Consider the following 72,089-nt stretch of genomic DNA (forward strand, 5'->3'; position numbering starts at 1 on the left):
TGATCAAAAGACCTGACAAGAACAACTTAAACAAGAAAAAGTTTATTTCAGCTCAGGCTTCCAGTGATTTAGTCTATGGTTTGCCAACTCCACAGTTCTGGGCCCAAGGTGAGGCAGAACATCACAGCAGAGGATATGGCAGAGGGAAGTAGCTCAAGACTTAACAGCTGGGAAGCAAAGAGAGTTTTGCTCACCAGGGCCAAAATACAGACCCAAAGATCTGCTTCCTCCAGCAACACCACATCTGTTTCCGGTTACCATTCAGTTAATCCATATCAGTAGATTAATCCACAGATTAGGTCACACCTGTAATAATTGGATCACTTCACCTCTGAACATTCTTGCATTAACTTATGTATGAGCTTTTGGGGAATAGGGGGCAGTGAATCTATTATGGGTTTGTTTGAGCCATATCAAGGCAGAGAGGCTGCTATTCTGAGAGCTCTAGGTAAAATTCCACTGATTCAAGACTGCCCAGATTATGCTGACACCCTGCCCATTGGCTCCATCAGCCCTAGCTTCAAACAGAGAATCCTGGAAGTGGCGGAGATGAGTGAAACCTGCTAAGCCCCAACCAAGTTGTCTTTGCCATCTTCTTTCTGGTTTCCTCAGGAAGTCCTTCACTAGGAATCCCATTGTTGTTTCCACCCCATTTAAATAAAGCACTTAGGCTCCATTTTGTTGTTAGATCTAATCTCCCTCAGAGCTGGATCATCCTGCCATTCTCCCACTTTTCACTTATTTTTGTGTCTTGTCTTTATTTCTTAGATTTCTCATATCTTTAATATTTATAATCCTCCCCTAGTTCAGGGAAACTGGGTAAACATCATGCAGGTCATGATAGGGGGACACCATATATCCAGAAAATTATAAGAAGACATTTAAAATCTAAACTATTATAGTATGCAAGGTGGCTTAGGGTTGAAAGAAAAGGATAAGAGTGGGGTGACAGAATTTTTCTTTTGAAATAAATGGTTCTTGGCCAATAGAATGTATTTATGAATGGTTTGGCATGTGTTTTACTGAGATTATATATGAAGTGGGAAGTGGTATACATGGGATAGCTAACTTACTATTTGTTAGGCATAAATAGATTATTTCCAGTTCGACTAATCCTGGATCCCTTTGAAGATTCTAAAATGTAATCATTATCTTATTTTTGTAATAGATATCTGCTGAACATGACACAATGAAACAATAACTTCAAACTGTCAGAGACACAATTGCATATAAGCTATGGGCTCACTACTTAATGAGAATTATTACCTAATATGTAGTGAAGAGTAGATAAATGTGAGCCCAAACAATCATAAGATGAGAAGCATAAAAGTACACATGACTGATATAATCCAACTTTCTTTAATTTTTTTGGAAGGACAGGTTATTGGATAGAATGGCTTCTTCTAGATATCAGAAGATTATACTAGTTCTAGGCTTTGGAGACAGATATGTAGTGCTAAACTAGTAAGGCAAAAAGCAAAGTGTAGCAGGGTATAATGGCACACACCTGTAATCCCAGTGGCTTTGGAGGCTGAAGCAGGAGGATGGTGAGTTCAAAGGCAGCCTCAATAACAGTGAGGGGCCAAGCAACTCAGTGAGACCCTGTTTCTAAATAAAACAAAAAATAAGGCTGGGATGTGGTCAGTAGTCAAGTACCTCTTCGTTCAATCCCTGTACCCACTCCCCTGCCACCCCCCCACCACTTCCCTGCAAAAAAGCAAAGGGTAGAATTTAAAAGTACATAAGCTATTCAATAAGGGTGAATGGATGAATTTGAGAGGATTCTAAGGACTGTATTGAAAATACATGTTGAAGTCACATTTGAAGGTCATTAAGGACCACATTAAAGTATTTAGCCTTGATATAGAAAGCATGGTTATTTGAGGAAAAAGTAAAGCATGATAAGAGTTATGCATTAAGAAGAATGGTCTGCAAGCAGAAATAGAAATTGGGTTGAAATAGAGGGAGTGCAGAAAGTGGGGCAAACACCTCACAGCATCGCACTACAGAACTTAAGGTAAGAAGTAATAGATCAGAGCTTTCCATCTACACTCTATTCTGAACTTCCTTTTGCTTAATCACTGAGCTATCATCACATCTTCCTAGGAGCTGCCTTTTCTTAAAAGGGATACATAATAACTCTACCATTTAATATAGAGGCTCTCATCCTTGAATGTGTACAAGGATCTGAAGATCCTTTCAAATAGGATGTCACCTTCAGAAATTCACATAGGAAGTTCTAAGATAGGACTCATGGAGGTGTCACTAATTCCCCAAGCAACTCGTTGTAGCTGACCCATAAAATAATAACCTGAAAAATGATTTAAGAGTTTTAAAACAATTTTTCTCTACTATATTTTCTCTGTAAGATAGGGTCCAAAAATAACTAATTGCAAATGTTGTCTCATTGAACTTTGAACCTTTTCTATTTATGATAGTCAGCTTTGCATTTCTTTAACCTAAGCTCTCTCAAGTTTTATACTTAAGATAATAAACTTATAAAATGTTCTATTTCGCTCCACACTCTTGGAGTTTCCAATCCACGAACAGTTGGCTCCATAGTTTTGGGCCTAGGCAAGAGAGTATATCATAAGAGAAGCATGTAGCAGAGCAAAACTGTTCATCTTGTGGCTAGGAAGTAAAAGAGAAGGAGACAGAGGAAAGGACTGGAGCCTCATTATTCCATTCAAAGGACACTTACCCTTAAAACTTAAAGACCTCTTCCTAGACCCCATGTCTCAAAGGACTTACTCTCAATAGAGCAATACTAGAGACCAAATAAACCTTTGGGTAACACTTAAGATCCAAATTTTAGAACTATTTAAAAGTATTAATTGTAAATGAATGAATTATTAAATCAACCATCTCATGTCATAAATAAGAAAATATTCATAAATTGAAAAGGTTTAATACTACATGTAACTCATTGTCCTTAAAGAAGTGGCTTTGGAGGCTGAAGCAGTTTGCTAGTTTGTGCGGAGATCTAGATTTTCATGTCATATTTGTCTCCTTTCATCATTCTTCTCAGGAACACAAAATTATTGAGATTTCATGTAAGACTTGTAATTAGACTGTGTTCACTTGCCAATGAATCCACTGAATGCTTTCTGGAAGCTTAAAATAAAGCTAACAAGAAATGCCACCCCTTACACTATTGAATCTTGGCTTCCCACACTTAATCACAAAACACACATATGATGGACATTCTCAGTATTCAGGCCAGAACCCCTTGGTTTCTGGATACTTTGCTTTCTTCAGCTCACATCTTCAACTTTTTGGGAGGAATGTCCTTGGATGATCAGAGACCTCTTGCTTACAAACACAAGGAGCCACAGGTGCCAGGGCATTTAATTCTTCTAGGATAGTTCTTAGCTAATGACTGACACATATTAAAATAAGAAAACCCAGACCCCTCACTAAACTTGGAAAAAAATTTGAGTGCTGATATGAACTTTAGGACTTCCATGTGAGATCAGACTAAGAGGAGATGTTGCCTGTAATCTCACCTGGTTGGCTTCCTTCCATTTCATACCCTGTTTTCTCCATTATATGTTTCTCCTGAGAACACATCCTTAGTGAAAGTAGAGAGGGTCCCTGACTTTACATCAGTGGGTAAGGATTTATTAATGAAGTTTAAATAGGGAAGTCCTGTTATTCCACCCACCTAACTCTAGATTGCTTTCACCAGACCCCAAAACCTCCCATTATTTACTCCTATGATTTAATACTAAAGATAGATTTGATGGAAATGCAACATGTTGCCAGTTAAACATGAAAATACCTTGATTTTTTTTATTTGTAAGTTTCATCATCTAATTATCTCAGAAGAGTCACAACTGAGAAAAAGCACATATTTGAGAGGTGTCCAGGAAAGTCTGGCAATGCTGAGAAGTTTGTCTGCAAATTTCCTTTTTTCAAAATCGATCAAACTCAATGGCTTCAGATATGCTTCTTCAATACTTAGGAGAAGATCTGTTAGATATAAATCATAATGAAGCCATTTGAGTTTATCCATTCATCTACTGAAGGGCATCTAGGTTGGTTTCACAGTTTATCTATTGTGAATTGTGCTGCTATAAACATTGATGTGGCTGTGTCCCTGTAGTATGTTGTTTTTAAGTCCTTTGGGTATAGACCAAGGACAGGGATAGCTGGGTCAAATGGTGGTTTCATTCCCAGTTTTCAAAGGAATATTCATATTGCTTTCCATCTTGGTTGCATCAATTTGCAGTCCCACCAGCAGTGTATGAGTGTACCTTTTTCCCCACATTCTCACCAATACTTACTGTTGTTTGTCTTCATAATAACTACCATTTTAACAGGAGTGAGATGAAATCTTAGAGTAGTTTTGATTTGCATTTCTCTAATGGATTAAAAAAAGGTGGCATATATACACATGGAATATTACTCAACAATAAAAGAGAATAAAACTATGGCATTTGCAGGTAAATGGATGGAGTTGGAGAAGATAATGCTAAGTGAAGTTAGCCAATCCCCCCCAAAAACAAATGCCAAATGTTTTCTTTGATATAAAGAGGCTGATTCATAGTGGGACAAGGAGAGGGAGCATGAGAGGACCAGATGGACTCTAGATAAGGGTGAGAGGTGGGAGCGGAAGGCAGGGGGCAAGGGGTTAGCAACAATGCTGGAATGTGATATGAATCATTATCCAAAGTACATGTATGAAGACATGAATTGGTGTGAACATACTCGATATACAACCAGAGATATGAAAAATTGTACTGTATATGTGTAATATGAGTTGTAATGCATTCCGCTGTCATTTTTTTTAAATCAATTAAAAACCCCATTTGATATTAGTGATCAAAATCTACTTAAATCAAGCTCTATCCATGGTATAAATGCATTTCTTAAGCAAATTGATCAAAAAATTATAAATTTCTAAATATATATGATCAATGCAAGTCTTTTAAAAACTAAGCAATTTTTCATTATATGTCTTAATTTTCATTCAAGTCTTCTCCCAACTACAATCACTTTTCTGGCTCTTCCCAAGGATCTTATTTGAGCTAAGGTTGGAATTGATACCTTTCCTTACAAAATGCCTCCCAAGTATGCTGAAATCTATTGCCTACCAATGTTTGTCTATTTACTTTACCATTACTTTCTAATTCCTATGCCTTTCTTGGATGTTGACTTTCTGGAACTGTACTGTCATCCTGTGATTGATATGACTGCTGATGCTTTCCTGGATTCACTTGTCACCATGACCCAAATACATATCCAAATAAAGACTCCCATGCCATCTACCCACCAGTATGGGATTAGAGGTCTAATCTCCTTGTCTCTGCACCTGATATTTCTGGCTCCATTCTCCAGAACTGTAACCTCCAATCAGATAATTCCTCTATGGCTTACAGCTCAAGACCAGTGTTTCCTGAAGTGAGATCTGTGGAAAGCTGGTAGTTGAAGATAATTATAGGTATTACATGAAAACAAAATTTTGGGTAAAGGATCTCAATATAAAATACATTTGAGAAATGTCAATTTAAACTATTTGGAGGCCAACTCTTTTAGTCTCCATATCCCAGTTATGCCTGAAACCCCACAGTAAACACAAGCAAGGATCACACTGGAACATGCCAACCAAAAATAGGAGTTTAAACATGAAACCAGAAATATTGAAACATGGAATTCTCATTCTTGCTACATGTTTCTCAAACTTAATATATTACATTAAATCTTCATTTTAAAATTTCTGAATTACATAAGCAATTCAAAGCAGCTTTCACCTTTACAAATAAAAGTCTCCTTCCTTGGACATAGAGAAATTGAAATCTCTTACAGGAATTTTGGATTTTCCTATTTCCCTTTATAATTCCAACAGTCTTTATTGTGTTTAAAGCTCTGTTGTTATTTCATAAACATTTAGTATTATTATTTTCTCTTGATAAATTTGTTGTTACATTATGAAGTGACTCTATTTATCTAGATACACTTTGTTTAGAAATCTAATTGCACAAATGTAGTAATCTAGATTTATTTTGATAAATATCTATATGTATATGTTTTTACCATCCTTTTATTTGAATCTATGTTGGCATTTATTTTAAGAGGTGGCTTTTAAACAGAAAATGGTTCACCATTTTAATTTTATCCAATCTGACAATATCAGTTTTTAATTTGGCATATACACAACTGAAATTTAATGTTATTTCTGGTATGACTGACTTCACATCTATCACCTTGCTGTTTGAATGTTATTTATCTTATTTGTTGTTTGTTCCCTTTTCCTTTTTAAAAATTTTTTTCTGTGTATGATTTGGGCTTTTAAATAATAATGCCATTTTATCATCTATGTTGACTTTTAAGTAACTACTTTTTATTTTGTTATTTTAGTTGTTCCATAGTCTGTGATATATATCTTTAAATTATCACATTCTGCCATTAAAGGAGATGCAAGTTCACATATAGTTTAATGACCCACAGTGTAGTTCCTTTACACTCTGATGGGATTTGTGGCTGCTACTGTCATAAATTTTAATTCCACAAGCTTTTTTTAAACACCTGACAGCTGAATGTATTACAATTCTTATTACACATATAGTGCACAATTTTTCATATCTTTGCATAAAGTATGTTCATGCCAGTTCATGTCTTTATACATGTACATTTTTGCATTACACTTCTTATAACACATATATCCCACAATTTTTCATATCTCTGGTTATATATAAAGTAGGTTGATGTCCCATTCCAGTCTTTATTCATGTATTTTGAATAATGATGTCCATCACATTCTACCATCCTTGCTAATCTTACCCTGCCTTCTCTCTTTTCCTCCCTTCCCTCTTCCCTATCTAGAATTCATCTATTCCACAAGTTTTATAAACCACACATTACACTGCTAATATTTTTGGTTATATACAATCTATAAAATTTTAAGTAAAATGTCCTTTCTATTTTATCATGAACTTACTGTTTCCAGTGTGAATTCATCTATTTTTATTCCTATAGTAAACTACCTGAAGCTGAATACTTACAAATAAAAGATGTTTATTTAGCTCAGAGTTCTAGAGCTTGGGAAAGTCCAACATGGGGTGGCCCCAACCCATTGGTTCAGGCTCTCATTAGGGCTAAAGGAAATATGGCCTCACTGGGAGACTGTGGGAGCAAGAACTTGCACAGCAAAACAGGAAACCAGAACAGGGGAGGGGCAGTCTTACAATCTCCCACTAGGTTCCAAACCTTAAGAGTCCCACCATTTCTCAACATTGCTACTGGGGAGTAAATACCCTATATATGAACCTCTGGGGGAAAAATCATATCCAAATCAAAGCACAGTGGTCTTTGTGTATGTAGCTTTCTTGGTCTTATGTTTCTTATGGTTAAAGAACTTTCTTTCACAATCCTTGTAAAATTAGGCAGCTCTTGATGAACTCATTCAGGCTGTGTACTTCAGAAGTACTGTCACATCTTTATTTATGTAAGATTTTTGTAAGGTATCAGAAATATATTCCAGTCCTCTTCTGATTTTTTTCTGAACATAATGAAACTTTCCTCTGGCTACTTTTAAGATTTTTCTCCTCATCACTGATTTTAACCAATGCTGTAATGACATATTTGATATAGTTTCTTGTAATAGGGATTATCATGTTTTTGGATTTGCAGTATGCACTTTTTAAAAAGTTTTTAAAATTTAAAAATTTGTCAGGTGCCAATTTAAATATTTTGTAAAATCTAACATTCATTAACTTTTCAAGTACTTTTCTGAACTTTTTCACTCTTCCCCAGACTTTAAATTCACATGTGAGGTCAATAACACTGTCCCACAACTCACTGGTCTGGAGTTCTGTTCAGTTCTTTTTCTTTTGTTGTTTTCTTTAGAATAGCTTCTATTGCTATATTTTCAAGTTCACTAAGTTTTACTTCTGCAATATCAGTCATTAATAAGATCCAACATATTTTTCATCTCTGTCATTGCACTTTTCATTTCTAACACTTGTATTTAGGGCATTTTGATATTTTTCATAGTGCTACTTAACATATTCAAAACTTCTTTAGCTTCTTCAATGTACAAAATATAATCAATAATTATTTTAATAATTTTATATATTGATTCAGTCATTCATGCTAATTCCGCATCAGTCTATTGTTAAAATTTTCCCTTGACTACACACAATGTTTTCTTGCTTCTGAGCATGTGTGAAATTTTTCAATTCGATCAGGCAGTATGATTTTACTTTGTTGAATGTGGAATATTTTTTCTCTCATACATACAAACACACACAAACACACACACACGACACACAAGCTTTATTTTGGAGGGCAGTTTGGCTTTCTCTTGCTACGTTTCTATTCTGTATTATTTGAAATTAGAGCAACATGTGGTCTAAGCCACAGACAGAACCCAGTGTGCATTCTTCATCATGTGCTACAATCTTGAAGTTAATTTAGTCAATAAACTGGAAGAACTGTGCATCTAACCTATTTTGTTTCCTATTTCTTAGGGATTACTGTCCTTAAGTACCTGATTTTAAATATCTTCAGAATAATTTTATGTGTTTATTGTTTTTTAAGTTGTTTCAGACAGGAGAGTAAATTTGTCTCTGTTATTTCGCCTTGATGAGAAGTCTCTATCTAATCACCTTAATATATATAACACACTAAATTTAACAACCCATGGAATAAAGCAGTAGCTCCCCAAAAGACACTCTTTTAATGTCCATTCTCATAGAAAGCATAGGAGCTCAGAAATCAAAACACTATTTATGAGTTCATTAATTATCATGAGTGTTTATGATGCTTTTTGGATGTTTATAAAGATTATTAATATATTTGTTAAACAAAAACCTAGGAGTAACACAAATTATATTAAATCTTAATAAGTAAAACCTATAATTTACTGTTTTTACTAAATAAGTTCCTTATTTGTGATCATATTTAAAAAATGGAAAATAATTGATACCAATATCTATGAAGTTTAATTTTAGTCTAGTACTTTTTTAACAATTTGAGCCCAAAGTTTAGGTGTTTTAGTTGTGCTAGAATCAACAGAATATTTAGAAAGATAATAGGCAAACATGAAATTCTTATAATTATCAAATAATTGAAAATCTTAAAAAATCAGAATATTTTAGAAATTTTATAATAATGATATACAATATTATAGATAAGAAAACAAGTAATTTTGTAAATTTCCTAGAAAAATTATGATTTACTAATACTAGTAACAATTACATGTTATATAATTGAATTATTTTGCATAACTTTGGATATCTTCATTTATCTAAATTACAAATATGCTATCTCAGGATAGATAATTATGTCAAATTCAATTCAGGAAGATTATACAATTAAAAGTTGACTTCATTATTTTCTACTAGTTCATAAAATTACTGAAATTATGAAATTGTGAGATATTATCTTTTAAAATTATCCTTTTACTTATATTTTATCTTTTATTTATCTTTCAGTTTTAGGATCTCATTTCAGTTACATATCTGAAAAATGTGACTTAAACAATGTAAAAAAGCTTCCTCAAGTTCACATACCTAGTAATTATTTGAAGAGTTAGGAGTCTTTTTAAAAATATTAATATATATAATATATATTTCACATACATATTATCAGTAAGAAGATTTTATATGCACCCACTTCCTATTCTGTACTCTTCATGTATTTAGCTGTAGGTTAAGTAAATATACTAACATTCATGTGTTATGCTATTGTAAAATGTATAAAAATAAATATAAAACAAGTATGGTAAATATAGAAAATTTAAATTTCCAATATGACCAACTTCCTTGTGTTTGATTTTCTTGAATAGTCCATGGAGTCCATGATCCCCATATTTTTTGACCCCTATTCAGGACAATAAGAAGCCAGTGTTTGTTCAATATGTCCCTTATTAGGGTTGTGTATTTGCACCCTAATGTATACTCATATTCATGCCAAAGCTCATAAGAAATCCATGAACTAAAATGTATATTATCTTATAATAATGGAACAGAAAAGGACATAAAGTAAAAACAGAAACCAATACAAAAAATGGGCTTTAGTTTATAACAATGTAAAAACCCTGACTAGTTAATTGTGACAAATGGCCGCACTAGGAAAGACATTATCAATGGAGCTTATTGGAGTGACACACTGTTTCTGTTCATGCAAATATTGTAAAAGTAGACAAAGTTTATCAAATAAAACCAAACAGTGAATACTGCATAGTTCCTTTAATTGACAAATGTCAGATGATGTCCTAAAGGGATGAGTGAATAGAAAATGAAAAGGAGAACATTTCAGTTTTAAAATCCTAAAGTGAGAGGATGAAGAGAACTTTGTCAAGAATGCAAATGGAAAAGCACACAGTACATAAAGAACAATGACAAAGATGTTTTAAGTAAACCATAAAGAAAACAAAGATTAAATATATGAATAATTGAGAATACTAATGAAGTGCATGAAAGAAATAGGCCAGAAAAACGGATAAAATTTCAGGAAAAACTGTGTTTTCTAACTTAAAATGGATATTGAGAGCATCTTTCAAACACCTAGCTTCATTACGTGCAAGTTAGACAGAAGATAGTTCACACTCAGAAATATCAAATGAGAATTTTGGATTCTCATTTTAAAGCTTATAAAATTGAAAAAAAATAAATAAGTCTTCTTGTCTGCAACACTAAGTTATTTTGAAATCCCAGAATTCTATACTCAAGCAAGATGTCTTTCTTCTGTGAAGTCAATGAAAATATTGACCAATATACCACTGTGCAAAAGAATGAAGAATGTTTTATAACAAAATGGAAATGCTCAACAGGATAGAAGACATCAATAGCTGCATGGAATCAGTTTAATGTGAACATTTTTATAGATGTGGCAAGAATCATAGAGAACTCCATGGGTAAAGCTGTAAAAACACAGAAATTCACATATATGAGTACAGAACAGGAGGTACATTTTTCATCTTTGCACTGCCAGTGCCCACATTTAACAGGGAGTGCTCCTAAGAGGGAAGTTTTCTGTTCAAACATTATTTCTTTTCCAAAGTCAAAGAACCACCCAAAATGTAACCCTTACCACACAAGAGAAATTTTATATACTGTATTTAAATATGTTTATTTGTATTTGAAACTGAAGGAATTGATTAGGAATAATAATATTGGATAAGAGATCAATTCTGACAGTGCAAATATATATAGGCCTTTCCATTTACATGGGTTAAAGAGAAAAGGAAAAAAATCTATAAATCCAAAAACATTGATTATACAATGATCACATTTTTATGTCATGCAAAATGAGAATTCAGCAAATCATAGTCTGTAAATAATTGTAGTTGCAAGAAAAATAGGATTTATTTTAATTTTTGGAAAATTAGAAAGCATGTTGCATGGGTAAATCTGGAACTGGCAATTGTCACATGGAATATAGCTAATTAAGGTAGTTGTTGGAAATATAAATCATGATTGCTGGGGATGTTTTCTCCCCAAAACTGTGAAAAATAGATTGAATAAGTCAGAAAAGCAAATCAAAATCATTGAACTAAATAAAAGAGAATACCAGGAAATTCTCCATACTCCAAAAATAAAAAAAATATGGAAGATAGAAAAGTGAAAAAAAAAGAAAAAAAAGGAGGATTAATTTGGGAAATCTTTTCTATAGGAATCCTTATGGTTATTATAGAGGTAAAAACTGAGAAATATATTTTTTTCCTGAAAGTTTATTATTTATAGTCTATTTTCTTTGCGAACTTTATTACATATGTATGAATACTATATATATATATATATATATATATATACATATACACACACACATATTTAAGTTTCTAAGTATAATTACTTTTTAACATAAAAATTATTAAGTGTTAAGTGTCTGGCAAATAAGTCACAGTCTTATAAAATGTGTAAATTGTAAGAGTGATAAAAATTGTCATAAAAATAGGTTATATATAAAGAGAAAATACTTGTAGACTAATTATCTACAAAATTAAAGCTTAGAAAAATTTGGGACAATTTAAAGCTTACATTAAGGCAAAAAGTGTGCCATTCACATTCTCTTTGTGTAAAATAATGTATGTATCAGAAAATAATTATATCTGCATTTCCCTGATTAATACTTTACACAATTATAATTCATTTTAGACCATCCCCTCTATGCAGTGCATGTAGAAAACTCTTGGCATATTACATTTAGATTTTTATCATTTTTGTATATAGACTCATGAGAGGTTTTCACATGTTCTGAAAGTGTTTTGCATTTATTATATATGGGGCATGTTTTATATTTTTCTTGTATATTTTGATATATAGAAATTCCTTTCAAAGGTAGCCGCGTCCAGCAATTCCTTTTTATGATTTTCATCTGTGTTTTTTTGTTTGTTTGTTTAATAAAGAAATCCATTCCTTTTTTGCGGTTGTGAAACTATTTTGCCTTCTTAAAATTCTACAGTTTCCTTTCATATTTAGATTTTAAATCTATATAGAATTAATGTTTGTTTATAATATATAGAAAAAATTTAATTCTCACTTTACAAAAAAAGAATGGATGATAATCAGTAACTCCAAGGCAACATATTTAGAAATCTCTTCCCCATTGACTCCCTTATATGTGATTGTGTAGGAGTGAGTTCCTTGTGTATTTGTTCAGCTACATTCGTCTATATATCTTTGACCAACCCTGTACTCTTAATAATTATAACTGCATCATAAATCTTGATATTTTATACTGAGATTCCTCCCTGTGTATTCTTACATAAAATTAGCTTAGATACTGTTAGTTCCTTTTACTTCCCTCTAACTTTAGGTTAAAATAATTAATTTAAGTAAATATACATGTATACACATAAATTCACATACTAATGGATATTACTATTAAACAAGTTTGGAAGAATTTTTACTTTGATTATTGACTATTTGAGCAATGAACCTGTATGTCCACCATTTATTTAACTTTTTAAATTTTTTAGGTATATTAAAAAATACATTTTTATAGCTTTTTATAGTAAGTTTTCTAGACGACTTGTATTTTTGCTGTCATTCAAACTGGGGTTTATTTTTATTTCATTATTTTTAATTCCATATATTTTTGCACTAGTGGTTTTGATTTTTGTTAAGCCCATATCCTAAGCTCTGTGATTAATTCTAATAATTTATTTATGTATTCTATCAATGTGTCTTCATTCATAATGATCATGATCTATACAAAATAACTGAATTTTGGTTGTTGATATTTTTGCTTTCATGTGCGTATGATTTACTTCTTTGCCTCTGTACTGAATATCTAATTTTGAACAGTTATTGTAACAGTCACATATTTCTAGTTCTTAACATTAAAGGGAATATTGTCAATCTTTCACTATGAAATATTGCTTATTACAGTTTTTGTAGATAGACTTTATCAGATTAATGTATAAAATATTAAAACATTTCTTCAAAGAAACGTGGAAGCCAAAATATAAAAATGACCAATAAATCTTGAGTAATTGTTTTTCTGCCAGAATAAAAATGATAAAAAACTATATAGTTGCTATAGTTACTACTTTAAATGATAGATTGTGAAAAATTGTTCTCTCGTTAGTTGGTTTTTAGAAATGACATGGACAAATCTCTAGAAAGTATACCTGTAAGTATGGTTTCTAGTGACTTAAACAGGTTTTTCAAAAATGACTCCTCAAAGCCTCATCGAGATTTCTTTATGTTAAACAATTTAATCTATACAATTTCAGGTCCTCGTCCCTAGATTAGGGGGTTTTCCCACTTGAATAAATGCTGGCAGTAAGCAGGAAACATCACAGAAACTCCGATATCCTCCTTTGGAACCTAACATTCCATATATTTATTAATTAAAAAATACTTAGAACATCACTTTTTGTTTAAGTCTGTACAAGGTTTTGGGTGAAATCCAGAATCTAAGAATATTTTTAAAATCTTTAAATAACTTACAAACTAAACTTCTTGTCTCCAAGAAGAATAATTTAAGTATAGGTGATCTCTAAAGGAAACACATTATTGAAAGTGGAAATTTCTGTTTGCCTAATGAAAATAAATCAGAGTGTGCTACTACTAATTGTGTCAGTGATGACTGTGTCAAATAGATCTTTAAAAATACATCAGCAATCTACTCCTATTAAGATTATTTTTGAATACTTCTAGCAGGAGCACTTCTGTTTACACTTCTGTTTAAACCACAGATACACCCATGATTATTACTCCTAGCATAATTTTCTTTCTGTTTGGAGTCTATGAAATAGAGGTTAAATAAGTTAGTTATGGGAGCAAAAAGGAAAACTACTTTTTGGAACACAGTAGCAGAAAAAGAATCTGCTTCCAGCTACTTCACTTCTTAAATATATTTCATATGATACTGCACTCTACTGAATTTCCTTCCCAAAAATGTTATTTGATGCTGCTTGTCAATTCTTTAGAACAATCCCATCTCAGTTTTCAATTTGAGACAGAGTGAATTTCAGTTTCTTAAAAAAATAAGAAGGTCCTAACCAACATTTAAGTTTGTTTAGACCTTTTTCAAATTACAATGAAAGTACCTTCTTTACATTATTAGGTTTTTTATTTCTTTTTGTGATACTGGAGATTGAATCCAGGGGCACTTAACCAATAAGCCACATCCCCATCTTTAAAATATATATATTTTGAAGATGGGGATGTATGTATATATATATATATATATATATATATATATATATATATTTTTTTTTTTAAAGATAGGGATGTGTATATATATGTGTGTGTATATATATATATATTAAACATGGGGATGTATTTATATATATATATATACATATACATATATATGTATATATTACATATATATATATATATATATATATATATATATATTATCTAGAGGCAGAGTCTCACTGAGTTGCTTGAGATCTCTTTAAATTGCTAAGGCTGGCTTTGAACTTGTGATCCTCATGCTCAGCTTCCTGAGCCACTGGGATTATAGGCATGTGCCATCACTCCTAGGAAATTATCAGTATCTTTTTAACAAATGGTTCAGATATTCATGCCATTATGTTTTATCTAGCTCAAGAAGCCAATATTTACAATCCACCCACACCACCAGTAGTCTACCTAATCTTTTAAAGCATGATTCTATACAGACTTTCTTTAGACTGTTGTCAGTTCTTTGATGACTCTCACCCTTCTCAAAAAAAAAACTTATAATGGGATTAAATAATGCCTGAAGTACAGTAAGCATTCAGTAAACTGTGGCTATTAATAGTAATAGTAGTACCATTTTCTTCTCTTCTAATAAGGTTTAGAAAGTTCAGAGACTTCACCTATTTGAACTTTTAAACCACAGATACACCCATGATTATCCCCTTGTTTCCTCATTGGAAAGCTCATTTCATTGTGTTGTGTCCATACTCATTAAAAATGAATAAGTAAAAAAAGAACTTTTGTGTTTTTTGAGTTAAATTGACTTCTTCAATATCTGTACTTTTGTCCTAAGTATAGGCTCTGGTATTGCCTGTTAAAACTTAAGGAATCTATTCTGCTCACGACATGGCTTTCTTCATTTGAAAACAGCCATGATCATATTCCTGAATCCCCATCAATCAAATACCAACAGTACATACATAGTTTCAACATTGCTTGTTGAAAACTTCAACAATAAAGTTGACAAGATATAAATTCACCAGATTGTCTGCTTTCAAAAAATTAGGATCATACAGAAATAATAAGAGTGAATTTCCTTGATCAATGTGGGATATTTCATCTGTGCAGTTTGCTTCTCTATTAGGGAAAACCATGTGAATTATTTTCTGTAGCTTAGTTGTTTGTAGCTCACTCTCACATTTGTGTTCCTTTAACTGTCACTCAAATTCTCTCTACTTGCTTCTACCATCTGAATTTTCAAATAGTATTCAGTCTCCATAACATTCTTCTATCCATTATTTCCCTCTGACTTGTACTAGTAACCTATTTTATTATAATCTTTCTTTTCCATTTCAATATAAATCATTTATTCATCAAATCTATCTATCAATCACTCCCTTCTCTTTTCCCATTCAACTTAACACTCATTCAATTGGCAAAGTTTTCCAAATACACTCTTCTTTAAGATATGTTGTAATTCTTGGTTATTTTGTGAATTCTGATACTTTAAAGGTCAAACATCATTTTCTGAAAAAACAACTCATGAATTCAACTAAAGCATGATTAAACAATCAAGCTTTTAAGGTGATACTACTTCACTTTACCCACCACAAGGTTTTAAGTTAATTTACTGAGCAGATAGTATGTGGAATTCAGCTGTACGAGAAGAAATTATAAGTAAGGTACTAGAAATTTTAGTCAAGCAGATGTGCTTCATCTCAAAACAACCTTGAAACTGCAAACAGGTTGATTTTATTTTTAAATTTAGGTTTGCATGAGTCTTTGGGAATCTGAAATGAATTTCTCCCAAATGAACGATCGCAGCTTGTTTCTTCAAATTAGTTCACAATTTACAATTTAACCTATTCTACATATGAAACACTGTGTAATTCCAATAAGAAAAAAATTTTAATTGTCCAGTCACAAAATTATTTACCTGAAAGTAATTAATGAAAGATTGATAGGTGTCTCATTTTTCTGGTGACTGAAATCTTTTAGGCCACAGAGTTATACTGAGATACATGCCTTGAACATTGAAATCATTTATAAGACAAACAGATCACTGCAGCAACGAGGAACTATGCACCATCTAAAACCAAGGTGTAGTAACAGGCTATCCTCAGTATAGCAAGTGCCCTGTCAGTTATGTTCTTCCAGAGTGGCAGCAAAACAGAATCTCTGTGGTAACAACAGACTTAGAATAAGAAGAGGAAATTTCCAGCACGCCTTGTACTCATGGGCTACTACGTAGGCCGCTCTATGACTTACAGTTTAAGCTCTATAAAGAAGGATCACACAGCAATGGGAGGGGTCTCCTGGGCACAGAATCAGAGGCTCAGAGTGAAGACTGAGCACGAGTAACAAGGGATGCAGAGAGAGGAGCCAGGTGTAAGGAAGGGAAGCCATATTCTCCAGCTCTGAGCTGCTGTGCTGCATGCTGAGGGAATGGGCTAAACTATTGCTGATGTGACCAAGGAGAAGGCAACCTTCTCTCACTGATTAGACTCCACCCTTGTGCTGAAACTCTTAGGAAGAAGGAATGCATTTTTCAAAACAAAGAGGGAACATCCTGTGCAGAAACAGAAAAAGAAGAATGAGAGAAAAAAAAAGACAAGGATGTCCCAAGGTCCAGAATTGATTTTTAAACATATTTTAGTTGTAGATGGACATACTTTTATTTTGTTTATTTAGTTTTATGTGGTGATACAGATTGAATGCAGTGTCCCACATGTGCTAGGTAAGCACTCTAACCCTGAGCTACAGCCCCAGACTTGAGAATTGATTTTTAAAAGCTGTGTGATGTTGGGAATATTTCTTTTTCTTAATCTCTACCACTTCCATAAAATATAACTAACTATACTCCTTCTGTGTAACTTGCAGAGTTATGAGATTCAAATGAGATGAGAAAATAAATACACATGTTATAAATGTAAATCACTATAAAAATATAAGATATACACCGAAGAACAAAGTTCACGTTTCTGATAATATCTTTTGATACATATATACACATATATATTTTAAGCGAATTTCCTTATGCAGCTAAAACCAACACAATTTATTAAAACAATAATTATATGCATGTATATTTTAAGCATACCTATTTTATAAATAGGAATTATTACTGCAATTGTATAAAAGAATGATACTTATACGTTTAAAATTATACACTTACTAATCTGAACTATGGCTCATTTAAACTTGATTATTTAAATACTAATTCTTAGCCATAAATATTAGTTTTTTATTTCCATCTCTCCAATACCTTTACTTCAGTCAAAACCCTACATGAGGCCAGTTGGAACTCAAGATTCTTAACTATTCTTGATTATAAGAAGGAATGAAAATCAAAACTACTCTAAGATATCATCTCACTCCAGTCAGAATGGCAGCTATTATGAAGACAAACAACAATAAGTGTTGGCAAGGATGTGGGCAAAAAGGTACACTCATACATTGCTGGTGGGACTGCAAATTGGTGCAGCCAAGATGGAAAACAACATGAAGATTCCTATGAAAACTGAGAATTGAACCACCATTTGACCCAGCTATCCCTCTCCTGGGTCTATACCCAAAGGACTTAAAAGCAGCATACTACAGGGATACAGCCACATCAATGTTTATAGCAGCCCAATTCACAATAGCTAAACTGTGGAAGCAACCCAAATGCCCTTCAATAGATGAATGGATAAAAAAATGTGGCATATACACACAATGGAATTTTAAAGAGAATAAAATCATGGCATTAGCAGGGAAATGGATGGCATTGGAGAAGATAATGCTAAGTGAAGTTAGCCAATCCCAAAAAAACAAATGCCGAATGTTTTCTCTGATATAAGGAGGTTGACTCATAGTGGGGTAGGGTAGGGGAACATGGGAGGAATAGATGAACTCTAGATAGGACAGAGGGGTGGGAGGGAAAGGGAGGGGGCAGAGGATTAACAAGGATAGTGAAATGTGATAGATATAATTATCCAAAGTACACGTATGAAGACACAAATTAGTGTCAACATACATTATATACAACCAGAGATATGAAAAATTGTGCTGTATAAGTGTAATAAGAATTGTAATGCATTCCACTGTCATCTATTTTTTAAAAAAAAAACAATATATTTTTAAAAGAAGGAACAGCCCTAATACATGTTTTTTTGTTTAGATGTCTTGACTTTCCTTTTCTGTCCTTTAGCTGTCCAGGGAGAATTTCTTTGTCAAGTTTTGGGCATAGTGTCCTTGGGACCTGGCTGTTTGCTCCCCAATCTCGGGGAGCTTGCCTCTTCCATTCCCGGGTGTTTTCTCCCAACCTGTTTTAAATGCATGCTTATCCTCCTACTCCATCAGAGCACCCAGTATCAAGCACTCCATAAATCCCCAAGCTTTCTGTACTTTTTCCATAACTTCTGATGAGAACTAAAACACAGCCTGTTTGCCAGAGATTCTCTTGGAAGAAAAAAGTTTTACCTGAAACCTAAGTTTTGCACTTATTTACTTTGTACTAAATTTTTGAATCTTTTTGTGTAGAAGGACATAAATGACAACCACCTAGATTCTGATGCCACGTACAATCCCTGTTTTTCCATCTCAGACAGACGTAATTAATGTTTCCTTCTGTATTGACCAGACTTCACAAAAGTTAGACTGTCTTGTCTTCATTTGTTCCAAATTCCACTGTCAGCATCTTTTTCAATTCCTTTGATCTCTTTTCTGATTCAGTGCTGATTCCTGCAATCCATCAGCCCAGTCTTTTCAAACAAATCATTATGCTCTTACAGTGTTATTAGATGTAATGCCTAAATCCATCTAATGCCAAAGGGATGTAGGGATATGTATATATATACATATACATTAACATGTGAATATACATGTCCATGCACATAAACATGAATATAATTATATAACTATTGAACATAGACGCATTTTTTTATATTTACATATGTATGTATGTGAATATATAGATATACATGTTATATTCTTTCCTTAGAAACTTAGAACTCTAAAGATAAAACATCATGTATTGTAATTACTAAGAGCAGCACAAAATTCAAAAATAAATATTATAAATGTCTGCTGACCCTTAGAAGAGCTGTTCTTGGAAAAGGACCAAGTACAAGCCCACATTAGTCTTGGCAATGAAAAATGCTGTCTGCTTGTCATTTTGCAAAAATTAGAATCAATTGAACCTGCCCTTTTACGGAAACAATAATGATAGTGTATTTCCACCAAGGGCAGATGTATGTAAAATTGTAGTTCGAAATTAGCAAAACTCAGTTCTTCGTTTTTACATTAGATACACATAAAAAAGTGAAAATATCTCAGTTTCTCCTCTGAAAGTGCTTTCATAGCAAGTTAGCTGTTTTGCTTTTTATATCTGATAAATGTAATGTCATCAGAATAAAAACCTTCTGAATATTTTACATAGATTTAGCCATCTGTTACATAGAACACTACGATCTCTATTGGTCTATCAATTTAGTTTGCATGGTTTTAAAAATAAATAATTGTCATATATTTAAGCAATAAGTTCAACAACAAAAATAAGCAGAGAAAAAGTGTTGGAGGACACTAAAACGACTGTGTCTCAACCACGCAACGGTCATGATTTATTACAGGGCTGTGTCAATCTGGAGACCTCTAGAGATGGAGTCACAACTCAACTGTCTTCCTGGCACATGGAATGTGAAGCTGTTCAGAATGAGGCACTGGAGACGGGCAGAGCCTATGGTGAACTGAACAATGCACACCACAACAAAAAGATATTCATTCCTTTGATTGTTTATTTGTACATTTATATGCAAAAACATGAACATGGAGACAAATACCAGTTGTTCTAACCAAATAAAATGCATCTGTGAACCAGATTCAATAGATTTGTAACAAAATTAAACAGAAAAATAACGTACGAAAACACAACAGAGTACAGACACAGCTCCTTTTCTAAATTTGGTATTTTAAAATGAAGATGGAGCAGTAAGATCTATCATATTGTGATATTAAATTAATGATGAAAAATAGTTATTTTTCCCAAGTAAATCAAAGAAAGTATGAAAAAATAATGAATACCAAAAATGTTCAGAAGGGTTATTTTGTGATTTGATTCAGAAGTGAATATGGCATAGGTTTGAAAATCTACTTTAGAGATACTAAACATTTTTTCATTAGGAATAATTTGTAAATCTATTAAAAGTACATCATGAGGGCTGGGACATAGTTTAGTTGGTAAAGTGCATGCCTTGCATACAAGAGGCCCTTGGTTCTAATCCCCAATACCACATTTAAAAAAAGTACATAATGAAATTATTACAAAATTGGTATTATTTATTGAGTTACTTTAATAATAATAACATATCAGACAAATAGGAATTTCTAAGTGTGTATGCACAAATGCACATATTCTGTAATTCTAAGAGATACATTTTTTTAAAAAAATGTTAGTTGTTATTTATTCATGTATTTTTATGTGGTGTTATTTATTCATTTCTTTTTATGTGGAGCCCAGTACCTCACATGTGCTAGGCAAGTGCTCTACCACAGAGCTAAAACTCCAACCCCTAAGAGATACATTTTAAAAGTCTAAATTAACTATTATTTATATCCCTCCAATAACAGGATAAGTTCTTTACTAGCTTATGGAATTAAATAGAAAATAACACCTTTGAAAAGTTGTAACTATGCTACGGTACTTTAATTCTTTGAAATGTTATATCTTGAAAACTATAAAAGCTAGTTTTTCTGAATAATTCACAAGCCAAATCATTTCTGTAAGGTTCAACATACTGAACACATGGCAATATTATCCTATTTCACAGATGAAGAAAGTACTCTTTTGAAAAAAGAAGGAGTCCTAAATTCAACTAGTAGGGAAAATGACTTGGACTTCAAATGGGATTTTTTTTGACTCATATACTTTATCTACTCTGACTATGTTGTAATATTTTTGTTTGGTATTCATTATAGTAACTGATATTTATGATGCATTTATTTTTCTTTTTTTATCACAGGTTGAATGATATTAATAATCATTAACTCAGACAAAAGGAATGTTCTGGGGTTGTTATATATATTATGTTCAAGGTCTTATTAATCAGACTTGATTTAACTCAATATCTTGCCACATTTAATAATTATTTAAACTTTATAGAGTCCACATATTTCTGACATAGTTACACAAAAATAATTCATTTTGAAAACTTGAAACCCATGTTTAGTGGCAGGATACACAGCAGCTGTTGAGAAACAGAAAGATCACTGTCTCTAGTGTTAGATATGTCCAGATTAATAAAAACAAATTCCTCTTCTCATTTGTGTGAAGGCAAACCGCAAATCTTGAGTGAAATTTGTGTTAATTTTTTAATCATATTAATTATATATTCAGTTCAGAATATTATCCCTCTGATTGATTTTATCTTTAGAATTGAAAGATATTTTTTTCTTTTAATCTGAAAAAAAATCACCTGCCTGCCTCTTTTAATAATATGATTGCTGATTTCAGGTGGTTAAAAGAAAACAAAGGACCCTTCATCCTCACTGCTAAATTATAACTCAAGAGCTTCAAGATACATTTTGTTGTTTGTTTGTTACCTTCACCAAAATAAAGTCAGCCTTCTGGGGCACATGTGATCTTCTTCTGCACATTTCTTGTAAAAGACTGGCTAATGAAAAGGGAAAGATATATATTAAAGTTAATAGAATTTTAAAATCTAAAAACATTTAAAGAGTATATGAATATCAAATATGTGATATTTAATTATATGAGAAATATTTTGCAAATGAAGATACTAACCAGTAAACATTACTAAGCAGTAAACATTAAGTTGTACTATCTTTAATTTCTGGGGGGTTTTTTTGTATTCATTTTATTGAGAGGTGAGTAACACTATTCTCAACCCTAAAGAAATAAAGGTTCAAAATTGGCACCATGAATGACCTGATTGACCAGATCATAAGCAATTATTACATTATGATCATTATTGTTAGTTTCTGCTAGCCAGAGTCTTCTCATTTTTTCAAATACCAGTCTTCCAAGACTTTCTAAATGAAGAGTTAGAAATTTAAATGTGTATGTGTGTGTGTGTGTGTGTGTGTGTGTATGAGTGTGCACTTGCATGCATGTGTGTGTGTGTGTGTCCTTCAAAGGCTCCTGATGACTCCTCTCTGGAGATTAACTTCAAGATTAATATTTTCCATAGGTAATTGCCACACATTTAGAATGAATATTTTTTAAAATAATCATAAACTGATCAGAAGTTTCTTAGGTCAAGATAGTTTAATAAAATAGAAGAAGGATTACATAAGTTCAATTCTTACATTAAAAATCACCTTACAGCGCCCACTCAAGTACAGAATTTCCTAATTAGACAAGGATCTCCAAGCTTAGAGTATTCCTCTAGGACATGCAGCCAGACGAACAGCAGATATTTTCCTCCATTTCTCTATGTTTGATGCTTCCATAATCTCAAACCAGAAGGCAAGATGAACTTTGAAGTTTAAATCTGATATGTCCATTAATAGTATGCAATTAATTTCACTTAAATCTTAGTTCTATTTGTCTTCTGAATTAATAAACATTTCCATACTGCAACCTACAGACAAAATGTTATCACTTGATATGTGTTATGTGTTTAAACATTCAATATTTTATAAACAAATATATATAATTTATTAGGGTTGATATTATTAATTATATTGAACTTTCTATTTTTTACATAAATATTTCATCTTACTCATTAAAAGATAATTATCCTACTATATTCCAATTTAAATTGGAGTATTTTTTTCCTAATACAATTTTGTGTCACATTGTGACAGGGATACTTTCTCAGAAATGCATTCTTAGGCATATTTTTCATTGTGTGACCATCACAAAATATAGCCTTCTGTGCCCCTAGACTGTATGGTACAATCTACTTCTCCTAGGCCATAAATCTGTATAGCATGTTACTATAAATAATACTGTAGACAGTTGTAACATAGTGGTAAATATTTTTATATCTGAAAATATCTAACTATAGGAACAGTACACTAAAAGTATCTGTGATGAGAATTTTACAGCTGTATTATAATCTTATGGGTCCATCCTCATACATGCCATCCTTTGTTGACTCAAAAATGGTTATGCATAACATCATTATATGGTTTGTGACTATCTATGCCACATGTGTAATAATTACTCTTTATTTATCTAAAAATATAAAATAATGGGGGCTCAGGTTATGATTAGTGGGAGAGTTCATGCTTAATATGCTGAAGGCCCTAAAGTCAATCCCCAATACCAAAAAAAATGAATTAATAAATAAAAAAAATGTGAAAAAAATAATAACCTTACAACAACAGATAAGTAAAACTGAATCAAGCCTTTCTACAAGTATAGATTAGGTTTTCAGATTAAGAAAATACACTCTTAAAACAATAAGAAAGTAGCTTGTCAAATTGTCATACACCTGTCATGTCATCCCAGCTACTTGGGAGGCTGAGGCAGGAGGATCAGAAGTTTGAGACCAGTTGGGCAACTTAGTGAGACCCTGCCACAATGAGAGTAAAAAAAAATTGCTGAGGGGGCAGCTAAGTTGAAGAATGCTTGTCTAGTATGTATTAGGCCCTATGTTTAATCCCTAGCACAAGGAAAAAAAAGTTAATTGTTATCTATTCAATAAATATCCATGTATATGTTACTAAATATCCATGTATACAATATGGGATGCTATTTGCATTATAAAATATTGACATAAGCCATTTTGAGAAAAGAAAGTTTAATTTATTGTTTATCAATGATAAAGTCAGAGTAGGATTTCAGACAGTTCAGTATGATTTTCCATTTCAATGGTTTCAATGTTTTCTTGCTTCCAAGCAGTCTGCTCTGTATTTATCATTTGATGCATAGAAATGTAACTGCACAACAGCATCTAGTCACCAATCATTTTTGTGACCTGTACTGAGGAAATACATTTTAATATGAAAGAAGGTAAGGAATCAGGGTCAATATTTCATGTGCCTGTATGATTCAGCAAATCTTACAAAGATGTGACATGAATAAAAAAAGTAATTGAAGAAGTAGTGAATAAAACAGCAAAAGGAATAGGAAAAAGATTCAAGCAACAAATTGGAAAAGACTTGTAGTGAAAGAAAGCAAAGTCAAAGTTGAACGTGATTAAGGACAGAATTCATTTAGCCCAGAGTAAAGGTCCTTAATAATTTATAAAAACTCATTTCTTTTCTTATCATAGATTCATTTGAATGTTGTCAGCAATTCATTTATATAAATATATAAATACACACACACACACACACACACACACACACACACACACACACACACATTGTAAGGGTCCGGCGAAAAGTCAGAGGAAGAGACCACCAAGAGACTGACTCATGCAATTGCAGAAGGGTATTTATTGAGGATCCAATTCAGCGTGCTGAGGCTCTAGGCTCACTCAAGAAGCGAGAGCAGCCCAGAGCCCAGAGCAGAGGCTAAGCAGTGCTTAAGTACACTTTTTGGGGAGGGCGGGGGCTTTGTATACATCTGAACAAATCAGCATGAGGCGTGGGAAAATTGAACAACAACTCTCATACAGGATTAGCACATTCATTGGCGGGAACAGGTCGGGCAGGGGTGATTGGTCACTCCTAAGCAGGGTACACATTCAAACTGATTGTTTAGGGCCCTATATGCCTACGTGACAAGCTGCACAGGGCCCTAGGCTAAATGGCCAGTAGGGCGTTGTCTTAACTGCCTCAGGAATTTCAGGTTCTGGGTGTGGCAGAGGAATTTAACAATACCTGGTCCTTCACTTTTTAACTCAGGCCTTGCAGCTTAGAAACTTTACCCTTTCATTATGTTTGTATATATGACATACACACATATTTTCACAATTTGTAAATATACTGAGTTCCTATCATAATAGGATAGATATTGTCCTAAGCAAAGGTAATATATCATATGAAAATAACTGAAAATAAATAAACAATAAGAACTTAGAGATGTAAAAACAATGGTTGATAACTTTTCCAAGGATATCCATTTGACCTACACAAAAGTTTTAAAGTGGTGTGTAGACTTAGAAGTGATTTAGGTATCTAACTTTATTTTATTGTTTAATTTCTACTGCCTTTTCAGTTAAAGGTATAAGAACCATAATAAAATCTTCATATTAATAACTAATTTGTACTGGGTTTCTACAGACAATTATGGCCCCTCACCTACTGTTCTCTAAAGGACATTGTTTCTTTTATACCATAAACAAAGCATTGCTTCTTCATTGCTATATCTCAAAAGGAAAAGAAACTGGTCTTTCTAAGGTCACGGTTTAATAATAGTCAAAGAGAATAATATTAGCTAAAGGAGTTTCTGCTCTTTGTAAAAAACTTTCAACTTTACAAAATTTCTTTCTGAAAAAAAGAAAATCTTTTAACTACCAGCTAAATCTGGAACACCTTTTTAGAAAGTCTAAGAATCTTCAGTTGCTATAAATTTGGAAGTTCTAGAAAGTCTTTATAAATCTTCTTTATAACAATGGACAAATCTAACTCTGATTTGCTATTAAAAACATTGCTTAAAAACTTTTAAACTCAATGATTTTCAAAGGAAGAGAAAAAATTGTTGGAGTTGTATCGATGTCTTTATTATGAACTTGAATATAATTTTTTATTTTGTATAAACCTTTATGCCGAGAATTAGCATAGATTCTCAGAATATAGCTGGCTCATCTAAATAAATGGTGATATGTGCACATTTTTAAAATGTTTTAACTTCACATGTTGGTATCTTATGAGATCAATGATATGCATATAAAGTTTTTCCAGAGTGAATTTGGTAACTCAGAGACAAAATCAGTAGTGTTCTGATAACAGTTTTACAACTGGCTGTTAGGGCTGGCATGCTAATTTCTAATGTTTGCATCTTAATGTATGCTGAGAGCCATAGCCAAGTAGGAATGACGCATGGCATTTTGGGTTGAAAGGTGACCCTGATCAGGGATTAAGGTGGCTCTGGGTTTAGGGTGGATCCTGCTGGGATTAGGGCGTATCCTGCTACCTCAGTAGCCCACTCCTTTGGAGTTCCCATTGAGTTCTGGGGGGGGGTGGTTCTGAGAATTGGTGCGCAGAGCTGGATGGAGGCAGTGTGTTCACTGGAAGTGTGGGTAGAGTGTCAGTGAGAGTTCAGCAATAAAGAGTTGCTGTTTGAATCTACAAGTTTGTGTGGTGGCTCAGTTATTTTGTGCCCAGCCAGACTGCGGCAAATGTAGACTTAATACTCCCTCTATGACTAACTTCAAGTTATGAATTCACATCACTGGACACACAGGAGGGAAGAGACACACATGATCTTCTTCACAGATCAGTAAGAGCTGTCTTCAGCGTACCACTGGATAATTTGATCAAATATAATTTGCTGCCAATTGTCTAATATATATATATATATATATATATATATATATATACACACACACACACACATATATATATGCAAGAAATAATGCTGTCCATTAAACTATGAAAATTTTTTATCATTTATTTTTAATGTTTGCATTTATTAGAAAGGCTCCTTAAAAACATTCTCTGGCCTAGAAGATTTCCCTATCTTCTGTTAAACTTCAGAGAAAGAGAAAGAGATGCAAAGAGAAATAGAAGAGAAAGTTCTAGATGGTTGTGCCATCACAGTTTAGAAATATCAAAAATAAGTTTTGGTCTACTATAATATTAAATGTTTCCCAAAGGCTCATGTGTTAAAGGCTTGATCCCTAGCCTGGTGCAACTAGGAAGTGAGGAAAATTTTTAGAGTGGGGCCTTGTGGGAATTTTTAGATCATTGAGGGCATCACTTGCAGGGGGTTTGGGGACCCTGGTCTTTTCCTCTTCTGCTCTCTCTTTATTTCTTCACTATGAGATCAACATGAATTCCACATGCTCTCTCCACATGATATGCTGCTTTACCATAGGCCCAAAGCCATGAGGGGCAACTGATCCTATACAGAAACTTCTCAAACCATTGATTATCTTTGATTATCTCAAGTGTTTGCTACAATAAGGAAAAGCTGATTAACACAGGGCTCAGACAAATCTTGGTGGGCTTCCAGTGAACCTGCCTTGTGTAAAACTTGGTTTTGTATTGTTACAGGCTATACTTTATAGGGAGGCCTCAGTGGAATGGCACTGCATAGACTGAATCTTGGAAGTATAACATAAGGAGGGGGCAAATACCTAGATCTCACTCTATCAATAGTCTCTTAGCTTCTCTTTTGGTGGAGTCAGGGTCAGAAGCAAAATGAATTAAATACAAGTAAATGTAAGACACCATTTCATAATTTCAGAATTGTTGAAATCTAAAAATATAGTTTTCAAAATAATAGGATATGATGCATTAACTATAGTAACATTGACAACTAAAAACGAGAGAAGACTTATAATGTACCAGACTCTCTTCAAAGCTCTAAATTTCCTTTACATTCAAAGGTACTCAAAGAGACTTCTGATATCTGGCCTAGCATGCAAAAAGCTTAGCAGTCATCACTTCTGGCTTTGTAATAAGAAAAGGGCTGAGCAAACTAAAAATTGATAAGTCTTCCTAGATACAAATGAGAACTAATGTCAGAGGGTAAATGCAATGCCCCAACAATCAGAGTAAATACAGGCAAATACAAAAATTCACACCTTACTGGAATAAAAACCAAGAAGCAAAAATTTTTGTTAGAACCACTGTTGGGGTAGGCAGATTACACTGTAATTGATGAGTTGCTGAAGGTTCAATTTGGACAAGTGTGAGAATTAAAAACTCCAGTGGGACCCAGAATAAAAGAAACAGCTATATTTTTGTGGCTTTTACCTACAGGAGTCCAACCAGGAAGTAATCAGAAGAAAAGTATGAGAGAGAGGGAAGGTAAAGAAAGAGATAGTAGGAAGATAAAGCAAGGAAGTGAAAAAATGAAAGCATAAAAATAATCTATTTTTTAAAAAAAAAAACAATTCCAAAATTTTGAATTAAAAGTGTACAAGGTGGCTGCAGCATTTGTGAAATGAGAGACCGTTATTTAAGGTGACAGCCTTCAATCAACCACCACTCATTCATTCAGCTATGAGACAATATTCATTCATTCAATTTTATCAATTTGAATTGATAAATTTCAAATTTTATCAATATAATTAGACTTTTATTCAGCACCCTGTCTATAGGTTCAAAGGAAATGTTAGTAACAAGGAAAATGAAGGACTCATTTATTTTCTTTTTTTCTACTATAAGCAACAGTTACAGTATGTGCTTCACATGCAAGACAAAAAGTGATTTATAGGCAAATAGCAGTAATTTTTGTCTTAGTTTTAGCTTTAGCTTTTAAGAGAAATCAGTCTGGGGGAATGAAACAACAAAAGAGAAACAGAATCACCCAAACTGACTTCATAAAATCAAAGGATTTTGGAAAGCAATTTAATCAGAAGAACATTTAGAATCTTTATTAAAGTCATTGCTTACTGCTCTGCATGGATACCATTGTTGGTGAGTTCAGATTTACCATCAGCCACATCAGAATAACACCACCTTCAGGGAAATTGTACGACCTATCCAGTTATGCCCTGAAACAATTTCGATACCCAGACATCAAAATTATGATGATGAATATAGGAAAACAGAGTACAGCACACTGATGGAAGAGCTCAAGATTTGCTGTCAGCTTCAAACCAATGAGCAGAGACAAACTACAGTGCCCCCAAGGAATTTCTATATAATAGAAGATGAGAGAAGAAAGCAAATTCCAAAAATAGCTTTTCTAGGGGAGAAAAAAAAAGTTGCTTTATGTTTATCTCTTTTTCACTATTAATTATTTGATTTTTAAAGCACACAAAAAATATGTAGGTTCTTTTTCCTTTTGCCACCCCTCCACCCTAGTTCTCTTTCTCTTCAAAATGTTATATGCCCCCAGGGGAAACAAATGCACAAATAAATGAAGGCTTGGTACATGTTGCAACAGTGTACCCCTTGTTAATTAGATAGAATTTTTAACAACAAAATATAAAGAGATAAACACAAGCTTCATTAGTGTTTGGATATGCAACTACTTCCAAGTATATCATAAAATTAATTACTTCAAGTTAGCAGATGGAAGAGGTTATAGTAATAATTTGAATTAAAGGCGAAAGTGTAAAGGGTAAGGAAAGAAGAGAGAAGGAGTATGTGTTAAATAGTAGATATTATAAAATAAAGCATTCTAGATTGTTGAAATCAGGTTAAATACATATAATTTGTGGTTCAAATGTACTTTTCCAAACACAGAGAGAAAGCATATCTATGAAAACAATTAAGCACTTGTGCTTAACATGTTTTTGTTTGAAGTTTATGTTAAACAGACGAGTAGCCAAGATATGCACCTCCCTCATTAAAATCATGATGCAAGTTCCAGCTGGAAGCATTGTATCATATGCAAGGAGCATCCATCATTGGCACATGTGAACAGGGGGAAAGAACTCACTCATTGAGATGAATTGGATCTCCATGGTCCCTGTATTCTTCACTGCTCGTCACCATCACCAACCATCATTCTTACCATCTTACCATGCTAGAAAGTATACTTAGCATGTATTAAATATAGAATGTTAAACTTTTTATTTAAAATGACTGAATGTAGAATGTTAAACTACTTATTTAAAATCTGTAATGCAAAAAAAGAAAAAAAAATTCTGTCTCTTCTGATCCTATATCTTGGTTTTTTAACAATCCCTTGACAGAAAATTTCTTTTAAAATTCTAAATTCAGTGATTGTTTTTTTCTTTTCTGTATGCAAACCTTATTAATTGTAGAGAAAGTTTCAAGATTTAAATATTGGGTCTAAGAATACTTATGACACTTTTAGAAGGAACTGGGTGATTTAAAATGTGAAATCTTGACTACAGATGTGTGACTAGGTCAATCCTACATACAAAGAAAACAGGGAAAGGCTGAGTCTTTCTCTATTTCCAAGTCTTCCAGTAAAGACTTCAAGTCTTTCAAGGCTTTATTGACTTGCAAAAAGTATGCCTTGTTTCTTTGAGAAATTTGAGCAGATATATTTCTCCAGAGAAAGAAAAAAAATAACTGAAGAAAGGATTCTTCTTTAGGAAATAGATGGATCAAGAACTGCTGTAGCAGGAATAATTTTTGAATGCTAAACAGTACTTCAGCAACCACTGATGAGAATAGATGTCTTTCCATTTGAACATGTGCTGGATACACACACACCACCGATTATACCATTTGACATCTAGACCAGATTAGGAGTTCTAGGATAACTCATTTTGACATTTGGATGAGAACAGACACCAGCCCAGCCAACATCAAAGGGTAATGCAACTGATGGACATTGGCTGATGTCATGAAATCAGTGTATGAGAGTCTTTCACAAAGCCTGGTGTCTGATCCATACTGAGCTACATCCCTCTGCCCCCGGGTCTCACTGTTTTTTGAGACAGGCCCCTCTAGGTTGTTGAGGGTCTTTCCAAGTTGTTGCTGAGGCTGTCCTCAAACTTGTGATCCTCCTCCTTCAACCTCCTGAGTTGTGAGCTTCTGTGCCTGGCCAATATCTCTCAGATCATGAGGATGAGAAAAAGCAGGGCTTATTCCAGTAATGTGAAATTTTACTACATATTCTGGATAATTTTGATATATGAAAAAGTTGGAAAACCAGTGTATGATACCTATGGATCAGCTCAATGAATGAATCAGGAATAAGGTTTTCGGGCAAGTTGTTTATATAAACAAGGAAGGACAATTGGTGTTATAAGTGGAACTGATGTAACCATCAGAAAATAAAAAACTATATAAGTTTGAAGCTTTGCCTTAAAATGATTAGAATGAAAGTATCTACTGCTCCCTGAGAGTTTTTTTTCCCTCAAGGTATCAGATACCTCCATGAACTCTCTGCTTAGTTTAATAATTTAAAATTTTCTAGGAATAAACTTTAACCCAATTAAAATGTGAATTCTTAAGTCAATTACAAGGCATATAATTATAACAGTGCATATAATTTAAGCTCATTCCTATTTTGAACATTGGTGAAACTGAAATATATATATATACACACACACACACACACACATATGCCACATGCACACACACAGAGCATCATTTATTAAATATACTGCTAACTTTTCCAACACATCTGATTTTAAAACATTTTCTATTTCTGGAGACATATTCTTTGTTATGCTACTGGTTAATTCATACAAGATATAAAAAGAATATTCCTAAACCTTCTACTTCCCTTGTTCTGATTTCAGACATAACAAATTACTCTATAGTTGCAGTTTCAAGTTTTCCCATTCTGTAACAATGAGAAGGTCTGTGTAGTAAAGGAAAAGTTTATAGTTAGGAAAGTGATTAATCTCCAATGTAAGACTACTAATTAGTATGTTTTATATATGAGTCTCCTGTAATATAAGTTTATGTTAACTTTCTTACACTAATCAGCCTTGATGATCAGGAGTCATGTTTCTAAAACTCTTCTTTAGAATATAAAGTCCATTTGATGACCCAAGAAATGTACTTCTAGGGATGATTTGAACTGATCACTTAGGATACTTGGATGATGTCATTAATTCTTCAGTTCCTAAATGCACCATCTTTTCTATTGTTCAAGAGATTGTTAAAGGTTTTATTGGCAAAGTTTTAACAGTAGAAGAACCAAACTGGTATCTTGAAAATGTCACATGAGTCTCAAGTTTCACCACTACATAATACAATGGACCTTCTTAAGAGGATACACTATCTCTCTGGGACTCTTACATATTATTTGTTTTCCAACCTCTTAAAAGATATACCAATATTAATTTGTGTAATCTTATTATAACATATGTGAGGTTTTGAGATGCAAACATGAACTTATTTTCACTATCCTCCTTTTTAACTAGAAATCTTGAACAATTTGACGGATATATATTTCCTCTGTCTAGTAATATTCTTGCCCCACCATAATGTAATTTAATATTCAGAATACAACAGCTAGTTTTTAAATTTACTCGTTCATTAATTTTTTCACAGTGAACATTAATTCATCCAGTAAACATACCCAAACATTTCATTGAGGAATACCCTCTGTTATCATGAACAAAATGAATAATACTGAACTTTTCAAAATCATCACCAGAAGCAAGATGGTGCTGAAAGGGAAGAAGGAAACTCTTGCCTCTCCCAAAGCAAAAACCAAAGCAAATGTTTTGAAGACCAAGAAGGCAGCTGTGCTAAAAAGCATATACAGCCCCGGAAGCAGGGGGAGAGTAAGTCCATATATGTCATCCACTTTCTGGTAGTCCAAAACATTGTGGCTCCAGAGGCCACAATGAAAGAGAGAAATACCATTAGGAGAAACAGACTTGACCACCGTACCTTTATCAAGTGTTCCCTGACTACTGACCCTGTCATGAGAAATACAGAAAACAGTGGCAAACTGATGTTCCTTGTGAAGACTGGAAAAGACCAGATCAACCGTGCTGGGAAGAAGCTCTGTGAAACTGATATGGTCAAGGTCAATCCCTGATCAAGTCTGATTGAGAGAAGGCATATATTCAACTGCCTCCTGATTATGAATGCTTTGGATGTTACCAAATAATCATTCGATCATACAAACTGCTCCAGCTAGCCAATTCTCTCTTTTTTTCTTTCTAATAAATGGACAGAATGCCTTTATTTTATGTGTTCATTTTTAGGTGGTGCTTAGAATTCAACCCTGTGCCTCACATGTGCTAGGCAAGCACTCTACCACTGAGCCACAACCCCAGCCCGCCCATTCTTAATGCATATTTTTTTCACCAAATAAAGAAAAAGAAAAAAATATATATATAATTAAAGGTTAAATGTATTAATTTGGTCACCCAGAAAGCATTTCTTGAATACTTACAGGTTACAGGCTGTGTTTTAGGTATCAGATATATGTTCTATGTCTTAGGCTCACATATTTAGTATTTCTACACTTTTGTTTCCTAAACAAATGGTAGATTCTAATTCTCTCTAGGAAATCAGGACATTTGGCCTCTTGCATGTGTCTGGTCTCTGGCATTTTTATAGTATTATACAGAGTTTATATGATATTTATATAGTATTTACACATGGTGTGCTTTTAGAATACAATCTTTTTGATATTTTACCAGTGACAACCACTAATATATGGCTTCTTATTAGAGAAATGAATGCACTTAGAGTTGAAAACATCATTCTGGCTATCCAGAAAGAAGACATACAGATCTTAAATGGTGCCATGAAGAAATTTAAGATTTAAAGACAATAGAAGAAATTGAGCCTGGAAAGGAGACTGAGAAGGAGGTTAAAATTAGGAGATGGGAACAGCAGGAGAGCATGGGGGCCACACAATGTGAAAATGGTCTCTAAAGCCTTAAAAAAAAAGTTGTTTCAAACTTTTTTGAAGTAGGTAGAATATCTAGCAAGTAAAGAAACAAAGCTGTTCTGTTTTAGTCAGCTTTTTCACTGCTGTGATGAAAGAAGCCAACCAGAACAACTGTAGAAGTTCATTTAGGGGCTCACAGTTTCAGAGGTCTTCATCCATAGAGGTCCGGCTCCATTCCTCAGGGCTTGAGGTGAGGCAGAACATCTCAGAGGAAGTGCGTGGCAGAAGGAACCAGCTCAAGTCATGATCAGGAAGTAGAGAGAGAGAGACAGTCCACTCTCCAGATACAAAAATATATGCCCCATAGCCACGCCCCCAAAGAACCAATTCTTCCAGGCACACCCCACCTGCCTCCACTTACCACTCAGTCAATCCCATCAGGGCTTAATTCACTGATCAGACTAAAGCTATTATCCAATCATTTCTCCTCCAAATCCTCTTGCATTGTGTAACATGTGAGCTTTTGGGGGATAAAACATCTAAACCATAACAGGCTCATTATATTTCCTGACATAAAGATTATTGGTGGCCTTGTTTAAAAAGTGTCTGGAGGTATAGTGGAGGTGGTAGTGAATCTAGGTTGGAATGGATTGCAGAATCACGGGGGATAAAGCAGACATCATGGATAAAGAAAATTTGGTAAGGGAGGGGGAATTGCAGTGGCCTCATGGGAACAGGTTAATGAATAAGTTCTGCTATGGTGTTTAATATGGAAAGATTTGCACACATTTAAAAATGAATAAGAGATTGTTCTTGTAGGGCTTGGGGAGGATACATGTTCTCACCAGTAGATATTTTTTTTTGATTCAGAGTCTCTTATTTATCCTACCAAATGTTTCCAACAAAATTCTTTTAATTCATGGAGGCTTTCTGAGATTAAAGGCAGAGGGGTGCCATTTCAATAAGATCCATTTCATACTCTCAAAAGGGTTAGTGACAAATCCTTAAGTCCAAATGATTTTAAACACGGAGATTGAGAAATTCATATCACCCTAAAAGAAGAGAGACAAGCACCAATTCAAATTACATCATCAAAATCTTCTCAGAGATGTTTCCATTTCAAGAACAAGTGACTTAAATTGCCATGAAAAGGGCAATTCTAGATAAATGAGGCATACCCTGAGTAAAGGCACTGAAACTTCTGCAAATGTCATATATTCACAAACTGGAAGTAGGTGAATGTAACTTATGTATGAATCTATCTGTCTCCGGTGTGGAAAAAGAAAGGGTTTGTCAAGAGAAGAGGTGAAATTCATGTAGGCCACTGTGGCATGGGCTTTGGAGTTTGACCTCTATCATGAAATGTCTGGGGGATCATTAAAGCATCTTAGAGAAAGAATATCATAATCACCCTTATCTGCTCTGCTCCTACTCCTCCCTCTTCTCATCCTCCTCCTTCTCCTCTCATTCTTCTGTCTCACAAATTCTAACTTATACTGAGAACTATTTCTGTGCTAAGAACACTTAAGTATGATAAATGAAATATCTCATTTAATCTTTTAGTCACCCAAACAGATCAGTGTGAATTTTATCCTCATGTTAGCAAGTTGGAGATGAGTCTACTGCTTATACAATCAGTGCTTAGAATCAAATGCCAGAATCTTTACTAATATCACCCACAAAAGTCAGCCACATTCCCACCATGCTCTCTCTCATGAACAGGTTCCATGCCTTCCTCCGTACATTGCTCCCTTCTTAATAAATTCTCACAGCTGAGCTCTAGGGCTTGGCATGCACTCTTGTGTCTGAACACTCAGGTAGACTCTAAAGCAAGTTCTCCTTCCTGCCTTAAAAAGGAAGGATTTATAATGAGGAACAATATCCAAACACAGCAGCATTTTCTGAACACACTGAGAGGCCACACAATGTGGCAAATGGTTTCCTAAAGCCCTGAAAAAAATGCTATATTTTGTTTATAAAACTGAAACTGTATGAAAAATCATATTTGTAGTATAATTCAGAAAGCAGTCTGTGGTTTAATGCCATATAGTAACTATGTGATAGATGAAAATTACATAAACTTGCTAAAGCTTTTCAAAAATAATGTACAAGTGGTAAGTGCATTGAATGATATATAGTAGACTAGGAAAAAAACAATGCTGAATTTAAAAAAAGAAGCAGCAACAACAATAGTTTCTGTTTTCTAGGATCTATCTAATATCTGCCATGCATCTTTTGTGTGAATAATTAGTTGTATGTATGTCAAACAAGGCCCTATTTGCAGATCTATTCAGACAGTATGAAGAGATGGATCAACTACAGGTACATAAATGAAATTGGAGACTGTCAAGATTTCTTTTTTGTATGTAAGACACTATGGTGGTCTTTCCTTTCCCTGGAGAATTATAATGACCCTTTAAAAATATTCTTATAGTCCCTTAAATAGGGTTTATTAATGCACCAGTTAAGAGGAGTGTTCTTATTTATTTAGGCCAGGGAGCAGGTTAGATCTCAAGAATGTGTGTGGGGGGGGGGGGATGGGCAGAACAGAGAAACAGCCAAAGAGATTTTCACTCTAAGGAATAACAGAACCAAGAGCACTTAGGAGCTCTTTCAGTTCTCCTTTTCTGCCTTGTAAGTCAGTTGTGTTATCAAGACAGAATTAGGTCCACTCCATTCACAGCTTTGCCTTCAGTATTAATTGTGATTAAAGAGAAAGAAAAGCCTGGGACCAGTCTTAGGGTTATAGCTGACCACCCTGAGAAGCAGTCACCAAATGATCCAAGGGCCTACGGGCAGACTGTCTCTCAGAAGTCAGAAGGAAGGAACAGGTAACAAGCTACTGCTAGGAGATAGACCCTTGCTGGGATTTCACAGAAGTAGCTCAGGGAGACCTGGACCCTCTGTGCTTAGGCAAAATGGGGCTGTAGCAGACATTCGTAGTACCCTCAGACCCCTTGGCTAGTCTCAGGGCAACCATGTCTGTCCCTCAGAGCACCTTACAGCATACTTCTTGTTTCTGCCACTCTCAGGCACTTTGTCCTGAGGGAAAGACATAAGAATGGAGAAACTGACAATGGCTGCCTAGCTAGGAACCCTGCAGTGACTGAGGAGTGAAGAGGCAGTTTCCCTGGCCTCCAGTCTGGACAAAGGCATCTCCTGAGGAGCTCCCTGAGGGCTCCAGCTGGGTCTGGACTCTAGGAAAATAAATTGTTGGCTTTCTCCTGGGGATCTTCCTTAACAAATCACTTGTACCTAAATTATTGCCTCAGGGCCTGCTGCTGAGAAAGCTAATCCAAGATTGTGAACAGAGGCTCAATGCGACTGGGAGAATGAAGGGACGTTAGAGCTTTTAGTTAGAGAATTCAGGAATCTGGGTCATAATTATGTAAAGGTGTTTAACATACAGTGGACTTGAGGATGGCTTCCATGTAGTGACCCTCAACCTACCTCCTAAGTTTCTGTGTGGAATATTAAATTCATTAACCATTCCCTGCTCTCTCTCTCAATAAAATAGTGATAGGTTTTTGGATTGTTCACTGTTTTATGGGAACAAAAAAAGGCTGTATCTGCAAAAGCTTTTCTTAAGTGCTTTTTTAACACAAAGAATTTTACAAATACAAATAATTAATGAATACTCAAGTAGATTGTTGACATGACTCTTTAGAAATAGGAATTTGGAAGAAGTTATGCTCCATTTGTGTATGATGTATCAGAGTGTGTTCTGCAATCCTGTATCACTAATTAGAACAAATAAAAAAATTAAAAACTAAAATAAAATGATATAATATTCTCATGTAAACTAGGAATATTCTCCTATATACTTAAATCATCTGTATATAACTTACAACATGTAATATAATGTAAATGCTTTGTAAACGGTCACTATATTGTCTTGTTTAGGGAATAGTGACAAGGAATAAACTCTGCCCATATTCAGTACAGATATAATTCTTTTTCCTAATATTTTCCAGTTGTAGTTGGTTGAATCCACATTTGGGGAATCTGCAGACACAAAAGGTTAATTCAACTTTAAAAAATATATTGTTCATTTCTTGAAAAAAAAGAAATTTGGAAAATGATTTTCAAAATTTAAAAAGGATTAATAATCCAAATGTTCCTCCTACTTTTATGGTATTTACTATGTATTAGTTGTGTTTTTAATTATAATAGTCCTCCTTTGCATGATGGTTATATGAACATCTAGACATGAAGTTCTTTATATTTCTAAGGAAATAAATGCAGATGTTTGCCAAATAAAGAGACATGACAGTTAATAGATCATTTTATACCAAATACAGATATTTTTCTTTTTTTCTTTCTTTCAGAACTTGACTGGTTCTTATATTAATCATGTTTGAATATCCATAGACTATATATATATATATATATATATATATATATATATATATATATATGCTTTTTTAAATAAATGAGTAAAATTAAGTATTTTACAAAGCTGTAAATTATTTTTCAAAGCTGAAATGTAAAAGTACTATCCATAATATATTGCCTCCCTCCTTCTTTTTACTTCTTTATCTCTTCATGCACACACTACAAATCTTTTAAATATAGATTATCGAGTGATATAATATTCCTCTTTTTTAATACATTCATTTGGTTTTGCTTATTATTAATCTGATTACTGAAAATCATACAGCTTTCATTTCAACATGATTATCATCCAATATTCTGTAAGAGCTGGGGACTATACCACAAATATTTTTAATATTATTAAAATATGACCAAATTTTCATCATACAAGGGAAATTTTCATCATACAAGGGAAAAAATAAACATTGCCAAACACTTTTAAACAAACAAACAAAAAACCAATAATATTTCTTGTATGTGTAAATGTTTTAATAACACTCCACAACCTCACAAGTTGGTCTTAGAGTTTGAAAATGATTATAAAGTCATTCAAGGATTATTGTGATGTCCTACTTTCTTAGGATACAGTAAGAAAGGAAGGCAACTATATCATTAGAGATGGCATTAACAACACAATATTATTATACCTGTGATGTTAAATAGTTAATACCACTATCCGTGCTGTTAGCTACTGGTTTGTCTGTATTATGGTATTCAGTGATACTGGCCAATGGTATTACTATAAAAACATACTTGCTGGCCTTGATAGCCACTCCTGCTGTTCCTGGAAAGAACATTTCCTGGATTGCCAAAATAGCACATGGCTGGGTGACAGAGTGGACTACACAATTAAGCCATCTGTTTGCTGGCTTCTCTAATTTCTCTGCTTCTCCCTCTGCTTTGCTGCACAGCTCAAATATGGCTTCCATTCGAAGGAAGACCAGATGAGGAAACAAATCCCTATTGTATTTCCTAGATAATTTTAACTAACAACTTCCCAGGCTAAAAGAAGAGATTGGCACATGGTATCCTTTGCTAGGACTATATCACTGTTTTATGGGAACAAAAAAAAAAAAAAGGCCGTATCTGCAAAAGCTTTTCTTAAGTGCTTTTTTAACACAAATAATTTTACAAATGCAAATAATTAATGAATGCTCAAGTAGGTTGTTGACATGACTCTTTAGAAATAGGAATTTAAATGTAGTGTGCTTGGAAGACACTACATTTAAACAGTCTGATACACATAGAAGGAAAAAAACTGGACTGGAAAATCAAATAAAAATTCTTCTTGGAGGAAAAAAATCACTGAGTCACTTAGATCTGATTCTACGATTGGAAATGTATGTCTGTCTCAAGGGCCAATTTAAAACCATCTATGACTAGAGGAAACAGAAAAATAACTCCTTTTATTTTCTGCTCCAATTTATTTTCTGGACTGAACTACACAAAAATACACACAAAAAAATTAGAAAATGTTTACTTTGTTATATTGACTTTCTGAGAGTTGGCAATATGATGCCCGAAGATTGAATTTAATATATCTCATCATTTTCTCTCATGCAGTGGAATTACTTAGCTGGTTGATTGCCTTTTTTTTCTTCTTCTCTCTTTTTAAAACATTTTTCTAGCCCACTGGCCTATTCCTTCGTTGTTTCCACAGGAAAGCTTGACAGTCATTGATGCACTACGGAGTAGTAGCTATCAATCCATTGGAATTCAGTAATTTCACGCTATGATTATGTATTGATTTAGAGATTAAAGTAGAATTACCTCTTTCTGTTAGACTTTTTTTCCCTATTGGCAAAGAAAAAGTTCATGGCTTTAGAAAAACACTGTAGTTTTAGCTATTGTTTGAAATATTCTTAAAATATCTATTTACTCAAAAGGAAACAACACGGGTTCTTATATTACACAGAACAAAAAGTATATCTGTATTTTGGAAAACTATAGATTTTTTAATGTCATCAAGTCAAAAGTTCAAGTTAAAGGTATTTTTTATAGATCAAATGAAAAAAATATTCTAATTATTGTCTGATTTGGAAAATGGAAAGGTTGACATTGAATTCATTTAGATCACAAACACTTAATGCGCACTTACTTTGGTTTAAAAAGTTACCGTGAGGTTGAGATTCAGAAGAATAAATTGGGCCCAAGTTTCTCTTTTGCCCAAAGTACATGGAGGTAGTAAAATAATTGAAAAGGAAATGTTATACAGTTGGAATGTAAGGAAAGAAAAGAGGATGATATATCTCACATGTTCTTTATCAGGAAAGAGTAAAACCTAGTTTGCAGATATCCCCGTTTGGACACAGCCCTTTGTTAAAAAGGATTCACAACAGATCTCAGAGTTTGAGGAAAGGAAAATTGGATTATGCAATTGTGCTTTATTAAATACCATGGTGATATCTGAAGTAGATACACTTAGTAATACATTCCAAATATTCAACTCAAAAGACAATATGAAAAATTAGAGACTAAAAGGACATTACTCCAAATGCATATTGTGTAGCACTATTATGATATAATTAATCAGCAATAATGATACCCAGAAATTAGTGTGTTACACTCTAACAACTTTGAAAGGAAGCATCGAGTAAATATGTACATCACCAAGTCAAATGTTAGACTCTTATAGATTCAGCTCTCTAAAATGCCTATTCATTTTGTCATATTTTTTTTTATTTTACTTCAGGTGTATTACTTAGTTCACTGTGCTACCTGATTCCTATTGTTAACATCCTATTTTTAAATATAGATTTGTCATAAAAATCAATTCACCAGTAGCAGTTTGCACTATACCTTTCATTAAAGATATACAACTTATTTTTAATTTTCAAAATAAATAAAAATTTTAAAATTTGATTGTCATAAATTATATGAAAAATTTCCATCTAAAAAGCTAAATACATTTCATAATGCCTCAAAAAGTGTATATACTGATTTCCAAAATATTTGCTAATTCTCTTCAAGGCTGAGCATGTTCTAAAAAAGCTCAAAAGCTATATTTGAAGCAATTTTCATGGACCCAAAAGGCATGAAGCTATATTAAAATTCCATATTAAAATATCATTATTCTCTCCTGGTGAACTCCTGCGAGTCACCTCATTCAAATATAAATAAAGGCACTAGACAGGAAGCTTTTCCATTGTTGCAGAATATGCTAAGTTATTGTCTGGTGCACAAATTCTAAGACTTTGCACCTTTCTCCATATTTTTATTCTAATTAGGTTTTAGGCAATTGTTTATTGTATCTATTTGGAGGAATGTATTTCATGCTGTGTCCTTCATTAAAAAGATTAAGTACTTGATCAATCCTTAACCTCTTAGTGTGTCTCATTAGTTTGGTAATTTATTCATCAAAATACACTCTGAGAGATGTTGGGATTGAAGAGCTGGTGTTGATCCAAGAAAGCATGCTGTGTGGTGCCATGAACCCTATCACTTAGAGTAATGTGCCTGCCCAAGGAGAGGGAGAGGATCCCTCCAGAACAGGAGAGAGACAGGAATGTTTGCGCCTTTCTGCTTCCAATCCACATAAAATCTTTTGAGATTTGCCCACCTGTAAATATTTTAGAGGTTAAAAAATGCTATAGAGCTGTAGCATAGGGTGAGCTATGTTTATAGAAGCCAAGAATTCCAGGAACTCTTTGAAATCAGCATTTCTTTATATAGGTCACTGCTACAAATTAAAGGAATATAAAAGAAATCATTCTCAAGCTGGAGAAACTGCATTAATACTGAAAGCATTTCAGACATTTTAATAGATTGAATTACCACTCACAATCGGAAAACAGCTTATGAAGGAGTTATATATTTTACATACGATTCTTTTGTGTTATGTGTGAGTTAGAGAAAGAGAGCGTGTGAGGCAGGGGAGAGTGAGAGCCAGAAAGAGTGAGAAGGAGAGTGAATAAGACAGAAAGAAATCGTATATTTTGCATAAAATGGAAACGAGTTAAAATTCAAACGCAATGCACAATGTGCGTTCATACATTTACTTTTTTTAAGTTGGCTCTGACTAGTTTGGACCTCAATTATTCTGAGGAGCTTATTAACGAAAATTTGAAATTCAAGCCTTTGTAATGATGATAAAAAATTCTCTGATAAAAACTGTGTGCTGTGTGGCCCTTACAACGTTATTCTGTGGGTCAGTGGTAGAGCACTTGTCTAGCATGTGTGAGGCACTGGGTTTGATTCTCAGCACTGCATATAAATAAATGAATAAAATAAAGGTCCATCAACATCTAATGCTATTCAGCTGAGAAGCATTATTATTATTATTTTAGTAAACATTTGATTTCCTGTCTCATTTTGGTAGATATGTGCCCATCTGCTACTCATCATTCTTTCTGGCTTAGTGAGGCAAGGAAAGTGTCTGATCTGATTCAGGTCTCTCCATGGATAAAATCTGAGAAACCTTGTGGTTCTTATAATCTAAAAAATTAAAGACAAGAAGAAGAGAAGGGAAAACAACAAATAAGAGAAGAATGAAAAGCAGCATAAAAGACAAAACCCCAAAAAATATGGAGATTAATTTTATTTGAGTTATTGAGATGGGGAAATAAAAAAAATCATTGTCTCAGCAAGAAGAGGTTGACAAGTTAAAGTAGAGAGATGACAATTGGATTTTTTTTTTAAATCAGGAAAGATGGCTAAAATGGAAATATTTATCCTTGCATCTAGCTGATTTCCTAGGGAACAATTCTAAACTCGGTATTCATGAGACAATGAATGGGATGCAGAAGGTCAGTCTAGATTTGTTGGCAGGTTCGGACAAAAGAGGTGAAGTTACATGGCTGGCTTTGTCACAGGTGAACAAGGGAGCCATCTGCAAATCTTAACAAGAATCATATCTTCCATTTGTATTATCTTGTCTTACCCCTCCTTTCCTCTTATATGTCATTTTTGTATAACCCTGAGGATCGCCTTCCATTACCATGCGATTTCCCTTCTCACTCCCTTTCCCTCCCACCTCTCATCCCTGTTTAATGTAAATCTTCTTCTCAAGCTCTTCGTCCCTACCCTGTCCTTGTTTACTCCCCTTATATCAAAGGAGTCATTTGGTATTTGTTTTTTAAAGATTGACTAGCTTCACTTAGCATAATCTGCTCTAATGCCATCCATTTCCCTCCAAATTCTATGATTTTGTCATTTTTAAATGCAGAATAATACTCCATAGTATATAAATGCCACATTTTTTTTATCCATTCATCTATTGAAGGGCATCTAGGAGTAGAGAGAGAAAAGGGGAAGGGAGGGGAGGGGAGGGGAGGGGAGGGGAGGGGGGATAGTAGAGAATAGGACAGACAGCAGAATACATCAGACAAGAGAAAGGCAATATGTCAATCAATGGAAGGGTAACTGATGTGATACAGCAATCTGTATACGGGGTAAAATTGGGAGTTCATAACCCACTTGAATCAAACTGTGAAATATGATGTATTAAGAACTATGTAATGTTTTGAATGACCAACAATAAAAAAAAATAAAAAATAAAACAGAAGTGTCAAAAAAAAAAAAAAAGAATCATAAAACAGGCTGGACAGAGATTCACCTGCAAAAGGATGGTTCTTTGAGATATGCTGTTTTCCATAAACCCCAAAGATGAGGATTTAGGATAACAAAAAGTTGGGGTTGACTTCTTAATCACTGTTGTTTTCGGGAGCATGTATCTGAGATGAAATTTAACATTACCAGCAGAAAGGCTGGGAAAGAAAAAAAATCATTTTTAAATTTAGGAACATTGCATTCTTTATGTTCAATTTGCTCTAAATAAAGTTCATTTTATAAACTAAAACTTTTTCAAGTTTTCTTAAATATCCAAATCTCTGTTGTTTTTAAAACTTTATTTCTAAATTTTAACTTCATTTTGATATTTATATTTTCTTTTATAAGCAATTTTTTATTCTATAAGACATTTTTCTTACATAGGGACCAGGTAAAAATAACCTGGTTATTTTCTCCAGGAATTATTTGTTCCTGGAAGATATGACAGTAAACTGCTAACTCAACTTTATGATGAATATGTGCTTGAAAATAATTTTCTTAATTTAAATCAATTTCTTAATTTAAATTATTATTTATATGTAAGACCAGTATATTTCATATAAATAATTGGACATGAACAGCATCATCTTTGGATCTGTTTATTTTTTTAACATTCCCCTCAACATTCAATATAATTTACTGTGGATATTTTATGATTAAAGATAAATTCAACTTTCATAGACAGAAAATTTATATTGATTAAGTAACCCAACACCTCCATTTTATTTAGATAAAACTTTATGCAGAGGACTTTCCTTAATTTACACAAATAGTTGTTTTGAGGTCCAAGAAAAAAATTTAGATTTCTAGACTCCTAATGTAAATTAATTGCATTGCAACATATTCATAGTCATGGTTTGGAGACGAATGGTGAAATTCTCTTAATATGACCATTGGCATAGATTGAATTTAGAATAGGAAGACTAAAAAATACCAAAAAGCTATTCATAGGAAAAAATAAAATCTAAAAGTTCACATCATTACTGGAAATATGCAACAGAGGAAAAAAAAAGAAAAATGTTGCTGTCAATAAGAAATAGTGACAAAACAAGATCAAGCCAAAGGTGCTATCATTCTTAACAGATTAATAACAGCTTCCCTTTCTTAAATGCCTATTCTTAATGTTTTTACAATTCAGGCCAGTATTGACAATTGCTCACCTAGATTAATATGAAAGTGTAAATCTGATGTCAGTTTGCTTTGATAAAAGTTGGAAAGCAGATAAAGTTGATCCAGGTCTCATACCTAATGCTGATTTGCTTTGTCAATGAAGGAAAGGGCAATTGTTTTTGGCATATTAATTTCAGCTCAAGGGTAGCCTCTGGTAGTTTTCTAAAACTGAGCCTATGGGGCAAACAAACATCTTTTCTCCTTTAACACAGAAGGTATTCCAATGGCAAGATCATACCAAGTCAAAAATAGAAACCAAAAAAATCAATCACAGATTTGAGAGTTCTCTAGATTATGCTCTTTATCATTGATTTTGTTATTTTTTTTGCTTTCTCATAGGTTTTCTAGGAATCAAGACATTAAAGAGAAAAAGAGAACTATTGCTAGAAATCCAATATATAAAAACACGAAATACTAGTGTGATAAGTAGAAATGAAAAGTTAATTAAATTATTCAATTATGTCAGCATCATATTTTCATATAAATGATAAGAGGATTATGTCACAGTGTAGACTTAATAACTTACAACTTCTCTATAGCAGCAACTCATTATAAAGAAAAAATGGGGTTCAGCTAAGAAATGCAACCACTATTCTTTCCTCTTTCCATGTTAATCCATTGTGGGACAAAAGGTACACTCCAGTTTTAATGATAAATAATCTAATCAATAGAGCAATATTTAACAATAAGTAATCTAAGCAATAAATAATTGAAGCAATGTTTATAGTTTGACTCTGGAAGGTTCCCAGAGGTTCTGGAGGTTTGGTTCCCAGTGCAGCAATGTGCACAGGTGGAGCTCTTAGAAAGGGATGGATCAGGAGGGATCTGACATCTTCAAATGGATTAATCCATTGATTATTTATAGCTGATGGCTTATTGGGAGGTGGTAGAAACTGCAGGGTTTGGGATCTAGTTGGAGGAAGTAGGTCACTGGGGGTGTTCCCTGAAAAAATATTGCTTGTCCCCAGCCCCTTTCTTGCTTGCTGTCTCCACTTCCTGGCTTCGATGATGTGACCACCTTTGCTGATGATGTGACCCTTCCTTCCATGGTTTTCTGCCTCATCACAGATTGATCAATTGATCATGGTCTGAAGGTTCTGAAATTGTGAGCCAATGTAAATCCTTCCTGCTATACCTTGATTTTCTCAGGTATTTTCCTCACAGTGATGAAAAGCTTACCTAGGGAACTAGGTAAAAATAACCTGGCTATTTTCTCCAGGAATTACTTGTTCCGGGGGAAGGATCCACATCTTTGGCTAGTGAGGGAACGTTATGTAAGAAAGATATCATCTGTGACCTTATCCTTTCCTGTTTTGCTTGTATTTTTTTTGTCCACTTTTATGGTACCTCATAAACTTTTCCTAAAGTAGACTACTTAAATGTAGGATCAAAGCAACCAATCTATGGTCAGCATACTTTCTGATCATGCTTCTGATTTCATTCCTTTATGCTTTTGTTCTTATCTAAAAGTTTATTAGTCAAGACTTTAATGTAGTTTACTTAGAGTTGCTGAAAGTTTTCAAGGTTTTTAATCTACTCTTTCAGAAACAAAAAAGATTAAAAAAAATCCTCAGATTATTAGACATATGATTCATCATCCTCTAGAATCATTTGTCCTATTTTCTGGATAACTCAGTAATATTCATCTCTCAATTTGGATACTAAACTAAACATTCCTGAGGTGCTGTTTCCATTATAAATTAGGGAATCTTATAAAAAGTCTTTGCTTGAGTGACTGGATATTTCTCGCCATAAAAAAAGAATATGACTTGACACTGTGTTGGGCACTTAGATATTCAATTATTGAAAAGATTTAAATAAAATCTGTATAATTTGGTTGAGCCCATAGATATATATCTTTCACTTCATATAAACTCTACCCCAAAATCTCTAAAAGTCACATGTTTTAAAGGAAGACACAGCATATTTTTTACCATTTGGTAGAAAAATAATCTAAACACTATTCTTAGTTTGCTTTCATATTATATTATGTTTTTTGACCTGAGTTCATGAATCTTAGTATACAAATGCTAGATTAGCATGATCACAGTCATGCAGATGTCATGGATTTAATTCATGTCCCAAAACAACATCCTGATGAAAAGAATGGAATGTATTTAAAAAATAAAAAATGCATATTTGGAATTATCAATTGATGAATCAATTGCCATTATTTTCAAGAATATTTTTAGGTCAGTAAGTATGTCTTAATTGCTTATTTCTAGTGTCAAACAATTGATAGTGGAATTTTCAAATAATTTCAGTTGTTGCATGGACTTATTTTTCTAGTGAGTAGAATAGTATCCTTACTAACCTCTTACTTAGAGGTCTTTATTTGAAGATTCATATATTTCACTTAAAAATGTGAATATGAGATGGAGTTTTTTTTACCAATGTCTTAATGTTATTTCTCCCAATAATTTAAAATAAATGTACTTCTATAACATTCATGATTAACATTGAATGTGAAAATATCTTTTCTGGAATCATTATTTAGAATAACTTTGGATAAATGAGTTTTGCTCAAGACTAGAGGAATATTTTAGATTCTGAAAATAATTTATGTTAAAACTTTAACCTGTTTTAACATAGATATGATTGAAATAAAACCTGAAGAGAGGTATATACACCATCAGTAGCACACACAATCTGGGCTTTTCCAAATATAAATTTTAGCAGATATAATTTTTGGTTCATAAGTCAAAATTCAGGGAATCTTTTTAGATCTGTAAAGCCATGTATTGTTAGTGATAAAGAGCTAGAAAGACTCCTCTTGCTTCAATTCTCTGATTAAACCATCTGCCCATAACACTCTAAGTAATTGACTCACAGAGATGATACTATTTGAAATTAAATATTTCCATTTATTCCCAACAACAATTATTTCACTCAGAAATCTGACAATAAGAATAAAAAAGTGTCTCAAATTCTAACAAAGGACATTATTGTAGTAACTTGGCTTGATTTTCCATTAATGATTTAGGCTATTTGAATGTCATTTTAAACATAAAGCCTAACTATGTGCTTTGGTAAACAGCCAATGTTTCCAACAACCTTTTAATATTTCTATATGCAATTTATTATATTGCATATGTCACATTTTAAATTTTGAGTGTAACAGGTATAATATGATTAAGTAAACAAAACTCTTTCTTATATTTAAATAAAACACCAGTGATATTTTTAAAAGCTGCTTTAAGCAGTTGAAAGGTATTTTTATTGAAAATGTATAGAAAAAAAATTTTTTATGTCTTTTTCCATTAGGATGTTGTAAGAACTCTGTCAATAATGTGCCACAACTTTTTTAAAATTTTAGTTTCTACATAGTTAATAAATTACGTAAATATTTGGTTCCTTGATTACAATTTAGTCTAAAATTGCTACTTAATTCATTTTATGAGATCCCATGGAGAGTTTCATTTAACATCATTCTTCATCCCTTTTGTAGTCATAAAATGTAGTTATGTTGTTTTGTTTTCTAAGATTGAAGTAGTTATGTCCATCTAAGTGAAACTTCTTAGAATCAGTAACCCCTTTATATTCATCTATGTTTTAGAAGGGAAAAAAATAGATTTTATAAGCACTAAATTATGATAAAATTATTCCTAAATGTTATAGAGAAAACAATGAGGATTTGTTTTATTGGTCATGCATCGGAGTTAAAACAATTCCTTAGCACCTACAGTAGGCAATCTCTTTTATTTTTTCAAATCAAACTCTAGAGCATGTGTCCTTAAATAAGACATCAGGTCTGTGTTGCTGCCTCTTTCCTTTGGTATAGCTCAGAGACCACTTGTCACTAATGTAGACCGTGATGGGCATCCACTGGTGCTATGTCATGTTAACTGTAAGAGTTGTCTGTGCCTTCATGAAGAACCCCCAGATTCACTAAAGCATTTTGTGTTATGTGTTTTCAACAAACACTTTTTATCTAGGAAATGTTGTGTCTGTAATGCTTGCTCCTCACATGCTCAGCTCTCTGTTTAGCAATCAACTTATCAGAAAGGCCTTTCTAACCCCTCTGATCTCAAATAGCACCTACCACTTCCCATCCCATTATCCTTCTTTATATTTCCCTATAGCACTTATTTCCTCCTAAGCTAGTAGGAGGGATTTAAATTTATCATCCTTCACAACTTGGAGAACTGCCTGTAGAAATTATCTGCTTTTTGCACTTTCAGGTAAAAATTACATAGCATTGTTAAATATGTAGAAGGTATTATAAATAAACATTTGTTGGGTAAATGAATGCATGAGCTCTATGAAATATTTGTTTATTTTGGAGATTTCTGTTTCTCAGTTTAGAAGGGGAAGGGACTTAGCCACATAAAAGTGCATATTTTATTTTGGAAGTATGTGGGTACCTTCGTGAGCAGTATACCATCAGCACTGATTCATAATGTCTCATAAGTCCACATGAAAATAATAGAGATTTGATTGTAGATGATTTAAATGTACCAAAATGTACATATCTTAAAGTTATATGTCCAGTTCAAGTTCCTCGATCCAATATTTAAAGTGCTGCGTCTGAAAATATTAAATGAAATGAGGTGAGTATGTTATGTACTTCAATGAATTTTCGTGGTGACTGGCCCATGTCCTCCTTGTCAATGGGCACACTGGTTCCATAGCTGCTGTTGCATGTTAGCTGATAACTAACCAGATACCTTTTACCCAGATAATTTCACTCAACCAAACATAATCTCAGAGATGTTTCCCTCCTCCCCAAATAAGCTGATGACTTACTGATAGGGAATCCACAAATGTAGTCCACGTTACCTCAAAGTGGGGCTAAATTTGCCTTGTAATCTGGGCTACAGAGTGCTGCATACAGGAGCCACATTCTTGTTTCATTTTTATCCTGTTCTTTATTCCTTTTCTCCTAAGAATAGGCCCCAAGAAACAAATACTTGTAATGAGTTTGTATAACTCTGACCCAGTACACCCAGTCTGAATATCTTTGACTGATATTAAGGACTCCTGTATTATATATTTACTTGATTATTTTAAATTCTCTTATGAAAAGAATTGCTTCCAAGTTAGATCTACAAGTCAAAAGCAGATTGAGAATGAATTAGTTCTCCTGTTAAATCCAGGGCCATTTGTGTAGCACAGATGTTCAAGTCTGAATAATGCTAAAAATACAATACCTAGCTTTCTATTTTAATTTGTACAATGTCAGAATCCATACAGAGTTATATCCAATATTGATAAATAGAACTACATAGATATTTAAATTACCAGTTTATCAGAAAGTACCCTAGTCTGTAAATTTTCTTTCCAAAGTTTATTTTTCTAAGTTTATTATCAACCAGTGCTACGATGGAGCCGTGATGTTGTAACTGAACCACTGGAGCACTTTGTCACTGGGCCTTCTGTAAATGATGCAATTCTTGCAAGCTTATAAGTAGTCAAGCAGGAAATCAGTTTTGATAAATTTTATATACTCTTGCATACATTCCTGGGCTTGATTTGGGTGAATTTTCAAGGAGAGTCACTTCATATTAGTGTATATCAAATTGCTATATGTTAGGATCCCTTAGTGGACTTTAAAAAAATTGTTTATAACATTGTATTAGTCAACTCTCTGTCACTATGATAAAACACCTGAAATGATGAAAGGAGAAAAGATTTAGCTTGACTCAGGATTTCAGAAGTTTTAGTACATGGCCACTGCTCCAGTTGCTTTAGGCTCATGGGGGCACAGTGTGTCATGGCAGACCTCATGGAAGATGTGGCCTGTTCACCTCATCCAAGCCAGAAAGCAAAAAAAGAAGAGAGGAAGGAGCTTTGCTTCCAATTGCTCCTTCAAGTTCATGACCCCTTGACCTAACTTTCCTCAACTAGACCCCCTGTCATTATGGCTCTACCAGCACCCAGTATTCCCATGGCCTAGAGACCAAGACTTTATCACATGGACCTTTGGGGAACATTTCAGTTCCAAAATATAGCAACCACCAGAATTTTTAATGTTATTCATCAAGAATGTGGCCTGAGAATCAGTATTATTTTAAAAGTCTAATGTCTTAATATCACTGTGCCTCCACAGTTAAGAATCACTTCCTACCATGGCTTGCTAAGTAAAGAGTATGCATGCCAATTTCCTAAGGAACACCAAAACTGAAAATTCTTACACTGGTAGAAATTTGTCCTCTTAACCTTATCGAGCACTGCGAATGGAATGTGTTCTACTAGTCCATTGTCAAGAAGTCCCTCTTTTATCTACCATGGTAGGTCCATTCAGTGCCTTTCACCACAGTCATGTGTCACTTAATGGTGGGATAAAGCCTCAGGAACATTGTTGGACAATTTTGTTATTATCCAAACACCATGGAGTGTGCTTACACAAATCTAAGTGATGTTGCCTGTTACACACCCAGGCTCTCTGATACCACTTATTGCTCTTAGTCAATAAGCCTGCTCAGCATGTCACCATACAGAATACTGAAGGCACCTGCCACCCAGTGCCAAGTATTTGTGTATCTAAATATGTCTAAACATAGAAAAGTAACAGTAAAATTGCTAGCTGATAGAAATGTTTAGCTCTGTTGTAAGATTATGAGAACACCATGGTATAATGATATACATGGTCCATCATTGACTGGAGAACATCATCATGCAGATATAAATAGCAGATCTCTAGAACTTATTCATCTTGCATAATGGAGTACTGGCAATATTTATTCCCTTGAGGATTATTCAACAATGACTGGAGATATTTTTGTTGTTGTTATTGCAACATCTTTAAGGATGCTACTGATATCTCTTAAGTAGAAGCCAGAGATGTAAGTAAATTTTCTACAAGAATTACATAAGACACTTTCCATACATTAAGCAAACAATTATCTGCCCTCAAAATTCAGTAGTGCCAAAGGTGAGAAATTTTGTTCTCACAAAACATTTACTTAAGATGCTTATCTTTAAATTTCTCTAGTATCTATAACAATATGTCTAGTCAAAGTCCTTCTTAGGGCACATTAAATAACAACATGATCCAAATTAAAAACCTCTTAACACTCATAAAATAGATGACACCAAAGTAGCAGCAATTTAATTACACATTCTATTCTGTTCATAAAATTTAAACTTCCGTGCAGTGACTGATAGTACCATAAGAGTGGTACTTTCAAAAGTTACCAGTTTGACCAAGCAAAAAAAACAATATTTGAATCCTTCAAACTCTCTGGAGTATACTTCTATGCAGAGTCTTTGAGTTGATTCAAGATAGAAAGAGAAAGAGCCACTTAGAATGAATCTGAGATAGACTGTTACCCACATGAGAACCCTCGAATAATCTTGAAAGCAGAGAATTTGTTCAGATTCCAGCAGCAAAATCAATCCTTTCATTACTGTGGTTGTACATTTACACTGCATGCTGCCACCTAGCTCTGCTCTTCTCCTCTAAAGAATTGGGGTCTTAAATGGACACCAAATTTAATTCTCTTTGAGCCCCTTTCCTTGGCTAATTCTGCTTTCCCAATCAATCCATGTATTTGTAGTGAGGCTTCTAATCAATGAACTTCTACTACTTTCTCATACCAATGAAAAACACAGGAGTAGACACTTGCCCCAAGCTGCACCGAGATACTTTATCTTCCAAACTTTGAAGGTAAAGACACAGGAGAGAAAACTTGAAATAATCTGAAGATTTCTCTAGGGGGCCAGGTGTCACAATTCTTAAGGATTCCTAGCTCCTGTATCTCTTCTTGATTCCTACCTTCTATGTTCCAATCAAGCTTAATTTTGTGATCATCTAAGTCAAATTCCTAGAAATTAAATATTGTATTTTGTATGAGAGTAGAAATATTTGTGTACTGTTCATGTGTTACTTACCAGTGTTGTAATCTTAAACTGGTTTCATGATTTCTCTTTGTCTCCATTTTCTTATCTGTAAAATGAAAATAATAACATCATAAATATCTCATAATACTGCTTTGAGATAATCTATGCAAAGCACTTTATTAAGTAAAAAGTAAGCACATAGTAAGAGCCAAATAAATGTGATCATTATCATTTTATGGATGATATTAAATCTTTAAAGTATTTTGAAACTAGAAATTTAAAGGAATTTTCTTATTAATTCAAGTATTCTTGGTGTTCTAAGTAGAAAAATCATATTGTATATAATTAATGGTAATTTAATTCTATTTTTAACTTTCATTTCTTAACTTTTCTTGTCTATGTGTATTTTTGAGAATTTTAAAAGTCAGAACTTTAACTGATATATTTTAAAAGAGTCTTCCTGGGGCTGGGGATGTGGCTCAAGCAGTAGCGCGCTTGCTTGGCATACTTGCAGCCCGGGTTCGATCCTCAGCACCACATACAAACAAAGATGTTGTGTCTGCCAAAAACTAAAAAATAAATATTAAAATTCTCTCTCTCTCTCTTAAAAAAAAAGAGTTTTCCTGAGTTCTTTGTTAAATTTCATTTTCTAAATTTCCCAGGTTTCTTTAAATTCTTTAAGGTTTTAATTGAGGTAATTATTATTGGTTGATTGCTACTTTTTCTCCATATATCCTGATCTATCACCCTACATTGGGTAATAATATTAAATTCACAGCTGTCTCTTCATCTGTGTCTCAAGTCTGTTTTTCACATTAATATGATTTAGTTTTATTTTTATTATAAGAACACTTAACATGAGATCTACCTTTTTAAAGATGTTTAAGAGTACCATGTGGTATTTTTTTTAGTAGAAACACAATCCAATTGAGTTATATTCACTACCGTCAGGTGTCACATAATGATAAAAATGTATTATTAGATGATTTTTACTGTTGTGCATACATCACAGACTGTACTTACACAAACCTACATGGTAAAGCATTCTACACACTTAGGCCATATAAAATAATCTATCGCTCCTAGGCTATAAACTACATAGCATATTACTGTACTGAATATTATCAGCAATTGTAACACAGTTACATAAACATGCATGTTTACTTTTCTAAACATGTCAGAAAAATACAGTAAAAATACAAGGTAATAGAAAATTTCAGCTCCATTAGAATTTTATGAGATCTCCATTGAATATGTGATTCATTATTGATCAAAATGATATTGTGCAGCACATGACCATTATTCAGTAGTTGTCTAACTTATTCACTTTGCATAACTGAGACTGGATACTCTTAAATTATCAATTCCTCATTTTCTCGTTTTACCAACCGCCTGGTAATTATCATTATACTCTCTACTTCTATAACTCTTAGAAACTCACTTAGAGGAATCATATAGTATTTGTCTTTCTTTGGATTATTTTACGTAGCATAATATCACCAAGGTTTATCCATCTCATCATATATTATAGAATTTTCTTCTCTTTAAAGTAGAAAAAATTCCATGTATGTATATACCATATGTTCTTTTTTTTAAAAAAATGCTTTTATTTTTTAAATACATGGCAGTGGAATGCATCACAATTCTTATTACACATATAGAACACAATTTTTCATTTCTCTGTTTGTATATAAAGTATGTTCACACCAATTCATGTCTTCATACATGTACTTTGGATAATGATGTCTATCACATTCCACCATCATTGCTAACTCCCTGCCTCCTCCCTTTCCCTCCCACCCCTCTGCCCTGTCTAGGGTTCGTCTATTCCTCCCATACTTCCTCTCCCTACCCCACTATGAGTCAGTCACCTTATAGCAGAGAAAACATTCGCCATTTGTTTTTTGGGATGGGCTAACTTCACTTAGCATTATCTTCTACAGCTGCATTCATTTGTGTTCTTCTTACTTTGTTGGGCAATGGAGAGTAAAATGGTTTCCACATCTTGATCATTGTGAATAGTGTTCTAAATAACATAGGAGTGCCAATATTTCTTCAAGATCATGATTTAAGTTATATTTTACACAACCCAAAAGTGGCATTGGTAGTTGATATGGTGTTCTATTATTTTGAGAAAACTACATATTGTTTTTATAGCATACATATAATTTTACATTCACAGTACAAAAGTATACACAGTTTACATGTCCTCCATATCCTCACCAACATTTGCTATCTTCTTTTTTTCCCCATAAGATAGCTAACCTAACAAATGAGAAGAGATAACTTATTCTACAATTTCATAACAATTGGTGAAAAGGACATCTTTCCATATATTTCTTGGGAATTTATTTCTCTTTGTAGAAATATTTATTCAACTCTTAGACCATTTTTAATTGAATTATTATTTTTTTGCTATTAAGTTGTCAGATCTTTTTATATAATTTTGATTTTAATAGCCTACCATATGGGTTGCAAACATTTTCTTCCATCCTATAGCTTGTGTTTTTGCTATATTTATTGTTCCTTTTGCATTGCAGAAATGATTTGGTTTGATGTAGTTCCACTGGCCTGTTTTTTTTTTTTCTTTTTTTAAATCTGTGCTTTTGGTGCCATATCCAAGAAGTCAATACCAAGACCCATGTCATAAAGGTTTTCCTCCATATTTTTTCCAGAGATTTTGGTTTCTGATTGTAGGTTGAAATCTTCAACTCATGGTGAGTATTTTTTCCACACAATATAAGATAAGTGTATAATTTCACACTTTGTATGTGGATATCCAGTTTTCCCAACATTATTTGTTGGAGACTATCCTTTTCCAATTGTGTATTCTTGGAATCCCTCCTGAAGACTTACCATGTAAGTATAGGTTTATTTCTGCTCTCTGTTCTTTTCCTTTGGTACATCTACTATTAACATACTCTTTGGTTGTTGTAGCTTTTAAATATATTTTGAAGTTATGAAGTACTATACCTCCAGCATTGCTATTCCTTCTTAAGATTGTTTTGGTCATTTGGGATTTTTGTGATTCCCTAGGAATGTTAGAATTTATTTTTCTGTTTTTACAACAAAAACACAAACATTATTTATAATGCCGAAGAAGTCCTCAGCATTTTTGTGGGGGCATCTGTAAATGTCCTTGTCTTTCCTTTTATTTTTGAAGGACAATTTTGCTAAGTATAGTAATCTTGGTTGCTATGTTATTTTTTTTCCTTGAGGTGCTTTGAATAAATCATCCCACTTCTTTTATCTTGCAGGATTTTTGCTGAAAATCTGCTTTTAGTCTTAGGACAATCTCCTTATATGTGGGGGTTTGGTGTTCTACTACTGTTGTTAAAATTCTCTGTTTTAACTACTGGCGATATGATTATATCTCAGTTTGGACTTCTTTGAATTATCCTTCTTTCTAGTCCTTTGGAATTCCTGGATTTAAATGTCATTTGCTTCCCTATTTGAGACAAATTTCCAGCCACTATTTTACTTTATTCATTTATTGTTCACCTGTTCTAATTGAACAATTTAATGGTAGTTATTTTAAATTCTTGTTTTGGAGATTCATATATCTTTGCTTAATTTGGGTCAGTTTCTGTGATTTTACCTTCTTCCTTGTTTCAATAATGTTTCTCTTTCTTCATTGTCTTTTACTCTTTGTGTTCATATGCACACAAGAGAAAAGTTGCTACCTCTTCTATTCTTCATAGATTGGTTTTTCACAGGAGAAGATACATCATTGATTAAACCAGCCAGAGATTCGGTGGACCCCTCAAACAGTTGCGATGGTCAGAACCATAGATTTTGTTCTTAGTGGCACCTAGTTATCTAGAGCAGGCCATGTTGTCATCAGTGTTCAACAATAGATAATACCAAATCCAATCCCCCAGGCATGACTTGGAGAAGTCGGAGTGTTTTATGCTAGGTTCCACACTTTTCCTTCGCAGGGAGCATTTTGATTATTTGTTCTCTCTTTGCTTTGTATTGGGCTATGAACAAGAGCTATGATGAGTGCCATGCTACTTTGTTCCCTGCTGATGGATCCTGTCAAAGGCCCAAGCCAATCTCTCAGGCAGCACTAGGAAAAGTTCCAATATTGGATGTGTAATCAAAACCTTTTCCTCCTTAGAGAGAAACCTGGAGTTGAGGTTTTCTTCTGTTACATAGTGCCATGCAAGGGAAGGGGACCACAGGGTGTCTCCAGTCTCTCTACTACTTTTGATGTGGTTGATTTTGCTTTCACCTGGACGCAGGGAAATTCTGACTAGTTTGTGGATTTCTCACAAATGGCATCAATTTAGTTACCACTAGTGAAAGAGTTTGTGTATCATGGAAAGGAGAGTCCAAGGCTTTATATTTCATCATTTTCCTCCTTGTTATAAATTTTCCTAAGTTTATTTTCTAACCCCTGTAGTGTGCATTGTAATTCTCCAATAACCATTTATTTGGAAAACTATGTTGTTGTTTCAACATGCTTTTTTTCTGATAAGTTATTGTTCATGTTACATAATTCCTTCGTATTCACCCATGTGCTGTCCTTGAATAGTCAATGGAGAGCCAGATTGTTCACTATTTTCCAGTAGAAATGAAGTCATCCCCCATTGGTGGTAGTGGAGGAGCAATAACAGGGCACTCCTGTTTTTCTTAATCACTGATAGTATCAAAGGGGCCCAGAGGAAAACCAGGCATTCTTCCCATTTCAGATTGAGAAATCTGCATGTCTACTCTACCCTGCATATAATTAGATAGGACAACCCCTTCCTCTGTGAGAGTAGAATCTGAGAAAAACAAAATAAACTTTAAGATTTAAATAATCTCAGGAGTCTAATTGTATAATACCCACATATCCAAATTTTAATTAAAAAATCTATGACCAACAACCCAAATAGTCAAACTAAGCAATATTTCAAGTAATTACCAATATAAGAAAATGACATATCAATAGAATTTCAAAATATACCCAAAGGAAAATAAAGCAGTACAATGAAGAACCATACATTCATAAATTGGACAACAGGATGAAATAGATCAGTGTTTTTTAAAGGACAACCACGTCCATCCAATATGAAATACATAATTTGAATACATCTGTAACTCTCAAGGCCCAGATGGTTTACTGGAAAATACTACCAAATGGTCAATGAAGAAAGAATAAATGCCTTATCCCTAAGGATAGCAATACAATAAGGTTGACTTCTATCACTAATCTTATTTGACATAGTTCTGAAAGATTTTGTGATAATGCAAGAAAGAAAATAGTAGGAATGTGGATCAGAAAAAAATTTGTACTATTTTCAGTTCAATATCTATGTAAGCCTGTCTGATGAATCAAAGAGATAAAAACTTCTACATCTAGTAACTGAGCCCATCAATGTTGCAGGATATAAGACAAATATATACAAATTAATTCTATATCGATACACTAGCAATAAACATGTAAACATAAAGGTTAAAGGTACAAGGCCATTAATAATCTCTCAGAATAAAACTGTAAATCAAAATCAATAGACAGGACTTATATGTTAAATCAATAAAATATTGATGAAACAGCGATAAACCAAAGAAAACCTAAATAAAGGAGACAATATACAACGTAGAAGGATTGGAAACAAGAGAGGAAATATAGCAATTTCCTACAAATTTATATACTTGTTTCATAAAATTTCATCAAAATCATAGCAAGATATATAAACATGGGCACAATTATTCTTTTTTTTTAAAGAGAGAGAGAATTTTTTAATATTTATTTATTTATTTACTTTTTGGTAGACACAACATCTTTATTTTATTTTTATGTGGTGCTGAGGGTCAAACCCAGCGCCCCATGCATGCCAGGTGAGTGCGTTATCACTTCAGCCACATCCCCAGCCCCCAGGCACAATTATTCTAAAATGTTTATGAATAGCCCAAAGACCTAGGATAGGCAAAATAATTTTGAAAAAGAATAAAACAAGAAATCTAATCACTTTCAAAATTTATTATATCTCTACAACAGTCAAGACTGTTTTATTATTTGCAGAACACACATAGTACAATAGAACAGAAAAGGGAACATGGAACTAATACAAACTAAAATATACTCCATTTTTGACAAATTAAAAAATCAAAGCAATAGAAGAAATTTAAATTTCCCAATAAATGGTGTTGTGATATTTATACTTCCTTAAACAAAAATAAGACCTTTATATAAACTTCAAATCTCATATAAAATCACCTCAAAGTAGATCAGAGGCCTAAATGTAACAGATATAATGATATAATATTTAGAGAGAACTAGAGGAAATTTGTCGCAACTATGATTAGGCAGAGTTCTTAGATTTGACACCAAAACCATGATTCAGAAAAGAAAAAAATAGTAAGTTAGACTTTATTGAAATTAAAACATTTTACTTAGAAAAACATTCTTTAAAGAAGATGAAAGGACAGGCTATTGACTTGGAGAAATGTTTACCAATCACAAATTCAGCTTAGTACTAGGGTTGAGAATACACAAAGAATGCTTAAAACTACAGCAACAGCAATAACAAACAAAGATATGGACAGAGAATTTATATACATAAAAAAAGCTATACAGCCTACAAACAACCATATAAAAAGATGTTTCGCATCATTAGTAAATGGAAAATGCAAATTAATACCACAAATCAAATATGGCTATACACCAATCAGAATCACTAAAATAATAGTGACAATGCAAAATGCTATTGAGAATGCAAACTGTACCACTTATGCATATCTAATGGAGATATAAAATGGCACAGTTACTTTGAAAAAGAATTTAGCATTTGCTTAAAAATTAAGCATGCAAATATCATATGACTCAGCAATTGCATCCTGGGCATTTATCCCAGAAAAATAAAAATTTATGTTCATTCAAGAATCTGAATAAATGTCAAAAGATTTATGCTGAGGGAAAAAATAGAAACAATCCTAAAAGTTATCCTACACTGCAGAGTTCCATTTATATAATGTTTTCAAAATGACAGATTTATAGAGATGGACAATAGATTAGTGGTTGTCAATGAGGGGATGGTTATAGCTATGTAAAAGCCACAGGAGAGATCACTGTGACTAGAGAAATATTCTGTATCTTAACTGCATCATGTTGTGGTTTAGATATTACGTGGTCCCCCAAAACTCATGTGAGATAATGCAAGAAACTTTAAAGGTGAAATGATTATGTTATGAGAGCCTTAACTTAATCAGTGCATTAATCCACTTGAATGCATTAACTGGGTGGTAACTAGGCAGGTAGAGTATGACTGGAGCAAGTGAGTCATTGTGGGGAGGCATTTGGGGAATATATTTTATCCCTAGAAAGTGGAACTGCTTTCTGCTTCCTGATGGCCATGCCCTGAGCTGCTTTCCTCCTCCATACTTTTCTGCCATGATGCTCTGCCTCACCTTGGGCCCAGAGCAATAGAAATGGCTCTCTATGGACCGAGACCTCTAAAGTTCTAAAGGTGAAGTTATATTTAGGGTTTTAAAACCATGAGCTCCAAATACACTTTGTTCTTGTCAGGATTTTTTAGTTACAGTATGGAAAAACTGATTAAAACAAATGTCAAGGGGCTGGGGATGTGGCTCAAGCGGTAGCGCGCTCGCCTGGCATGCGTGCAGCCCGGGTTCGATCCTCAGCACCACATACCAACAAAGATGTTGTGTCCGCAGAGAACTAAAAAATAAATATTAAAAAATTCTCTCTCTCTCCCTCTCTCTCTCACTGTCTTTTAAAAAAATGTCAATATTCAGGTTGTGATATTGTACTACAGTCTGACAAGATGTTACTATAGTGGTGAGTGGGTAAAGGATAGATAAGATCTATTATGCATTAGCTTTATAATTGAATATTGCTGTTGGTTAGATGTGAGGAGTCCTGAAAATGCTCATGTGCAAGACAATGCAAGGTTTAGAGTTGTAATAATGGATTATGAGAGTCTTAACCAAATTGGTGAATTAATCCCCCAATAGGGAATAACTGGGTGGTAACTAAATACAGGTGGAGTATGACTGGAGGAGGTAGATCATTGGGGCATGCCTTTAGGACATGTATTTTGTCCCTGATGAGTACACTTTTTCTTACTCTGCTTCCTGGTTGGATGTCCTGAACTGCTTTCTTCTGCCATAACCTTCTGCCATGGTATTCTTACTCACATCTGACCCAGAACAATAAAGTTGGCGATTTGAAATCTTTGAAACCATGAGTGCCAAATAAACTTTTCCTCCTCTAAAATTGTTCTTGGCAGATATTTTGGTCACAGCAGCAAAAAAGCTGACTAAAACAAATGTATACTACTATTATCTCAAAATAAGTAGCTTAATGAAAAGTCATGACTTTTAAGGAATATAAATTATAAATAGAAGTGTTGGGCTAGGGATGTTACTCAGTGGTACATACTTGCCTAGAATATGTGAGACCTTGCACTATATCCACAGAACTGCAAAACTAAAACAAAATTAAATTAAAATGCCTTGATTTTTCTCAAATACAGACTCCATTTATCATGGAATTTAAGATTAGTGAAAATATACTTTCATAAATTTCCTAAAGTTCACAATCTAATGACTAGAGGTAGTTTGTCCTGAAATAAGCTACATTTATATCATAGACCATAGGAATATACTTTTCTAATTTGGTTACAAGAAGAAATTCCTTGTAACACATTTATATATATATACATGATCACATCCATGTATATGTTTTACCAATGATGTGCTATTTATACATAAATAAGGAGGTAATCACAGACTTGTATCTGAAAATTCAGCAGAGTTATTAAAATACTGTTGACAAAATTCAAAGCAAAAACTTGATATTTAGTAGAACAAGGTAAAATTAGAAAAGTGAAGGTACATTGTGCTTCTCTTTCTTCTATAGGGTTCAAAATACATTTATTTTTTCATTTTCTAGAGAGTATTTTAGCAAGGTTAGCTATTGAGTGTTTCATCTACTAATATTTACAGACAGAAAATATGATTTTTGCCTGAGTATTGCTATATGGGAAAAAGATATTGCTATTTTACAGGGCTTTTTATAAATATGCTATTGCTAGTTTTTAGCAATAGCTATTTGTAACTAATAAAACCTATAGCATCCTTATAGTTTGCAACAAAATATTACCAACATCTTATTGACTAAAGGGGCTGCTCAGTGCTCCATGATTATATATAACTGAAACAAATTGTAAACCAATAATGGAGACATGAAAGACAGCTAGATTTATAAGGAATTATTTCCAATGTGCAAAAACATAGTTAATACAACATGAAGGACTGGTGGGGAATACCAAGTGATAGAAAATACAGACATTTTTCCTCACATGTGCCCCACCTCCCAAAAAACAAATCTAATTTCATTTGTATTCCAAAGAAATTTTCAGAAAGGAAAAGCAAAATTGCCAATTTGACAGAAAGCATTTATCCAAAAAAAAATATTATAGACGTCTGCACAATGCAAAACAAAAATGATTTGGCTGCAACCAGAATTTATTTTGTTATCACTGGAAACTTTGTCTTTGGCAAAATTATCAGTTTTTTTGAATCAAATGTCCTCTAAAATATGGCTGTTTTATATGATAGGCTATAGTTACTTTCTGGCTAAACATGATGAACTAAGAACATTTATCATATGGAACATTAAAAACCAAGAAAAGGGACCAGAGGGCACATCTCAGTGATGTAGTACTTGCCTGGCACCCGTGAGATTCTGTGTTTGATCCCCAGCAATTGTGCACGTGTGCGTGTGTGTGTGTGTGTGTATTCATATATATACCACAGAGGAGAGAACTACAGATTTCCGTGACTTCGGGGTTACATCCTGATAAACCCATTGTGAAATTAAAATAATTGAAGAAAAAATGCATTTAATATACTCAATCTAATGAACACCATAGCTTAGGAATGCAGTGTAAGCTGGAACAAAGTGTAAGCTGGGGCATCCACAGTTTGCCCTTGTGATTGTGTGGTTGACTGAGAGTTATAGCTTGCTGCTTCTACCTAAAGGATAGTATTGCATTGCATATTTCTAACCTGGACATGATAAAATTTCAGAATTCAAAGTATTCTCAAAATATTACGTATTCCATGTATACCCAAAAAAGGTAACCTGGAAAAATTATAATCCTTCTTCCACTTTCAAAAAATGTCCCTTTCACAATTTTTATACTATTGTTTTTTAAATGTCAATGATTGACTTTCAGGGTTAATAAGCATAATTTTTAAAAATCTATTATAATTTGTTAATCAATCTCTAAATACGTATAAAAAACCTAATTTTCATGCTCTATGGAATTATTTCCAAAATAGGTGTAAATACAAAAAAAGCTTAATAGTTAATAGAGGAGAATAATCATTTCCAAATTATACATTCATGTAAACTTAAAATATATTTATTTTCATAGTATTTAAAATAACCAAAAGTTATTTTTATTCCTGCTTTTGACCCTTCATTCACCCAATCAAAAAAGTATTTTGTATGCCTTTAGTTCAGACACTGCCTTGTATTTGGAAAAACCTATGGTTTCCAAAATCCCCTTGATCATCTATAAATCTAGTGCTAAAGAAGACCAAGTGTCGTTTTTCTGTCATGTTACAGGAAAAGTAGTCACTTAGAATAGGCTCTCGGCAGGTGAGCACATCACTTTTCAGCTGATTCTTACTATCTTCTAACCAAATATTTCACCTAACTATAATGTATGCACAACATATGGCTTAGTGGAAGAAACGATATAATGAAGTAAAATGCCATTTATGAAGTACAACTTTCTACTTACTGTCTAGAAGACAAAGGTCCAATTGGAAGTTTAAAAATGCTGAACAATAACTAAGTTTTCATACTGAAAGATAAGACCAGAATACTGAAAATCACTCTTTCTATGGAAACTGCACAAAGAACAAAGCTTGCACATACAGGAAGAAATCAAGACTAATTTTACCTTCTATAGAGAAAGGATGTGGGGTTTGGGTAGAATTTCTAAATCCTACACAAAGAAAGTATGTGTTCAGATAAGTATAACTCCTGGCAGAACCAATTTAATCAACCATTCTTCCTAAGATGTTTATGTGACTTCTGAGAAAGAGGGCACTTTTCTAACAAAGAATAAATTGCTTCCACTGTGAGTAGCACCAGTTTGTCAAATCCTGATGTGCCATGGAGGACAGGCACCGGACTAAGACCACTACAAAGGGAAGGAGAAGAAAAAGAGGAACATTGATGATCAAGTAGTTAGTTGTTCACATCAGTGATTTAAAAAAATCCCCTTCTACATCTAAGCAATGGGATGACTCCTAAGGATGCACAACATAACTGCAGAAAATCGTTTACCTTGAAACAAACAAAAAAAGAGGATCATTCATTTCAAAGCAAAACTGCAGTGCACAGCATTCTACTGCAAAACTCAAATAACCATGTAAGCATTAAAGAAGATTTCTTTGCACAATAGGAAGAAAAAATATTAGCTAGAGAGTTCTACTTCTGGCCTACAAAGTATAAACATGTATTAAAGGCAAGAGAACTCTGAGGGCAAGAAAAATTAAAAAGCAGAAACGAGCAATATTTGACAAGAGCTAAATTCCTTAATCCAGTTCCTGTAAGATTCCATTTAGATTTCCATATGAGCCATAAACAGCCTTGGAAATGGTTTTCAAAAATCACTAGGTCTACAAAATTTATGTAAAGCTCACAAAATTTGCATTGACCAAATCCTCATTTAACAATTCTCATTTACTTCTTTAATCCTGCCTAACCAATTTTAATATCTATAATTTGCACATTGTGAAAGAACATTCACATACACTTTACATGCCTATGCACAGTAAATTCATAGTGTTTTACTAGTTGTGTTTACGAACAATATTAATAAAGCTATGATGTGTGTAAGCATATATATGTATATGTAGATGTATTCCTGAACATACATATGCTAATTATCAGACATTGTATATAAATACAGTGTAAAATATTACATACATATACAAAATATTCATAGTTATGTCTACTTATGATTTTCTATAGAAATGCACATATAAAACTTGCATGCCAGTACACACTACATGTACATATATGTACATATATATTATACAGAGAGAGAGAGAGAGAGTCTATGCCCATTGAATAAGATAGAAATATTTATTTCTTTAAGATGTCCATCACGATTCTAAATAGGCACTAAGGCTGTCATCATGGCAACATAAATATTTAAATTGTCACACTGTGATTTACAGCTATAGATGTTTATTCTTCTGCCTCCCTATTGTTTATATATTGTAAGTAAATTTTGTTTTACTTATACATGACCTCTTCCAATATTAGATAATAAAAACATTAAAACAAATTTAAAATAATCAAATAGCATTTTGAAAAGGTATAGTTATTTTTTCTAGATCAATTTTTCCTCTTTTGCTCCACTGTGAAAAGATCAGATGTGTCACCAGGAAAAAAAAAACTTTAGCCAGATGGATCTCAATCTGCTACCATGAGAGGATCTAAGGTCAATTTCATTTATGTCAAAATTGTTTATAATTTAAACTTACATAGTGAAAAACCAATAGAGTAGATAGACAAATCACAAAAGAATTGAATAGATATACAAAAGAACTTACCATTGAAGGAAAATGTAAAATATATATTCTTCGCATTATTTAGGTACATTTAGAATATTAAAATATTAATCTAGAGAGGCAGATTTTAAGAGTAATACTTACCCAATTGACATTATTGGATTAACAGGGGAAGATTAAAATTTCTTTACAACATTTATTGATAGCATTTTAAAAATTATTATGGTTACATAGAGCTACCAATTGTAAGAAGGAGGAATATATAGCATTTAAATAATTACCTTGGGCTAGATAATATTCTAAATATCTTAATTGCATTAACTCATTTAATTTTCAAAACAACTTTGTTAAATAGGTGTCATGTTTCAAAACACTTTGAAAACGATAAATTTGTGTCATATAAATATGTGTTTATGTTTTGACCCATTTTGAAAATTATAAAATTATGTCACATGAATATGTATGTTTGTGTGTATTTTCTACCTTTACCAGGGAAGCAATTTACTATTTAATTTTAATGTTCAATTTTTGAACCTAATTCATATATATACATATACATAAACCTATATAAAATACATATATTATACACAACCACACACACACACACACGAAGTGTGTGAAGTAAGTCTCAACATCCTTTGCAAATTGGGAAACACAAATTAAGATACCATTACATACTTATTAGAATTCCAAACTTTAAATAAACTGATGCAATGTGACACACACAAAAATGCATTAATTGTGCATAAGTAGAAAAGAGAATTTCTATATATATAGACATGATTATAGTGTACAGTGGATAAATTTTGACATGTGTACATACCCATGAGAGCATCTTTCAAATGGCAGGGGGGGAAGAGAGCTAAAATAGGGGTGTTATTTACAACCAATGGTTATACTCAAACATATATCCAAACATAAATATATCATATATATGTTCAGGTATGATTTTCCTGATTTATAAATTTATCATTCTTCTTGAGGTAATAAGATATGTTCTTGGTCTCTCGCTGTAAACCTGTAAACTTTGTAATGAGCATTCTAAATCAGGGTTAGCTGGAAAATATCTACTAACTCACTCTGGATATGTTTAGTAGTCAACTTAAGTATTAACATATAGATACATCCATGAAACCATAAATACAGTCAAGATGAAAATCAAATCCATCACACCTAAAAGCTTCCTAACATACCTTAAATTTACTCCCTTCCCTTTCTCCTTGCCAACTCATAAAAATTAATGATTGCATTTTATCACATTTTGTTAATTTTTAACTATTTGAAATTCTAATGGGAATGTCTGTAATCTTGTGCTTTTAATATTTAAATTTCCCAAATGACAAAAATATTGAGCATTACTTCAATGGCATTTGTTTCTGTAAAAGGTAAGTTAAATGTCTTTTGTTGGTAATTGTTCATTATTGACTTTTTGTATATTTGTAACCATATATAACTTACTATTATGTATGCTATTTTGTTTTATTTCAATGTCTAATTGTGCCTAACTTAAATGCAATTTTATTGTATATTTATCTTGTATACTGCAATCATAGTAAACTAACTTATTCATTTTTGAAGTATATTTGTGCAATCCATGTAATTTTTCTCCATAAGTGACAATCTTCTGGGCAAATAAAAGTAATTTGAGTTCTTTCTTTCTTATGCAAATACCCTTCCTTCCTTTCTTCCTTCCTTCCTTCCTTTCTTCCTTCCTTCCTTCCTTCTTTCTTTCCTTCCTTTCTTCCTTCTTTCTTTCCTTCCTTTCTTCCTTTCTTTCTTTTTTGCTTTAGTTTCTTAAATAGAAGCTTCAGTAAAACTTCAGTTGCTTCAGTTGAAAACATGTGAAAAAGTGAACATACCTTATTTCTAATTCTAGAAGGAAAGCAGTTAGTGTTTCCTCATTAGGTGTGTGGTTGGCTGTAGGTATTTTTATCATTTGTTTGTTTGTTGGTGGTGCATGTTTTTATTCTTGCTTGTTTGCTTGGAGACAACCTTTATCAAATTGAAAAATGGTTATTCTCAAATTATTAATTTTCTTATCATGAAATATTTTCCTATATTTTAATTAAATGTAATTTTTGTTTCTGTAAAATGATTTTCCTGCCTGGGTTGAGATTATCATGTGTTTATGTCTTTTTAAATTTAATTTGTGAACATAGTAAATCACATTGATTTATTTCTAATGATAAACCAAATTTGTTTCATTACTATAAACTCCATTTGGTCTTAATATATTTTATATACTGTTCAATATTATTAACTAACGTTTTATTAAAGCTTTTTTGTTGCATGTTGATGAAGATTATTGATCTACATATTCCCTTTCTTCAAATGTATCCACATGATTTTGTTATCAGAGAAACAGTCCGCATACAATGAATATTATTGAGTTTCTTCACCTTCAATATTTTTCAGAAAATATATTTAGACCTGCCATTTTTTTAGTGAAATTCAACTTTATATTAATCTGGACCAAGACTTTTTTCCTTTGCTTTTTGCTTTTTTTTTCAAGAGGTCTTTATAGATACAATGTCCAAAAAGTTACTGATTTATATTGATTCTCTCAAAGAACCAGGTTTTAATTTTCCCTATCTCTATATATGTCGGTATGTGTATGTGTATTTATATGCAAAGTAAGTGTGTGTGTGTGTGTGTGTGTGTGTATGTGTGTGTGCGCACGCGCGCGCATGCGTGCACCTTGGTGTTTTGATTTCATTATATTTTATCGTAGCTTTGTAATTTTTTTTCAAATGGATACATGGGTTTAGTTTACTCTTCTTTTTCTTCTCTACAAGGTAGAAGCTGAGACCATTAATTTTAAACCTTCGTTTTTGCAAGTAGGTGTTTAGTAGGTGCTTAGCTATACATTTTCCCTTAAGAGAGGTTTTAACTGAATAACACAAATTTTTTGTGCTATATTTTTAATTTGACTGTCAAAATAACTTTTACATTCTCTTTTAGTTGTTATTTAACTCATACATTTTAAAGAAAAGTGTTACTGAATTTCCAAATATTTGACAATTTCCTAGAGATCTTCTTCTGTTGGTTTATAATTTAATTCTAGTATGGTTAGGGAATTTTAGTATGATTAGAATTTTTAAAAACCTATTGACATCAATTTTATGGCTCTGAACTTGGCCTACTTTGGTAGAATTAGGAATTATACAGGTATTTCAAATGATGCATATTCTCTTCTTGGGTAGAATGTTCTATAATATTCACTAGGACAAGTTGGTTTACAGTGTTACATAGTCTTTTTATTTAGTATCTTTTATTGCTCTTATTATTTGGCTATTAAAACTTTGACAGCGTTTGCAAATTTGAATATTTTTTCCTGCCATTATATCAATTTTCATTTTATACTTTGAAGTTCTCTTACTTGAGGCATAAACAAAGGATCCTTATGTCCTCTTATGAAATGATTTTCTTGTAGTTCTGGAATATTCTTATTCTTAAATTTATCTTGTTAGATTCACAGACAGACATCCAACCATCTTTTCACTAGGTTTAGCATGGCATATGTTTTATGTTCCTTTAAATTTTCACCTATTTGTGTTTTCATGTTTGAACAGAGTTCATTGTAATTTGCAGATAGAGACATAGGTCTTTCATTTCTATCCAATACAAAACATTAAATGGACATTCAGAATAATGTAATTTATTAATATTTTTATATAATTGGGCTAAAATCTACCATTTTTTCATTGTTTTAATTTAAAATCAATTTTATTTCTTTTCTCATATTAGCTTTTGAAGCAACTTTTTACTTCACAATTGATGTAAATATATAGTATAAATACCATAAAAGAGAAGCCAGTTTTTTTCACCTAAATTTGTCTTAGTCTGAGAAAAAGCACATTCTGAATGGATAATCTTTTATCACAGAGCTCCAAGAGATAAAAGAGACATTATCAACAAGCATCTCTGCTTCACGTTCTGATAATTTTGTGATACCTAATGGAAGATCCATGTTTTCTCCTTGGGTAGATTTTTTCATGAGTTTTAAGAACAAAAAAAATTACCATAATACTTGACTCTTCAACTCTAATTAAATCCAGTTCAGTTAGGTTGTCATACCAGCTGTCATAAGACTTGACTGACAAATTTGGAGAACCCAGAGCAAAGCAAAATATATTCTTATTTGAAGAAGTCTCCTTTATGAAGCCTCAAAATAGTACTCACTATTTAAGTACTATTTACTATGTGACATTATACTAAGTATTTCACCTGTATATTATTTACTCTTCACAGTTATGTCCTGTACTATCAGCTGCTCTTTAACAAAATGGAACTTTAGATACATAAAGATAAGCATTTTCAAGATCACAAATCTTGTCCTTTTAATTACAAGGCTTTGTTTCCCCTGTTTCCTTTCTGTTCCCCTTCTCTCCAACATGAACATGATTCCTTGTCATCTAAATAAAAACCAACAATTCTTCAAATTTCAGTGCCAAATACCCAAAATGGAAAAGGAAATGTCTATTTACTGAACACCGGAACCTTACCACTGAAAGTTCTCATAGTTGAGGAGTTCATGGTGGTGGAGGAAATCAGGTATTCCACCTCTGCTCTACCTAGAGCAGAGGAATACCAACTTGCTGACCTGATTCTGGAGATCATTCCTTCCTCTTTCTGACCAGATAGTCTGTTGTAAGCTGCTAAGACAAATTTCTTCTTCTTATTTACCCTCTCCACTTTTTCCCCATTGCAATTCTACCTCAAGTTCAAGTTTTACTGAGGTATCAATGATACACGAAAGCTTCAGATATTCAATGTATACAATTCAATGAGTTTGAATACATGCATACACCCATGAGACCATCACCACTATCAAGGTAATAGATGTGGTGTTCATCTTCAAATGCTCCCTCGTGCTCCTCTCCCTGGTGTTCCAGAAGCAAGGACACACGAAAATGTACTCTCAAAAAATTTCAGGTACAGAATACAGCATCATTAATTATAGGTGCCATGTTGTGGACTAGACCTCTAGAATGAATTCATCTTGCATAACTTAAACATTTCTTTTTCTATTAAAAATGTATTTCATTTATTCTGTCTCCCTTTTTCCTTCTTCCCATTGGACTCTGTAATTTTGAGGATTCAATTTATCACCATAGTTGGCTCATGAACCACAATAGTTTAGTTGATATTATGGGATTTAATGTGCTCACCTCTAACTTATCAGAATGTGACCTACACTGATGTTAGGCCATATGGATATAGTAACTTGAGAACAGCATGTTTCCATTGTTCTACTCCCAGCTTTTGTGTCATTATTGTGTTATTATTTTACTTCCACATGTGTTATAATCTCAACAACAGTTTGCAATTACTATTGTTTTAAAACATCCAGCAATGTTTTCAAGAAGCTTAAAGAAGAAAAAAATCTATTTACCAATGCAAATTACTATTTCTACAGCTCACCTTTCATTTTGTAAATCTTGGTTTTAATTCACTATCATTTTTCTTATGTTTAAAAAACTTAATATTTCTTGCAAATATGCTTGGGATGAATTCGTTTAGTTTTTTTTTATTTCTAAAATCACTTTCAGCTTTGAAAGATATTTTGATGAATAAAGTATTCTACATTGATTTTGTTTTGTATCTCAGTAAAGATTGTGCTCTACATCTTGCCTGCATTGTTTTTTGTAAAGAATCTCAAAGAAAGGATTCACAGAAACAAGGTGCACAGGCAGGGAAGGTGGCAGGGTGGCTCTTTGTCCAAGGGGTCACTTTTATTTATACCAATAGGTTACATTAGGTCATTAGTACCATAACCACATTATTGTTTAGAGTATCAGTAAAGTTGCTTATGCTTCAGTCACACTTCAAAATTACAATATGCAATGTTAGGAGCTTTGTGCAGTTCTCAAGAAAGTCCATTGTCTGAAGTTACTATTAGGCAGGCAGAGGGGAGCTTTATGAAACATTGTAGTTATCTATCAAAGGAATTCTTCTATTCCTAGGAGCTATGTGCCTAAGATCAAGGTCGAAACCCTCATGAAGAGCATTGCCACAACGGCCAGACATCCCATGTCTTTAACACAGAAGTTTCCTAGTAGCCAGGGATTCTGCACCTTTGCACAGAAACTTCCCAACAGCCAGACATTTTGTACCTTTGCACAGAAACTTCCTAGCCACCAAGCATGCCACAATCACGAAGTTTATCAGAGACCCAATCTCAAACACAGAACTCCTACAGTTTTTTTTAATCTTCTCACATTCTATGTCTGTTCCTATTTATGAATTGTTTTTCCACATGTTCTAAAGATTTCTTCTTTATAACTAGTCTGAAGCCATTTGATGATGATATGACTAATATGTTATTCTTCGTGTTTCCTATAGTTAGGGTTCATACTTCTTAGTAAAAAATTTATAGTTTTCCATTAATATTGGAAAATTGTGAACTATTATATCTTTAAATTTTTTTTCTACTTATCATTTTTTATATCCGGACTCAGTGACACACATATTTGTCACAGTTCACAGATTCTTTTTATTTTTTGTTGTTTAATTCTTGCATATATTTCATTGTTGATTGTTTCTGTCACTTTCTTCAAGTTGCCAATTGTTGTTCTGAAATTTATGTTCTGCCATTAAACTCACCCAGTGAATTTTTTCATCATATACTTTCACTTCTAAACATTTGACTTGGGACATTTCTATTTCCATGTCTTCATTTCACATGTCTAATATATCCTCTAGATTTTTCAATATAGTGTACACATAAACTATTCTTTAAATGCCATTTTTGCATGTCTGCTAATTTTTTAAATGACTACCAACCAATG

Source organism: Urocitellus parryii, chromosome 7 (assembly GCF_045843805.1).
Source record: "Urocitellus parryii isolate mUroPar1 chromosome 7, mUroPar1.hap1, whole genome shotgun sequence".
In the NCBI taxonomy this organism is placed as follows: domain Eukaryota; kingdom Metazoa; phylum Chordata; class Mammalia; order Rodentia; family Sciuridae; genus Urocitellus; species Urocitellus parryii.